The following is a 72089-nucleotide window of genomic DNA, read 5'->3' as shown; positions in this document are numbered from 1 at the left end:
AAGAATTGATATCTCAAAATATGACCCAAAGACACTTAGTTATTTTCCCATCTTCCATCTTTTGGATGTGGCCTTTTAAACTCTGAGCTCACAAGCAAGCCCCCCTGCAGCTTCAGGGGCTCCGTTAGTTGTTTCCATCTCTTCTTTACTGTAATCATTTCATATCACGCTGCTAATATTTCATTTTAAGAGCTGCTCATTCATCCTCCTAGAATCATGTCCCCTTTTGGAGTCTCTGACTGTGAGGAAACTCTCCCAAACATTTTGAAGTCAGTTTACATAAACAAAATTAAGCCCTGTATCATCTTCATTGACTATTTTGTGAGCTCTAAAATGGCTTTTTTCCCCAATGTTGGCTATTTCTATTTCTTCGTTGTTGACCAATTATTCCAGAGTGGTAGTTCTCATTTTATCTTCTTTATCCTGAAGGATGAATTGCCAGTAAACCATGTTGCTGTTTTTTCTTAAGTAGTAATTGTTTGCTTTAGGTGATTGGCAGTTCCCACAAAAATCAAATGGTGCTATTCTGTGCATAAGAATAAACAAATTTATTCTTGGTTCTGCAAAGATGTGATGCACAATAAACCGAGAAAGTACGCATTTTTTAAGTAGTTTGGAGCAGAGGAAAAGGTGACTACCACAACTAGCAGTACAGCTCTTAGACCTAGGCAAGATGGAAATCTGGAGCCTGTGCTTTAGAGGGAGAGCCTGAGTGGTTCAAATGGTTAACGCACTCAGCTGCTAACCAAAAGGTTGGAGGTTTGAGTCTAGTAGACACACCTAAGAAGAAAGGCCTGGTGATCTACTTCCAAAACATTAGCCATTGAAGATCTTCTGGAGCACAGCTCTACTCTGACACACGTGGGGTCACCACGAGTCAGAAACATCCTGGCGGCAACTGGTTTTTACTGGTGCTTTAGAGGGACCCATTCTGGTCTCCCTCCAGCCATACCCCTCACCACAGGACCCTTCTAGACAATGCCCAGTGTATTCAAGATCCTGTAATTTCCTGCCAAAGCAGTCCCAAGCCCACTTTTAGGCCTTCCTGGACCTCTTAGCTGGGCAGTTCTCCTGAGAGTGGACTGCTTGACTGTTGTACGTACCTAAGCAGAGGGTGGCCAAACAGTGGCTGTTTGCAGTGGCACCTAGGTGGAGCTTGGATGCGTGAGCTGGGGTGTGCAGTCCAAGTGTATTCATGCAAGGCATGAAGCCAGAAGGAGCAGAGAGTTGGAATAGAGGGTAGGACAGCCACAAGCCAGGGACTTGGAGGAACCTAACTATTCTTTTAACCTGTAGCACAAAGGTAAGGAGAGAAGTGGATGAAATAGAAGAGGAATGCAAGAAAGCTTCCAGGACACTGGCTATGTTCAATTTCTCTTAGTCACCTACAAAAGAGCTCTATAAAAATGTTTCGTGTAACTACAAAGAGTATATTATTAGAGACTTCCTTACTTGAGGCAGGAATAAAACTTGGCTTCTGGGCATAGTGTGGCCTGAATTTCTCCCCTCCGTTATTCATAAGTCTCTTTTTATGGTTTTTTTTTTTTGATTCATGCTATGAAAAGCCCTCCCACTCCTGAATGTAATAACTTGTTGTAAAAATTATATTTCTTGACTCATCAAGGTCTTATATGTAGTCTAACTATATCACGATTCATGTGGTTGCTCAAGTACATACACAGACATACACACACAAGCACACATGCAACTACTTTAAAGATTAAACCTTTGATTCCCTGGAATAGTGTTGTGAAATTTTAAATTCTACATACCAAACCATTAAGGATTATTATTTAAAACTTTTGATTGTGACTATTTAGAAATCCTTCCGGAAACTAATAAATTATATCACCCTTGCTTTATCCAAGGTCCAATCGGCAAACGCAGGAATAAAATATTCTGCACTTCATTAGTGGTACTTTTTGTCTTTTTCCTTCTCAATGATTAAAGTGTTTAGGTAAGAATTTTTAAATTGGATAACTTAAATCATAATGAACATTACATCCAAAGGAATACATGTTAATCAACTAAACAATTTTTTCCAATGTTCCCTGGAGATATCGAAGATAGTTAGCTTCTGCACCCTTCAGTCTGATCTTCTAGAGTAGCCCAGCCTGCACTTTGATTATTTTAAACTACATTGGTCTTCTTTAGGGCAATTTCTTGGACCTGAATACTGGCTAAGGAAAACAGGAAAATTCTCTACACCATTGTATCTGCTCTAGCAGGGAGTGCCGGTTGTCCAGAGCAAGACTAGGAACTTCACTGATGTTTATACAGTTGTGAACTTCTCTCTAGTTCTTTTTTTCTCTTACCAGTCCCCCTGCAAGTCAGTTATATACACTCAATCAAATATATAAATTCATACAAAAAATTGTATGAATTTATAAATTATTACAAAAAACACTTTCAACAACATGATCAATATCGACTCGCTATTTAAATGTAGAAACTCTGGTGCCCTAGTGGTAAAGCCGCTACGGCTGCTGACCAAAAGGTCAGCAGTTTGGATCCACTAGATGCTCCTTAGAAACTATGGGGCAGTTCTACTCTATCCTATAGGGTCGCTATGAGTCGGAATGGCTCAATGGCAATGGGTTTGATTTATTTAGATGTAGAAGACTAGAGTTCAGCTCCTTCTATATATGTTACCACAACAACCACTTAAACACTCCATGCCTCAGTTTCCTCATCTGTAAAGTGGGAACAATAATGTCTACCTCAGAGAGCTGCCATGAAGTAAACAGAGAAAGTACATGTGACATTTCATAAACTGAATAATACCACACAATTTTAAGTTATTATTATAATTTTAATTTTCAACTTCAAAATGGAAAAGACAGAGACCCAAAAAAAAAAAAATTTTTTTTCTTTAAAGACCCTCGTAGCACAGTGGTTAGGAGTTTGACTGCTTACCAAAAGGTCAGCTGTTTGAATCTACCAGCAGCTCCTTGGAAACCCTATGAGGCAGTTCTACTCTGTCCTGTAGGGTCACTTTGAGTCAGAATCGACTTGACAGCAATGGGTTTGGCTTTTTCTTTTTTCATAGAGACCAATGGAGCCTGGTTGCACAGTGGTTAAAGCCTAATCAGAAGGTCAGCGGTAAAACCCACCAGCCACTCCATGGAAGAAAGATGTGGCAGTCTGTTTCCCTAAAGATTTACAGCCTTGGAAACCCTGTGGGGGTAGTTCCACTCCGTCCTATAGGGTCACTATGAGTCGGAATCAACTCAATGGCAGTGAGTTTGGTGTTTTGGGTTTTATTGAGAGCAAGGGTAGAACCAAGAGTGCCCTAGATTCCCAAAATGTGGTATTCAGAACACTAGTTCCATGAGTTATTAATAGATATTGTTAAAAAAAAAAAAAAAAAGTAAGAGGACAAAAATTAGTTGGAAAAATGGTTCAGCAAAACTGAATCAGTTTCTTTATTCTCAGAATCTTTAATATGTTGATGGACACTGTGACTCTCTGAAGAGACAGACATCTGTAGTGTTGTCCCAAATTTTTGATCCCTGATCCATTTTCTTGTTGCACAGCACGACCTCTAGCAACTACAACTTTATCTTTTGCCTCCTCTCCTTTCCTTTCTATACTCATACCTCCTGTTGCCTAATCCTTACTCGCTCTAATTTTTGTTGTGTTGGGTTTGTGTTAACAAGCAGGGAATAATATAATTTCTAAAACAATATTTGATTGCAGCAAAAGCTACAGAGATAACCCCACCGTATATCATGTAGTATACAACTAAAAGAACCCAAGAGAACAAAATATTAAGAAGAACGCAAACAACAAAATCATGAGTTGTACCATAGCAATGCTTCCCCCTTCTTCACCTACAGAGCAGATTTTCATAAATGTAATTAATCAATCACTATAATTTATACCAATTATTCTTGCCTGTGAAATAATACTATTATATGAAGCCTTCTCTATAGATTTGTAAGAGTTAATGTCTCAGTTACATAATTTCAAGTTACGTAGTGTCTTTAGATGTTTGTACTTTGTATAAGATGGGGCTCAACAGTCATTGGCTGGCACAAAGTTTAAGAGCTTGGCTGCTAACCAAAAAAAGGTCGGCATGTCAAATCCATCAGCTGCTCATTGGAAACCCTATGGGGCAGTTCTACTGTGTCCTATAGGGTCGCTATGAGTTGGAACTGACTCAATGGCACATAACAACAACAACAACAGTATACAAACAGAGTCCCTGAGTGGTACAAACGGTTGACGATCAGGATTAACAAGCTCAACTGCTAACTGAAGGGTTGGCAGCTTGAGTCTACCCAGAGGCATCTCAGAAAATAGGCCTGGCAAGCTACTTCTAAAAAATCAGTCATTGAAAACCCTATGGAGCACAGTTCCACTCTGACAACATGGTGTCTCCATGTGTCGGAATCGACTCAAAAGCAATTGTTTTAGTATAAAAATAGAGCACTTAGTTTTTTCACTTAGCACGTTTTAGGCCTTAAAATAGCCTAAGTGACACTCACTTTCCTAGTTGGGGTATGAAAAATTTCCAACACACTCTTAAATTCATAAACTTTGTTTGTCCTATGTGTGTGCACTCATATTCGCCTAAAGCACACACCTTCCTCTCCTTCTCTCAAATGTTTTCATGTCTCTATGAGTCAGATCGTAAGTTCTTGGGCCAAACCCAACTTCCCTACCCCTCTTTTTTTTTTTCATTTTATATCATATTCAGTACTTATAATCCTTACAAACACTTAGAGGCCACCAAGGTATACGGCATCTCTGACTGGCAGTTGCTTTACTGAACATCACCGATGCCTCCCCCAGCATGACCCCCACACTCCCACAGACCTCCGTGGCTCATTCTCTCCACTCCAGCTTGAACAGCCAGGCACAAGCCACACCTAATTTATAAATGACTACATTCTGTAAAGGCCCATCTGGAGTCAGAAAACAACCTTGGGTTGATTTGAGTGTGAAAACCACTGTGTTCACTTGCTTTTCGAAGAGTTATAAAGATGTATTCATCATTTCAATTTCTGGACCCCTCAAAAAAGAATGAAGGAAAAAAAATACAGGTGGAAAGAAAACCTCATAGTATTACTTCATCCTTTTTGCTGCTGTGCCTTAATGCAGAAGTTCTTAGACTCCTAGAATCTCTGAATTAGAAGGGATATTAAGGTCAAGGTAGTTTAAGCACCTATCCCACGATTGAACTGACGTGTACTAATGAAAAGAGAGCAAGCTTTGAAGCCACACAAACTGGGTTGGTTTTGCCTCTTTATAGTCACATGGCCTTAGACAAGTCACTTAACCTCCCTGAGTTTCAATTCTGTTAACTGAAAAATGGAGAAAATAGCCACTGTGCAAGATTATTGTGAGGATATATTTAAGATGCTTAACATTGCGCCTAGCACCAAACAAACAGTAGCTATGGTTTTGTTTACTTATTTATTTAGTTCCTGCATACCTTGAAAAAATGATCATCCAGCTGTCTCAACTCCCCTTCAGCAATAAGGAACTCATTACTTCCCTAGTAATCCCATCTCTGGAAAACCCTCTGAGAATTAGAAAGTGTTTTCTTATTGTGGGGATTGCAGAGTAGGAAGACGGTTAGGTGGATGATAGCAAGGCCTATATTAAGGATTAACGGAGGAGGCTATGGATTCAGATAAATAGGAAGAAAAAAATTAAAATTAGGCTCAATCAAATCAACACGTGCTCATTAACTCTCATCCACTTGCACATCCTATTCTCAAGCCCCCTAGACTCATTCAAAGAAGTGAAAAGAATTTAGGCAGCTAGTTGCAAGCTGAAGTGTAAAGAGATTTGGGACGGTGAGCACTTGGGAACCTCCACTATCCAAACAATGTATATAAACATATAACCAATGAAAATTAAAGTAAACGTATAGTGTCTTAGCTAGAGTTTCTCAGAAAGCAGAGTGTGAAACAAAGACTTCTATAAGAATATTTTATTGGGGAGTAGGATCCAGGGAACAGGAGTAGTAGCTGGGTGACATGAAGCCAAGAAGAGGGAAAGAGCCAGTTCAAAGTTGAATTATTAAATTAGCCCACAACTGATGACTGGTTGCTCGATCCCACAAGACTATTTGAGAGTTTGTACGAAGTCTGGGAGGAGACAGGGGAAAGTATTTTATCATTGACTCCCAACTCCCATTGGTTAAAAGTTCATTCCACAGGGCAATGACACCCCCACACTGCCAGGTTGCCTGTGTAGGTGGCTGTCTTAGTCATCTAGTGCTGCTACAATACAAATACCACAAGTGGATGGCTTTAACAAAGAGAAGTTTATTTTCTCACAGTAAAGTTGACTAAAAGTCCAAATTCAGGGCATCAGTTCCAGGGGAAGACTTTCTCTCTCTGTTGGGTGTAGAGGAAGGTCTTTCTCATCAAACTTCCCCTAGACTAGGAGCTTCACTGTGCAGGAACCCCAGGTCTAAAGGACGAGCTCCATTCCTGGTGCTTCTTTCTTGGTGGTATGAGGTCCCCAACTCTCTGCTTGCTTCCCTTTCCTTATTACCTTTTGAGAGGTAAAAGGTGGTACAGGCCACGCCCCAGGGAAACTCCCTTTACATTGGATCAGGGATGTGACCTGGATAAGAGTGGTGTTACAATCCCACCCTAATCATTTTTAAGATAAAATTACAATCACAAAATCATGGACCAGCCAAATTAATACACACATTTTTAGGGGGACATAATTTAATCCATGACATTTGACCCTTTGGCCCCCCCAAAATCCCATCATTGTAACATGCAAAACATATTCATCGCATCATATCATATCAAAAGTCTTAAATCAACTCCAAGTCCAAAATCCAAACATTCTTCTTCCTCTGTGAAATCTAGAATACAAGTTATCTGCTTCTAAAGGTACAATGACAGAACAGGCACAAGCTAGATATTTTCATTACAAATAGTAGAAATTGGAGGGAAAGAAGGCATAACAGGCACCAAACAGAACATATTGTATTAGCCCTCAAAGCTTTGAAAATAATCCTCTGTTCTCTGAGAACGTTTACAGAATAGCCCTGTCCTCCAGACTCTAGGTATTGGCCACAGTCTCCAGATTCTGAGTGGAGGCCCCTCAGCCCTGGGCTTCAGCTCTGCCTTCCAGGCCCACTGGGACAGCAATTCTGCTTTCTTGACTTTAGTTGCACCATTTTTCTAGTCTATCTGAGTGGCAACTCTACCCTTGGAAACACCAGAGACCATGGCTGTACGCTTTGAGACCCCTGAGGTTATGGCCATACCTTTTGAGATGAGGCAGCTTGGCTTTTTTTGTTGTCTCTTCAGCTTCGGCTTCCTGGTTTCTTGGCCTCTCAGCTCCTCGGGCCTCAGGCCCGAATTTGCTCTGGAGGGGCAAGTGTTCCAAAGCTCTGTAGCTCCAAGGATAAGTGCCTGGAGGCACACCAGTCTGCCAGGAAGCCACCTGTGCACAAGCACTCATATCTCTCACTTCATGGGTCAGCTCCAGCGTTGTGTGGCATTGGTTTCCTGGTTCTGCTGCTGCTGGTTCTCTGTCACTGCTGCTTTTCTGCCACTGCAAGTTCTCTGCTGCTGTTGTTCCTCTATCCATTCACAGTTTCAAAACCACTTCCACGTTTTAGGTATCTGTTAGAGCAGCACCCCACTCTCGGCACCTAAATTCTGTCTTAGTCTTCTAGTGCTGCTATAACAGAAATATCACAGGTGGATGGCTTTAACAAAGAGAGGTTTATTTTCTCACAGTAAAGTTGACTAAAAGTCCAAATTCAGGGCATCAGTTCCAGGGGAAGGCTTTCTCTCTCTGTCGGCTCTGGAAGAAGGCCTTTCTCATCAATCTTCCCCTAGACTAGGAGTTTCTCTGTGCAGGAACCCAGGGTTTAAAGGACATGCTGTGCTCCCAGTGTTTTTATCTTTCTTGAGATGAAATATGATACAGGTTACACCCCAAGGAAACTGCCTTTACATTAGGTCAGAGATGTGACCTGGGTAAGTGTGGTGTTACAATCCTGCCCTAATCCTTTTTAACATAAAATTACAATCACAAAATGGAAGACAACCACACAATGCTGGAACTCATGGCCCAATCAAATTGATACACACATTTTTGGAGGGACATAATTCAGCCCACGACAGTTGCCCATGTATATTAGCCAACTATTGCTGCAACAATGCTGTGTAACAAACAACTTCAAAATCTCAATGGCTTACAAAAAGAAATATTAATTTTTCCCACTAATGGGTCTGTGGGTCAGATGGATATGCTTCACACTGTGGTTCGGTTGAGATCTGCACTATGTGTCTCTTCTTCTGAGATCAGAAACTTCCTGATACATACTTTTCTCATGTTGGATGGCAGAAGCACAAGAGAGCAAATCAAACCACACAAGCACATTTAAAGTCTCTCCCTCATCCCATGCACTCATATTCCATTGACCAAAGCAAGTCTCATGGCCAAACCCAAAGTCAATAGAGCAGGGATGAAATCTGACTAGTCTACTGAAAGACACTAAAAGGAAACTCACCTGAAAAGCTATACATATATCCATTACATTTGGAAGCAATCTAGAGGCAGTACAGGTTAGAGATGCCAAATGGCAATTGAATGGTGACCCAACAAACACTGACCTTAATATTGTCTTTTGATCTCTCCTCCTCAAGGCATAAATAAAACAATAACAATAATACATTTCATATGTAAAGTAATTTTTGGTCTTCAAGCACTTTGACATTTGGCTTCTCATTTTGATCCTCATATCATCTATATTTTGGGTTTTTTTTTATCATCTATATTACAGGGCTTATGTAAATATAGAGAGTGTTAAAGTGGTATTATATTACAAATTAGTCACCAAGTCAAGGAGAGAAACTAAATCTCCTGATTCCCATTCTCGTACACTTTCCATTTTGTCACGACTTATTTCATTGCATTCTCGACTTGTGATATGGATGTTTTAAAACATGGCCTCAGGTTCTTTGACACCCTTCCTCCCCCCCACCCCACCCCCACCCTTCTAGAGATAGAGTCTAATTCTCCTCCCCTTGAATTGGGCTGTGAGGTCCCTGGGTAGCATGAATGGTTTACACTCAACTACTACCCTAAAGATTGGTGCTCTGAACTTACCCTGTGGATCCATAAACAAAAGGCCTAGCAAACGGATCCTGTGAAGATAATAGCCAAGAAAACTCTATGGAGCAGTTCTACTGTGTAAGACATGGGGTCATCGTGAGTCAGAATCAACTCCATGGCAATTGGTTTGGTTTTATTTGGTTTTTGTTGTTGTTGTTGTTGAATTGGGCTGGTCTTAGTGACTCAGTTCTAAATTCCAAGACTAGTTTAGCAAAGCAATACAGCTTCTGCTGGTTCTGTCAAGAGATACTTGCCCTTGGAACCCAGCTGCCACATTATTAGTAAGTTCAGGCCATGTGGAGAGAGATCTTGTGTAAGCCAATAGCCTCCAGCCAACAGCCTCCCCTAAAATCTTAATGACAGCCAACATCAGCTGCCAGTCTGTATGAGGAAGCTTTCAAGACAACTCCAGAGAACCCAACTGAGGATTGCTTAGCTGAGCTCAGTCAACTCTCAAACTGTAAGAGATATTAATAAATTATTGTTGTTGTTTTATGCCACTAAATTTGGGACCCCCCACACATCTGTCAGTTTGTCGTACTGTGGGGGCTTGTGTGCTGCTGTGATGCTGGAAGCTATGCCACATGTATTCCAATATCAGCAGGGTCACCCATGACTGACAGGTTTCAGCTAAGCTTCCAGACTAAGATAGGCTAGAAAGAAGGGCATGGAGGTCTACTTCTGAAAAGAATTAGCCAGTGAAGACCTTACGAATAGCAGCAGAACATTGTCTGATATAGTGCTGGAAGATGAGCCCCTCAGGTTGAAAGACATTCAAAATACAACAGTGAAAGAGCTGCCTCCTCAAAGTAGAGGCGACCTTAATGATGTGGATGGAGTCAAGCTTTCAGGACCTTCATTTGCTCATGTGGCATGACTCATAATGAGAAGAAACAGCAGCAAACATCCATTAATAATTGGAAAGTGCAAATATACGAAGTTTGAATCTAGGAAAACAGGAAATCGTCAAAAAAGAGATGGAACACATAGACATAGATATCCTAGGCATTAGCGAGCTGAAATGGACTGGTATAGGCCATTTTGAATCAGACAATCATATGGTCTAATACGCCCGGAATGACAGCTTGAAGGGGAACGACATTGCACTCATCATCAAAAAGAACATTTCAAGATCTATCCTGAAGTACAACACTGTTAGTGATAGAATAATATTCATACGCCTACAAGGAAGACCAGTTAATACGACTATTATTCAAATTTATGTACCAACCACTAAGACCAAAAATGGAGAAACTGAAGATTTTTACCAACTTTTGCAGTCCGAAATTGATCAAACACGCAACCAGAATGCATTGATAATTGCAAAGCAAAAGTTGGAGACAAAGAAGGATTGGTAGTTGGAAACTATGGCCTTGGTAATAGAAAAGATGCCGGAGATGGGATGATAGAGTTTTGCAAGACCAACGACTTCTTCATTGCAGATACCTTTTTCCACAAACATAAACGGCGACTGCACACGAGGATCTCACCAGATGGAGTACACAGGAATCAAATCAACTATATCTGTGGAAAGACACAATGGAAAAGCTCAATATCTCTCAGTCAGAATAGGGCCAGGGGCCAAGTGTGGAACAAACCATCAATTGCTCATACGCAAGTTTAAGTTGAAGCTGAAGAAAATTAGAACAACTCCACAAGAGCCAAAGTACAACCTTGAGCACATCCCACCTGAATTTAGAGACCATCTCAAGAATAGATTTAACATGTTGAACTCTAATGACCAAAGACCAGAGGAGCTGTGGCATGACATCAAGAACATCATATATGACAAAAGCAAGAGGTCATTAAAAAGACAGGAAAGAAAGAAAAGACCAAAATGGATGTCAGAAGAGACTCTGAAATTTGCTCTTGTACATCAAGTAGCTAAATTGAAAGGAAGAAATGAAGTAAAAGAGCTGAATAGAAGATTTCAAAGGGTGACACAAGAATACAAAGTAAAGTATTATAATGACGTGTGCAAAGAGCCGGAGATGGAAAACCAAAAGGAAAGAACACTTTCAGCATTTCTCAAGCTGAAAGAACTGAAGAAAAAAATTCAAGTCTCTAGTTGCAATACTAAAGGATTCTAAGGGGAAAATATTAAATGACACAGGAAGCCTCAAAAAAAGATGGAAGGAATACACAGCCACTATACCAAAAAGAATTGGTTGAAGTTCAACCATTTCAGGAAGTAGCATATGATCAGGAACTGATGGTACTGAAGGAAGAAGTCCGAGCTACACTGAAGGCAGTGGCAAAAAACAAGGCTCCAGGAATTGATGGAATATCAATTGAGATGTTTCAACAAACAGATGCAGCACTGGAAGTGCTCACTTGTCTATGCCAAGAAATTTGGAAGACAGCTACCTGGCCAACCGACTGGAAGAAATCCATATTTATGCCTATTCCCAAGAAAGGTGGTCCCACCCACCAAATGCAGAAATTATCAAACAATGTCATTAATATCACACGCAAGCAAAATTTTGCTGAAGATCACTCAAAAGCAGCTGCAGCAGTAGTATATCAACAGGTAACTTCCAGAAATTGAAGCTGGATTCAGAGGAGGATGCAGAACCAAGGATGTCATTCCTGATTGTCAGATGGATCTTGGCTGAAAGCAGAGATTACCGGAAAGATGTTTCCCTGGTTTTATTGACTATACAAAGGTACTTGACTGTGTGGATCATAACAAATTATGGATAACATTGTGAAGAATGAGAATTCCAGAAGACATAATTGTGCTCATGAGGAACCTGTACATAGGTTAAGAGGCAGTCTTTCAAACAAAACAAGGGAATACTGCATAGTTTAAAGTCAGGAAAGGTGTGCATCAGGGTTGTATCCTTTCACCATACTTATTCAGTCTATATGCTGAACAAATAATCTGAGAAACTGGACTATATGAAGATGAATGGGGCATCAGGATTAGAGGGAAACTCATTAACAACCTGTGATATGCAGATGACACAATCTTGCTTGCTGTAAGTGAAGGGGACTTGAAGCACTTACTGAACATCAAAGACCACAGCCTTAGATATGGATTGTACCTCAACATAAAGAAAACAAAAATCCTCACAACTGGACCAATAAGCAACATAACAATAAACAGAGAAAAGATTGAAGTTGTCAAGGATTTCATTTTACTTGGATCCACAATCAACAGCCATGGAAGCAGCAGTCAAGAAATCAAACAACGCATTGCCTTGGGCAAATCTGCTGCAAATGACCTCTTTAAAGCGTTGAAAAGAAAATATCACCTTGAAGACTAAGGTGGGCCTGCCCTAATCTGTGATATTTTCAATCACTTCATAGGCATGCGAAAGCTGGATGGTGAATGAGGAAGATGGAAGAAGGGACGCCTTTGAATTGTGGTGTTCCACATATGGTCACTATGAGTCAGAACCGACTTGATGGCACCTAACAAAATTTATTCCACTGCTATTCATAAGGTTTTCACTGGCTCATTCTTTTCAGAAGTAGACTACCAACTCGATTGCACCTAACAACAACTGCAAAATTTGGTATGGTTTGTTAAATATCAGTAGATAATAGAATAAGGATGGAGTATAAAGGAAGGAGAGGATACTCACACCTTTGGGCATTATTTGTAGGCATAGGTAACAACCTCCACAGATTCTGTTGGTCTCTCTTTTGAGCCAAAGGACATGCAGGGAAAGGTCAATAGCTTTGTACACACTTGAATACAATACAAGCTCTGATGATTTGTTTTAGCACCTCTGATATAAAATCACCCTGTGCATTTTGCATCAAGGGAAGAATAGAACTGGCTTTATAGAAACAAATCCCTCAAAGTCTTTTATTTTCCATCCAGTGCACTCTGGAGCAAATGGGTTGTGAGTAGTTGGCCAAATGACCTTCCCCCAGTCTCTAAGAATAATGAGTGCTCTGTCTGCTTTGTCCACTCATGTATGTGTAAGAAGACCAGATTCCCTCTTTAGGCCAAGTTCTCTGCTCCACCCAACTTCAGGTCCCCCATCCCAACTCTCCAGGATCCAACATTTCCCACCTCTACTTCTTCACTTCCTTCCTCAAGGATCTTTCACCAGTCATTATTTTCTTTTGTTCCTTCGATTTCCATTTCTCCCTGTCTACTTGATCTCATATTTTCTAAACATATAAGCAGCTTAAATCTTTGCCTTCTGACTACGATCATAAAATTTCTCTTCACCTTATCTTTTTCCTCTTTTTCTACAATCAACAAACCTCTGAGTGCCTACCATACGAGTTACTATGCTGGACTGTGGCAATATCAAGATAAGTAAGATACGGAACTTACCCTCAAAAAGCAACCAGACCGATAGAGGAACTCAGGTGCCAAGAAGCTTTTCTTCACAAGGAAACTTCTTGCCATTAGTTCTACTTTCTTGGCATCCTATTCTTCATTGTCTGATCATGATTTTCTATGCTAGAGCCTTACTTCCAACCCCACCATCACCCTACAACTAATCTGGCCAAGGTCTTGAGTTGTTAAATCCAAAGAGCTAATTCATCCCTCATCTTACATGCCTGGTAGACACTGTTGACCACACCTTCAGACTTAAAATCTTCTTCTCTTTTAGAATAAATGTGACACTTTCTCTTCTTTACATAGAACTGCTTCCCTATCTCAGAGGGTGCCATAGCACCAGTCAGACTCCAGGGAGTTGATCCCCTTCTTTTCTTTAATGTCTAGTTAGCTACCAGTCCCCTCTTTCCACCCACTAAGTATACCTCCATTATCCCATCTTCTCTATCCCACATTCTTGCTTGACTTACTACAACAGCTGCCAAGCACCTTTCACATGCTACCAAATTCATCTTCCAAACATATAAATCTAATCAGGTTACTCTTCTGCTTAAAATCCTTCCAAAAATAATTGCGAGAGTGAGGTTAGTGGAAGTAAGCTAAGTTTACCTTTTGTAGTGGAAAGTCCATAAACACTGTTAAGTTTGATGAATTAAGAAATAAAATATAAACATATTATTTAGAGTTATGAAAGTAAATTGTTGTTATTAGGTGCCATCGAGTAGGTTCCGACTCATAGCGATCCTATGCATAACAGAACGAAACACTGCCAGGTCCTGCACCATCCTCGCAGTCATTGTCATGCTTGAGGCCATTGTTGCAGCCACAATGTCATTGTATCTTGTTGAGGGTCTTCCTCTTTTTCACTGGCCCTCTACTTTACCGAGCATGATGTCGTTCTCCAGGGACTGTTCCCTCCTGATAACATGTCCAAAGTATGTGACACGTAGCCTCACCATCCTTGCTTCTAAGGAGCATTCTGGCTGTATTCGTCCAAGACAGATCTGTTCATTCTTTTGGCACTCCATGGTGTATTCAATATTCTTTGCCAAACCATAATACAAAGTTTTCAGTTTTTCTTCAGTCTTCCTTATTCATTGTCCAGCTTTCACAAGCATATGAAGTGATTGAAAACACTCATGGCTTGGGTCAGGTGCACCTTAGTCTTCAAGGTGGTATCTTTGTTTTTTTAACATTTTTAATGGAGGTAAATAGAAACTGTAAAAAATGGTAACCTCTAAGGAATAGAACTGTCAGGGAGAGGACAAAGAAGAGGAAGGCTTTTAGGTTTCATTTTGAAGCTTTCTGTAACATACGGTTATTAATTATAAATAATTTGAAATGCAGATTTTAAAAATGCATGTTTTATTGGTTTTCCAGGACATGTGGGATAAAGTCCAAATTCCTTAGCATAAAGAGTTTGTCTTAGTAAGATGTCAACCTACAGTGGTAGTCTCATCTACACCCCACCAGTAAAAAACCAGTTGCCATCTAATTGATTATGACTCATGGAGACCCTATACATGTCAGAGTAGAACTGTGCTCCATAGGCTGATTTTTTGGAAGTAGGTTGCCAGGCCAGCCTTCCTATGTGCCTCTGGGTAGATTTGAACTTTCTACCTTATGGTTAGCAGCTAAGCGTGTTAACCATTTGTACTACCTACCCATGGACTCCACCTGCACGCCAATCAAAAAATCCAAACCCGTTGCTGTCCAGTCAATTCCGACTCATAGCAACCTTATAGGACAGAGTGGATGTGCCCTATAGGGTTTCTAAGGCTGTAAATCTTCACAGAAGCAGACTGCCACATCCTTTTCCAGTGGAGCAGCTGGTGGGCTCAAACCATCAATCTTTCAGTTAGCAGCCAAGCTCTTAGCCACTGCAACATCAGGGCTACTACCTGCACTTCAGCCAGCCTGATGTCACATACCGAACTCCTTGAAGGCATTATGCTTGTATTTTTGCACAAGTTGGTCTCTCTACCTGCAATGCCATCCCGCCCTTCATCATCTGGCTAATTTAAATTTCCTTTGCCCTTTAGGATTCAGCTAGTGTCATCTGTTCCATGAATAATTTTCTGAACCTATTCCATTCCTCCCATGGGTTAGGTAGTACACCACATTTAAGGTCCAGTAATGCCCTATGCATAACGTTATTAAAAATAAATAAAACTATGTGAAAAGTACTATGTGTCTCATTAACCTGGAAGCTCCCTGAAGACAAGGGCTACATCTAACTCCAGCGCCTAGTGCACCACCTGGCATGGAATGGGTACTTGATGTTGCTGAATGAACAATAAAACCATAAGCTTACATTTAACTCTTCTCTAAAATGAAGGAATTTCAAGCAAAGGGCTAGTTTCCCTAAGAGAATTTACATTGAAAAGCCAGAATTACAACTGAAAGTGGTCAAAGAATGTGAGTAGACAGTTCACAGAAAAATATGCATGGTTCTTAACTATATGAAAAGGTGACAAACCCAATTCATAAAAAATGAAATGCAAATTAACTCAATGATGAGATACTATTTTAAACTATCAGGTTGGCAATGCTCAAAAACGTTGATAACACTGTGTTAAGGAGGATAAATAGGTTAACAGGCTTATTTGTAAGTGACTGGTAGGAGTGTGTATTAGTATAATCTCTATGCAGAGAAATTTGGTAATACTTCTAAAAATGCAAGTCAACAAGAAAAAGACGAACAACCCAATTTAAAAATAGGCAAAGTGCTTGAATAGACATTTCTTCAAAGAAGATATGCAAATGGCCAGTAAGCACAAAAAGATGCTTAACATCATTAGCCGCTAGGTAAATGCAAATCAAAACCACTATGAGATACCACTTTACACCCACAAGGATGGCTATTATCAGAAAAATGGAAACTAGCAAGAGTTGTTGAGGATGTGAAGAAATTGGAACCCTTGTGCGTTGTTGGTGGGCATGAAAAATGGTTCAGCTGCTGTGGAAAACAGTTTGGCAATTCATCAACATGTTAAACATAGAATTACCATATGACCCAGCAATTCCATTCCTAGACATCTACACAAGAGACTTGATAGCAGGGAATCAAACTGTCCCCCAAAAAATGTGTGTATCAATTTGGTTGGGCCATGGTTTCCAGGGTTGTGTGGTTGTCCTCCATTTTGTGATTGTAATTTTATTTTTAAAAGGATAGGGTGGGATTGTAACACCACCCTAACTCAGGTCACCTCCCTGATCCAATGTAGGGGGAGTTTCCCTGGGATGTGGCCTGTACCACCTTTTGTCTCCAGGAGATAAAAGGAAAGGGAGGCAAGCAGAAAGTGGGGGCCTCATACCACAAAGAAAGCAGCACTGAGAGCCGAGTGCATCCTTTGGACCTGGGGTCCCTGTGCCTGCGAAGCTCCTGGGCAATGACCTTCCCCCAGAGCCGACAGAGAGAGAAAGCCTTCCCCGGGAGCTGACGCTTTGAATTTGGACTTTCAGCCTACTTTACTGTGAGGAAATAAATTTCTCTTTGTAAAGCCACCACTTGTGGTATTTCTGTAATAGCAGCACTAGATGACTGAGACAATGAATTACCATATGACCCAGCAATTTCATTCCTAGATATCTACCTAAGAGACTTGAAAGCAGGGAATCAAACAGATAATTGTGCATCAGTGTTCACAGCAGTGCTATTCACAATAGCCAAAAGGTGAAAGCAACCCAAGTGTCCATCAACAGAAATATGTATAAATAAGATGTGGTATATCCATGCAATGGAATATTATTCTACCATAAAATGAAATGAAGTTATAATAGATGAATGGATAAAGAAAATGTAGTACATACATGCAATGGAATACTACTCAGCCAGTAGAAGAAACAGTATTGAGACATGCTACAATATGGATGGAGCTTGAAGAAATTATGCTGAGTGAAATAAGTCACTCACAAAAAGACAAATATTGTATGACCTCACTTATATAAAAACACAAGAAAAGGCAAATTTATAGAGACTGAAATTTATTACTGGTTACCATGAGTAGAAGAGAGGGGAAAAAGGGGGTTAATAATGATGAAGAATCACACCGATTAAGGGTAGGTTTGCCCAGCTGATTACCATAATTGCTGTCAATAAGTTGTACACCTGTAAAAAGTTGAACTGGCAAAAGTTGCATGACAGACATATTTACAACAATTACAAAAAAAGAAATAAGAGTAGCTGCTGAGGCTGCTTATGTACTACCAAAAACTTTAGGATCTCTTTCCTTGGTTTGGAGGTTTAGGCTCATGGTCTCATGGGCCATCACAATTAATTGGCCTAATAACACATTTAGTACTTCTGCTCTACCTCCTAGTTGTTGCGCAGTTCCTGGAGTCTTAAAAGCTTGCAAGCAGTCATCAAAGATGTGAAAATTGATCTCTATTGGCCTGGAGCAAGAAAGGAAGAAAGAGAGTCAGGAATAGGAGGGTATGGAATGTGTGGCTAATTGCCTCCATGAACAACCCCCTCCTTTGCCATTAGATCAGAAGAACTGGATGGTGTCTGGCTACCATTGCTGAACATTTTGATCGAAGATTCTATAGAGGAATCTTGATCAAAAGTGGGAAAATGCAAAACAGAATTTGGAATTCTCATACAGCCTAGGCTTTCTGTAGCCATGGGAGCTGGAGGAACCCCTGAAACTATCGCCCTAAGATAATCTTCAAAACTTAAGCCAACCACATATCACAACCTCGCCCCTCACTTCTCCCTACCAGCACCGTGAGCTGAGCATCACACCCCCAAGCACCACGGGCATGTCCTACTGGAACCTGACCTGCGCTGACTCCCGGCCCACCCTGTGGGCCCCAGTACATGCCACAAACAACCCATCCCAGCACCCCCTTCAGTTGGACCTACTCTGCTGCACCATAGCTGAGTGATTCACCCTGCCTATTGGACAAGGAGGTGAAAAGTATCATGCCCACAGATGAACAAACCACAAAGAGTGCACAGCCCACCTGCTCAGACATAACTAAATAAAACAAAAAAAGCAGGATGAAACAAACAAACCTATAATCAATAAATGAAAAAAAAAAAAAAAAAACTACTGAATGTCCTGAAGACAGCAGACAATATCAAAAGATATTTTAAAAAATAGGATAGATGGTTCCAGTAGGCATCCAAAATAAAACACCAGATGGCTTTCCCGTAGAAGAAAAGGCACTGGAACTACCTGATAATGAGTCCAAATCTCTAATATTCAGAGCTATCCAAGAGTTGAAGCAAAAAGCAGACACAAATGGTCTGACTGAGACTAGAGGAATCCCGGCGGTCACAGTCCCCAAACCTTCTGTTGGCCCAGGACAGGAATCATTCCCGAAGACAACTCATCAGACATGGAAGGGACTGGACAATGGGTAGGAGAGAGAAGCTGATGAAGAGTGAGCTACTTGTACCAGGTGGACACTTGAGACTGTGCTGGCATCTCCTGTCTGGAGGGGAGATAGGAGGGTAGACAGGGTTAGAAACTGGCAAAATTGTCACGAAAGGAAAGACTGGAAGGGCTGACTCATTAGGGGGAGAGTAAGTGGGAGTATGGAGTGAGGTGTATATAAGCTTGTATGTGACAGACTGACTTGATTTGTAAACGTTCACTTAAAGCTCAATAAAAATTATTAATAAAAAGAAAGCAGACACAATGTGGAAAAAATAGACAAATTCATGGAAAATACAGACAAAAAAATGGAAGAATTCAGGAATATAATAAAGGAAAAAATGTCAAAATAAATTCACAACTAGAAATCATACAAAAACAACAATTAGAAACTCAAAAGATAAACAACAAGGTTTCAGAAATGGACAGTGTCATAGAAGGTCTGAGGAGTAGGTTAGAAACAATGGAAGACGGGATGAGCAAAATTGATGACTAGAAACACACTATCTACCCAAACTAACACAAAAAGATGTTGAAAATCTGAACAGACCCCTAACAAGAGATTGAAAAGATAATTTAAAAAAACTTTCAACAACAACAAAAAAAGCCCTGGCCCAGATGACTTCACTGGAGAATTCTACCAAATATCCAGAGAAGAGCTTACACCAGTACTACTCAGACTATTTCAGAACATAGAAAAGGAAGGGATGCTTCCGAATTCATTCTATGAAGCCAGCATAACCCTAATACCAAAACCAGGCAAAGACACCACAAAATAAGAAATTTACAGACCAATATCTCTCATAATATAGATGCAAAAATTCTCAACAAAATCCTAGCCAAAGAAAACTACAAAATATACTACTGCAAGAAACCAAAAGAGATCTACATAAATGGAAAAACATACCATGCTCATGAATAGATAGACTCGACATTGTGAAAATGAAATTTTACCCAAAGCAATTTACAAATACGGCGCAATCCCAATCCAAATACCCACAACATTCTTTAAAGAGTTGGAAAAACTAATCATTAACTTGTACTACCTGACCTCAGAACCTACTATACAGCTACGGTGGTCAAAACAGCCTAATGCTGGTACAATAACAGATATATTGACCAATGCAACAGAATTGAGAACCCATATGTAAATCCATCCACCTACAGTCACCTGATCTTCGACAAGGGCCCAGAGTCCACCAAATGGGGAAAAGACAGTCTTTTTAACAAATGGTTCTGGCAAAACTGGATGTTCATGTGCAAAAAAAATGAAACAGGATCCATACCTCACGCCACACACAAAAATTCATTCAAAATGGATCAAAGACCTAAACATAAAACCAAAAACTATAAAGATCATAGAAGAAAAAATAGCATCAATGCTAGGGGCCCTAATACATGGCATTAGCAGGATACAAACCATAACTAACAATAGAAACTCCAGAAGATATGCTAGATAACTGGGATCTTCTAAAAATTAAACACTTAAGCTCATCAAAAGACTTCACCAAAAGAGTAAAAAGAGAACATACAGACTGGGAAAAAATGTTTGGCTATTACAAATCTGACAAAGGTCTAACCTCTAAAATCTATAGGAAAATCAAACACCTCTACAACAAAAAGACAAATAATCCAATTTAAAATGGGCAAAGGAAATGAACAGACACTTCACCAAAGAAGACATTCAAGTGTCTAACAGACACATGAGGAAATCCTCGAGATCACTAGCCATTAGAGAAATGCAAATCAAAATCACAATGAGATGTCATCTCACCCTGGCATTACTGGCACTAATCAAAAGAACAGAAAATTACAAATGTTGGAGAGGCTGTGGGGAGACTGGAACTCTTATGCACTGCTGGTGGTAATGCAAAATGGTACAACCATTTTGGAAAACGATATGGCACTTCCTTATGAAGCTAGAAATAGAAATACTATATTACCCAGCATTCTCACTCCTAGGAATATATTCTAGGGAAATAACAGCCATCACACAAATAGACACATGAACACCCACATTCATTGCAGCATTGTTCACAGTAGCAAAAAGATGGAAACAACCTAGATGCCCATCAACAAATGAATGGATAAACAAACTATGGTATATGCACATATGCACACAATGGAGTACTACTCAGATATAAAGAACAATGATGAATCTGCAAAGCATCTCAAAACATGGAAGAATCTGGAGGGCATTATGCTGAGTGAAATAAGTCAATCACAAAAGGACAAATATTATATGAGACCACTACTATAAAAACTTGTGAAAAGGCTTACACACAAAAAGAAACAACCTTGATGGTTACGAAGAAAAGGAGAGGTAGGAATGGAAAAACACTAAATGGACAATTAGATAAGTGATAGCTTTGGTGAAGGGTAAGATAGCACACAATACTCTGAAAGCCAGCACGACTTGTACAAGGCAAGGTAACACAAGCTCCATAGACACATCCAAACTCCCTGAGGGACCAAATTACCTGGGCTGAGTAGTGTGGGGACCATGGCCTCGGGGAACATCTAGCTCAACTGGCTTAACATAGTTTATAAAGAAAATGTTCTATATCCTACTTTGGTGAGTAGCGTCTGGGGTCTTAAAAGCCTGTGAGCAGCCATCTAAGACATTCCACTGGCCTCACCCCATCTGGAGCAAGGAAGAGTGAAGAAAACTAAAGACACAAGGGAAAGATTAGTCCGAAGGACTAATGGACCACAACTACCATGGCCTCCGCCAGGCTGAGTCCAGCACAACTAGATGGTGCCAGCATACCGCCACTGACTGCTCTGACAGGGATCACAATAGAGGGTCCCAGACAGAGCTGCAGAAAAATGTAGAACAAAGTTCTAAATCACAAAAAAAGACCAGACTTACTAGTCTGACAGAGACTGAAGAAACCCCAAGAATATGGCCCCCAGACACCCTTTTAGCTCAGGAATGAAGTCACTCCTTCACCCAAAAATTAGACAGGCTGGGGTCTTAAATACTAGCAAGTGGCCACCTAAGATGCATTAATTAGTCTCAACCCACCTGGAGCAAAGGAGAATGAAGAACACCAAAGACACAAGGTAATTATAAGCCCAAGAGACAGAAAGGGCCACATAAATCAGAGACTACATCAGTCTGAGACCAGAAGAACTAGATGGTGCCCAGCTACAAGCTATGACTGCCCTGACAGAGAATCACTGATGGAGAAGGAAAGCAGTGGGCCAGACCTCAAATTCTCAGAAAAAGACCAGACTTAATGGTCTGACTGAGACTAGAAGGACCCTGGAGGTTATGGTTCCCAGACCTTCTGTTAGCCCAAAACTGGAGCCATTTCCAAAGCCAACACTTGGGATTCCACTGGACCATAACATAGAAAATGATACTGGTGGGGAGTGAGCTTCTTGGCTCAAGTAGACACATGAGACTATGTGGGCAGCTCCTGTCTGGAGGGGAGATGAGAAGGCATAGGAGGACAGAAGCTGGCTGAATGGGCACGGGAATACAGGGTGGAGAGAAGGAGTGTGCTGTCTCATTAGGGGGAGAGCAGCTGGGAGTATATAGCAAGGTGTATATAATTTTTGTATGAGAGACTGACTTGACTTGTAAACTTTCTCTTAAAGCACAATAAAAATAAAATTTTTTAAAACAAAAATTAGACATAAAACAAAACGAGACTAAAGGGGCACATTAGCCCAGGGGCAAAGACTAGAAGGCAGGAGGGGACAGGAAAGCTGGTAATAATTTGAAAAAAAAAAATTGTTAATTGTATTTTGTTTTAACTATTGTTCATTTTAGATAGTTTCTGCTTTGATAATTGGGATATAACTTGTTCTAGGAATATCAGTGACCCAGTGGCAGAAACACAAGCATTCTGGCAAGGCCAAAGTGTGGGGACCTTAGAGAAAGGCACTGTCTCCAGGTGGGCATAGCTTTGCAGGTGCATAACTGGGGCTGAGTGGATTTCAGCCCCATCTGCCCCCTTGGCCAAGACATACAATTCGTAACAATGCACAACTGTGCACAGCAGCCCGGCAGGCTGGAGAACAAAAATCCCAGACCCAGAATTTGATTACCATGTACAAAGTCAGAATAAATCCATTCTGCCCAAGCTTGCCCAAGCTTTTTTCATTACTCACATCCCAAAAAAAAAAAAAATTTTTTTTTTTTTTTTTAAGCTGTTGGCACAATAGTCTTAATTATCTGACGTTTTAGAGGCATTTTCTGATCTTGGCTTGGCTGACCAGGCTAAATGCTATATTTGATCCTATTTTTAAATTACCCAAATGGTGTGAATGGGTATGTGTCTTAGGGTGCCCCATATGCTGGGCTGCTTCCAGAGTCTTATTTGTACCTTGGCAGTAACCAGCAGTGATTAATGGGACCAGGGAATGACAGTAAGAGATGGTAAGGATCTGGTCAGTGCGGCTCTGATCTGAGTAAAATTTGGAAGTGGGGATCACTCTTGGTCACCCACGAAATGGCAGCCTAGTACAGACTGAAAGAATGGAATGAATCAAAAGTAGGAGGACAATTCTGAGACAGCTGCTTCTGATCTCTGCTCCACCCACCCCAAGTTGGATATTGGGAGTGCTATGTTTTTTTTTTTTTATGTTTAGAAGAATTAGCAAGGAAAGTAGTCCTGTTTATTACAAAGTACACAGGCCATTTTCTGGCCCCTGCTTACTGTGACTAGATGTTTACTTTGTTTCCTTGGAGATTACAAGGATTCGATGCCTTGAAAAGAAGAGGAAGGCCAAGAAGAGCTTGAGAAAAGAGTAACCACAATTTCCAAAGTTTTCCGGCATTGAACAATGCTATACCAGGAACTCTATGATCACAAAACAGCTTCTGATCTCTCTTTCTTATAACCTTCCATTTCTGCTACCTAAATGGCGTTCCCTCATATGAAGTTTCTTCTTTAATGATCCATGTCCTTCTTTCAAAACAGATACTTGACACCACTCCCAGGAAGCCTTTATACACATCCAAACTGATTCTTTAAAAAAAAAAAAAAAGATTTGGTTCTTTACAGCCCTAAAAATGTGCACTGTGGCTGGAAATCAAAGGAGCATTCCCTCCTAAAATTGTGGTTTAGGTCTAAGACAGTGGTCAGCAAACAGCTCACAGGCCAAATCCAGCCTCCATCGCCTGTTTTTGTACGGCACATGAGCTGAGAATAAGATTGCATGACTTGTGAAAACTATCTGAAATTCAAATTGTGAGTGTCTGCAAATGAAGTTTTATGGAAATGTAGACATGTTCATTTGTTGGCATATTGTCTATGGCTGCTTTCACACTACCATGGCAGAGCTGAGTAGCACAACAAAGACCACATGGCGAGCAAAGTCTAAAATATTTACTGTCTAGCCCTTTACAGGAGAAAACTTATTGAACCCTGGCCTACGACATTAAGAGTACCAGAGATGTTAAATAAGAACATCTCAAAAAAATAAATTCCAGGCAACCCAACAATTCAAAGGCTATCAAATTGCCATGTTAAAGTCTAAGTACCACAATCAAAACTAAGTGATCACTGTGAGGAGCAGGCTATGAGCAGGGAAAAAAAAAAAAAAAGTGAAAGGATGTACAAACATATACTCTCTGCACTTGGTAAGTATAGAGCTATCTGTGTTGCTCACTGCAGCATCCCCAGTACCTAGCCCACTTCCTAAAGCTGGGTATGTGCTCATTAAGTAGTCACTGAATGAGGAGGAAGAGAGGAGAAAGAAACACAAAACAAGTGAAGCAAGAGTTTTACAGGGTTGGGAGTGAAGAGGGGCCTGAACAACAAACTCAAGTCTGTCTACCCTTGGGTCATTGTCCCCAAAAGTTGGCAAAAATTTACACTTTGGAAGCTAATATATCCAAATGCTAAGCATGTGCCAAGGAGAATGAAGAAATGACTTAAATAACTATGGTAGATGCCACAGTACATTCAAACCCACCTTCTCCACCTCCTCTTTAGTCACCAGACGCTTACATATGCCAGAAACTAAATTGAGACTTGGGGATTATCAAGGCGAAGGAAATCGAATATAAAGCTAATGAAATAAACAGCACCACTTGTCATTGTTGATCTCTGATTAACTGGCTTTTCTTTCCGAAACAGGGCCTCTTTTTCTTTCTCTCTCTCTCTCTGTGTCTCTTTGCTGGCAGGTGACACCTACACATATCCTTCAGCCTTGGCAGAGATGCTCACTCAGATAAGAACTGGAGTTCATGCTGCACATTTTCATCTTTGTGTGTCATCATCACCGTGTAAAACCACAACTGTAGGAAAACAAAGCTGTTTGCTGCTCCTCTGTCTCAACTGACATTTCCACCCAGTTCTCACATTTTTTGCTTTGGAGCTAGAGAATTGTTTAAATCTGTCATTGAGACAGTTCTGCCCAATGAAGTAAGTCAAAGCCAATCCACCTCTACCCAGAGATAAATTCACCTTTCTACAACTTTTTGTCTTTCGAATTTCTGGCATCCCCAGCCATTTCATAGAGTTCAAACAGAAGGCAAGGATAGGGACATGGTCTTCAAAAGCATGTATCTTGCCCTTAGGGTTGCACCAAAAGTGAGGTCAACTTGGAAGAGCTGACTTATTCTTGGGTCACCCAAATTTCATCCCAGACTTTTTTCAAGTGTGGGCCTCAGTGTCAACATCCCAAAAAGAACAAATGGCCCACTGAGAGAGTGTGCCACATTTTGCTCTGGACAGAGGCCTGGGTTTCTAGGTGCTAGGAGCCTGTGAATCTTGGAAGGGAAAGCATACCTTTCTTCTGGGAAGCCAAATCAGAGAAAGTGGAGAGGTCCACCCACTCAGATGCTTTCTTAAATGACAAAACTACTCTGAGCCCCACTGTGGAAAAATCAAGATTTAGGCAGTGCCTCGGTTTAAGAGGCACAGGTAGACACTTGGAGAAGCTGTTTCCAAACAGGATTCCAATATAACTCCCAGACAGTCCTGCTGCTGCTTAGTGTAACAGTCCAGCCACCATTGTGGATCCAGAAGTTTCCCTGAGTTTTCTCACCTGCCCATTATCTCTGCTCCAAATGAGATGAGAGGGGGAGAAAGGGTACTGTTTAAAAATGAATCATAATGTATTTTACCAGACTGGAGAAAAGAAGTGAAGACACGGCTGGGGCAATCATGCTTTTTGTGCAGTGAGTTAGTTAGAACAAGGTTAGACTTCTGTCAGGTGAAGCCCTGAAGTTTGCGTTTTATTTCATACTGAATTTTAGTTTCATGGCACTAGAACCCTTTCACAGAACTAGGCTACGCTACTTTTATGAGCCCAGGTAAAGGAGTAGCTTATTGAGCCGATTCACTTAGCAACCAATTTTTACCAATCTTACCCTTTCCATTTGATTTGACTTGTCCTATTGAACCCATGAGTAACTAGCTGAGTTTAGTCTTTCTCGGAGAAGGACATATGTAAGGCCATATTTTTCAAGTTTTAGTTACCTTTGTTAAGTTTAAAGAACTCCTTTTCAGCAAAGACAAGAGTCTGTTTAGAGAGGAAGTCCTTGTACACCTATTTGATTTCAAGCCACCCTCGTGGTACAATCTGCAGCAAAGGAAACAGGAGGCTATGTGAATTACCGGGCCTGATCTTGGGTCTGTTGGTTAAGTGCCTTCTCCTACCTACAAAATGATAGTGGGTTTGTTGGTGTGTGTGTGCACACACACGCAATGGTTAATACAAGCCTGATTTCAATTTTCAAGTTGCTCCAAATGTCACAAGTTTCGTTAGTTTGTTCGTTGCTGTTGTTGTTATTATTTTTACAGTACTGCAAGCTATTAGAGGAGGAAATCCTGATGGTGTCGTAGTTAAGTGCTATGGCTGCTAATCAAAGGGTCAGCAGTTCGAATCCACCAGGCGCTCCTTGGAAACTCTATGGGGCAGTTCTACTTTGGCCTATAGGGGCGCCATGAGTTGAAATCAACTAAACGGCACTGGATTTGGTTTTGGTTTTTGAAGCTATTAGAGTCCTCAGTTATGATGTGAGCATGATACGTGAAGAAGCTGAAATTGTCTGTCTTCAGTATTGTCATCTTTGAGCTCTTTCTGAATCAGAGCCAAAGCATTGAGAGAATTCGTTGGGGTAAAATCACCCCATTAAAAAGAGTAGCAGTTCAGTAATAAGAAAGGACTACAACTACAAAAGCAACATTTTTCAGAAGCCTTAGGCTAAAGACATGTTTAAAATGTAGTCAATACTCCATTCAGAGGGAATTTGGGGTCTTTACGGGAAATCAACTGACTCCTGACTGTGGCTTATTTAGCGTGATTTTAAAGATATTCTTTCTAATAGTTTTGGTTTTCCTCATTGCACACAAATTTCTAAAATGTCAGTGAACATATATCCATCAAGTTTTCTTTCTCCGGGTTTGGCTGCATATATGTTTTACCTCGTTTTTCAAATAAAATTAATGTTTGAATTTATTAATACAAAAGCAAAAAACAAAACAGGCTTTCTTCTTCTCAGAGTCTGATTAGAACATTTAAACTGGCCATTCATTGATAAGGTCATGCGAAATTTATTCATTCAGTCAATAAATATCACTGGAGATACAGCAATAAACAAAACAAAGCCCCTTCCCTCACGGAGTTTACATTCCAGTTGGGGAGATAACCAATAAACAAACAAATAAGTAAAACATCTAGGTAACAGAAAGTGAAAATACTATGAAGAAAAGCAAGTAAAGAAAGCAGATAAGGGTATGGAATGGAAGGGGCTTTAAATAGAGTCAAAAAACAAAAGCAAAGCTGGTGCCATCAAGTCAATTCAGACTCATAGCAATCCTACAGGGCAGAGTAGAACTGCCCCATGGGGTTCTGAGGGAGTGGCTAGTGAATTCGAACTGCTGAAATTTTGGTTAGGAGCTTAGAACTTAACCACTGCACTCCTTAACTACAGTGCTCCTTAATTACAGTACAAGGCATCATTTGAGCAGGGACCAGAGGAGATGAGGAAGCAAGCCGTGCACATGCCTGGGGAGCACACCCAAGGCAGAAGAAATAGTACATGTAACGGACCTGAGGTGGGAACATGCCTGTGCTGTTTGAGCCGGAATATGGTAGAAAAGCAGCTATATACTTATGAGAGAGAGAGAAAGAGATCCTGAGCCTTGAATGTCCTTGCAAATGCCAAAGACTCATCCACCCCAATTCTTTAGAGCCCATGCCACTGTTTTTGGCCTGGGTTGGTAACAGATCTATAGCATTGATGACCCTAGTTCTAGGTTCATCATTGGGACCATCTCTAACCTCCAACGTCTAGTTGAATTTCACTCTCTGAGATAAGCCCTTGGCCTACCGTAGTTCCCATCCAGTAGTGCAAAAGGCTGGGATGAAGGTTCAGACATCCGCTTGCCCATCAACATCCCCATTCAAATAACCATGATCATTGGTGGCTCAGTTAGTTAACCCAAGGGGCTGATGGAGTCAAGGCTCAAGTTCGATCTCTCTCATAGAGTGTTCACATCACATAGAATGCATGGGTAAGTCCAGGCCAGCATCTCAGAGAGGTAAACCATTGGTCTGATGAGAAACTGTGACTGGAACCAAGCAAAAAATTGTCACCAGAAGTGTGCCTTGCTTGAAATGAAGCTAATATTTGAAAGTCTAGATTTTTTTAATCTGTGACTTCAACTCCAAAGTCTGTTTTTTCTAGACTTTGCAACATGTCTGAAAGACAACAAAGAGAAAAACCAATGAAGGCACTGATAAAACTAGAGGCAAGAGCATTCCCAATCCTACTAAAAACTGGAGAAAAGGATTTATGTTATACATCTTTTAAAGAGCAAGTTACTCCCAGAATCATTGCCAAAATAAAGCATACTTGCTCTGAAAAACAATATTAAGACACAAATTTTAAAACAGTTCAGTGGTAGTTCAGTAATTTTATCACTGAATACACAGAACATAATGTACACTTGATTTCTTTAAATTGACACATTCAGCCCCAAATATGTAAGCTCATAATAAAAATTTACAGGACTATCATTACCCTTAAGAGTCTTACCATAGTAGCAGAAAACAATATTGTTTTCCTCATAAGTACCGTATCTGAAACTATAAAGACATAACTCCAGCCACCATTTTTAAACCATTTCTTGGTTCATACTAACAGTGAAAACAGGCTTCCTTATATAATATTTCTACTTTGGCTCTGTACAGAGTGAGTAAGAAAAATCTCAAGTGTGATTCATCTTTAGTTAATCTCCGTTTCCAGTCATAAAATAAAAGCATTTATTATCAAAGATCAAATCTTTCCATTTTTGTTTTTTGCTACTGCCCTTCCTAAAATTCTCCAGCTCTGTCATTTTCAAACACAATTACATAACTTGGACTGAAGAATTCTGTGTCCCCAGAGGATGGCAATGTGATATGTGTGCCAGTGTAAATTCAACAGTCCTTCACCATCCAGGTATTGCTGAGTTTGACCTTTTATGAATTGATTAAGTTAATCAAATAGAGTACAATATTTTCTGTCTGCAGTCATAAGATTTTTACCCCTCCCCTTCTCCCCACATTAAAAAGAAAAATTAAAGAAGTTTCCTTCATATACATAAAAATGGGGGGAAATATGTTACATTTTATTACATGTTAAAATATCCCAAGAAACAGAAACAGAATATATTCTATAGCACCTCATCTCTGGGTAGATAGAGATAGTGGGTTTAAATTTGTGTTAATATTCCTTCTCTTCTTAGGTCATTGCCCACCTTTATGCGTAATTTATCTCTGTGGCAATAATGATAACAGCTAACATTATAATAGCCAGACATGGTGCTAAGTGCCAGGGACAAACAGAGAAAAGAAAGGCTTGAGCCATACCCTCATGGAGCTTATAGTATAGGAAGAGATATTTCTGGTAATTATCTAAATTCTGTAGCTGAAGAAACAGTCTTGAAGAGGCAGTGAACTGCTTGAGGCCGTTCAATTTTTATTAATAAAAGGCATACCAGGGACTTGAACAGGCTCTGCCTGCCTCTAAAACCCTAGGCTCTTCTAACATCTGAATAAATCAAAGCACTGAATAAATTGTGAAGGAAGTCGGAGAGCCCGTTCTTAAAGGTCCCCTGGCATGCTCCAGGTAACCCGAAACCAGAGGCAGAAAATTATCCATGGCCATTCCAGGACTAGGCCTTGGAGAGTCTCTTGAGAGCTTTGATGCTGTCCCATTAGAGGTGACACAAACCCAAAATACTTTTCCATATCAATGGACCTCCAGTGTAAGCAGGCAGCTGAGCCCACAGAGTTGTGAAGCTCTGAACCCTAAATTACGTAAAGTTCCTCTAGAGGTGTTTCTCACCAGAGAGAGCGCCTTCTGCCTGCTGCCAGCCACCCCCTTAGCACATGGCAAGAATCTTGTCATTTCCTTCCATTCTGCCTCCTTCAGAAGAGGCGGCTTGTGGCTCCTCCCCCATACGCTAATGAATGCTAATGTCCCTTTTTCACAGCATCGTCTCTGCCCCATGGATGCTTTTTCAGCATCCCACTTCAGATTTCCACTCAGACATTAAAGAGACCAACTGTTCAAACCTGAAAGAGATGGAAAACAAAACCATCTATAGGGTTTGGCTGAAAAGAGCTGCTAAACAAATAATCCTTTGTTTTATTCAAATAATTTTGACATAAAGTGATCTTATTTCCTGACACACACTCTTCCTTGGTGTAGAGGACTACTTTATTCTTTTTAAACAATATTGTGAATATTAAACAGAATTTCCATCACAGGGAGTGAAGAGAATATATCTGTTTGCCTAGATATGAGGGGATTTCATTGGTCAAAATGACTAAATGTGGTCAGAATTGATCACAGACAAAGTCTATGTCTTTCTAAACTAAAAGGAAAACAGCATTAAATAGGAACTAAGTGGCTCATTTCATGAGTGAGAGACCACGTTTTACTGGTTTAAAAACATCTTAAGTTTCACCATCTCCCTACCCTCCCCACTGTAGCCTACCCCCACCCTGCACTCTCATTTAACGAGCAGGGATGATTTTCTAGGAGTCCCTGGGTGGTACAAATGGCTAACAGGTTCACTTTGCTGCTAACTGAAAGGTTGGCAGTTCAAGTCCACCCAGAGGTACCTTGGAAGAAAGACCTGGTAAACTATGAAAAATCAACCATTGAAAACCTTATGAGGCATAGATCTACTCTGACACTCATGAGGTCGCCGTGAGTCAGGATTGACTCCACAGCAACTGGGAATGGAATGATTTTTTAACCTTTCTTCTCTAGGAAGTTTTTGGTCATCACACTTCACTTGATTGAGATGCGCAGGTGAGTGAGACTGGAACGGGGCTCCACCAGCAGCTTGGAAGCAGATTTCAAGGCAACAGAATCCACTCACTTGTTTTCTACCTTCTCATCAAGTCAATAAATACATACTAAGTATGAATTTAGATCATGGCACCGCAAGGTACCCGCCACAGCAATTTTCTTTAACTTCATTTCAGAGTATCAAAATCATCTTGATATTTAGTCTAGTCAGTCGCCCAAGAAAACTGGCATCGGTGACCTAACGGGGGCCCGAGGTAGCCGGCTGAAGACAGAGGCGGTTCTTTCCTATCCAGATCAGTGGTGTTGAACAGATGAAGAGGCAGCAGCCGGCTCACATCTGGATAGGTATCTGTGTCAGGAGCGGTAGGCTGCAAAGTCACGCGCAGGGGCATAAGGCTGGTAGTGTTTGCGGGTAGGTCCGGGCCTCCGAGGGGTCATGTTCATGTAGTCACTCTGAAGGATCCTGCTCCTCTTATTCTTCATCTGCCAAAAAGAGAAGTGTCAATGTGGAGGGGGTTGGGGACATAACAGAAGATGTACTAGGAGCTGTCCTAAGACAAACAAAATTATAATTAAAAGCCTACTTTGGGAGCAACTATTCAGAACATCAGCTATCAAATGAAACTGAACACTCATTTGTTGAGCACCTTGAACTTGGGTAATGACTAATCTAACTGAATTAATTTGGACTTTTCTAGATTGACTTTAAAATCTGAATCATGTTTCTCTCAATGCAGTCATTTGATCCAAATTCCAAAAATATATAAGCATTGCTGATATATCTAATTAACATATCCACTGTTTATACGTAAATGAACTTGAAGACCTTTCCTCCTTTGAATAGGCCAAGCATCCCCATTGCAATTTTCTTACATTAGTCATTTGCTTTGTTTTCCATAATTAATCAAAGAAGATCTTCAGCTCATCCAGAGACTGGAATAATCATAAATTCATAGCCATGGAGTCCAAATTAACCAGGATTTAGAGGTCTGCATAACTAGTTGTATTATTATTCCCTTATATGTATGTAGTTCCCTAAAGACAATACACCTATCCCTCACTTATTTACCGTCTCATTATCAGACATTTCACTTTTATGACAATAGTAAAAAATCTACTATCTGACTATTTTGTGCATTAACAACATACATCTGGCAGTAATGAACATGACACTAATGCTGGCTATTAAGGTGTGTGTCAACTGGCCAGGCCATGACTCTCAAGTGATTTGGCAGTTATGCAATGATGTAAATTGGCAGTTGTGTAATGATGTAGTCAGCCTCCATTTTGAGATCTGATGCAATTATCCTCCATTTTTGCATAATGTTGATTTTTCTCATAAGGACCTGGTCTTTGGAACCTAATGATGTCAGTAAGTGAGGGGTGGGTGTAGTGTCACCGATCCCTATTCTCAAGCTCAACTTCCTCAGCATGAATTTCTCCCAGGGGTGAGGGAAGTAGGGGAAATACTGGACATGGAGCAAGAATTAAACCCACCATGAGACTCAACATAGTTTTGACTGGGGGTTATAAGCATCCTTTCTGGACCAATGTGATGGTAAAATTTACACTTTTAGCAAAGAACACATAAAAATTCTAAAAATAGAAAGTCATCTTGATTTCTGGATTCAGAATTCTTTATTATGAAAAAAAAAAAGCCAATTTCCTGACACATAGGCATAGCACATAAAGATACGCTGTTACATGAGTGAATGAATACCTGAATGAGTAAATAAGTGAATGACTTCAATGCTGATCTTATTTCCATGCACTCCTACCTAAGCCTCTCATAACTTCTTTGTCAAAGGGCATGAGTAAGTATTAAAGAAGTGTTTGAAAAATGACGAACTTTATGCTACTAAACCCAACTGGCATGTTTACAGTCCTCATCTTTCTGAGCTCTGAGCAGAATTCTATACTGATTATGCTCTCCTTTTTGAAATACTCTTCCGCTTTGCCATGTGACATAGCACCATCCTGGTTTTCATCCTACCTCTCTGACCACTTCTTCTCTGACTGCTTTTGAACTCATCCTTCTCCAATTAGCTATTCAATGTTAGAGTTACTCATAGCTTGGTCCTCAGCCTTCTACTCTACTCACTCTAGACAACCTCGTCCACATTCACAGCTTTAATTACCATCCAGTATTTACTTGAATTTGTATCTCTGGACTAAACCTCAAAGGCACTTCAAAATGTCCAAGACTAAACTCAAGATCTTCCCCCCAAATCTGGCTCTCTTCCAGTGCTTCCTGTCTCAGTGAATAACACTACCATCCATACAGTTGCTCAAGCCAGAAACCTAAGCCTCATCCTTGGCACCTCCAACTCCTTTATCCTCTTTTACCAGATCCTGTTGATTTTACCTAAATGTCCCTGAAATCCACTTACCTCTCCCCATCTCTACTACAGCCATCATATTTCTAAACTACCATTATCTCTCCCTGGAGCTACTTCAGTAGCCTCTCAACTGGACACCTGCTTTTACTCTTGCCTCTTTTCACCATTTCTATGCTACAACCAGAAGGCTTTGGAGCTAGGCTTTGAGGAATGGTTAGGATTGCAATAGGCAGAAAAAGCAAAATGGGTGCTCTAACTGAAGGAGAGAGCATTAGCAAAGTTGGAGACAGAAAACGTCTAACTTGAGAAGACTTATTCAGAGAAGGAAATCGTAGCAGATAACCTCAATGGCCTCAATAAATTAGGAGTTGAGCCCAACTCTTAAGAATATAAGTGGTGTGGGATGGAGAGGGGCTTGAAAAGTGCAGAGAGGTTTAGAAAAAAAAATCAAGGGAAGAAGCACCAAGATACTAGAATTCTAAGGTGATCTGGTCTCTTGAATACCAAGGAAGGAGAAATATTATTCATATTGCTATTACTGCTATTAAGTTCAAGTAACTAGCAGCACCATTATTATAGGAATAATATTAGCTCTAAACTAATCTGTATTTTTTAAGTCATTCAAAAGCATTTATTTTCTTATTAGTAATAATTTACTCTAGTTACATCGAAGACATTGGTGGCAATAAGGATGACATGACAAAATGATCGCTTTGAGGAGATTAATATGGCAGATATGTACAAGAGATACTGAAGGGAAGAGAGACAAAAGGTGGGGAAAAATGGGTCTACAACAGTGATTCTCAGCCATGGATGATTTTGTGCCTATCCCCCTCCCCCAAGAGGACATATGACAATGTTTGAAGACATTTTTGGTTGTCATACCTGGGAGGGATGTTACTGGTATCTAGTGGATAGAGGCCAGGAATGTTGCTGGACATCCTAAAATGTATGGGACAGCCTCCCAAAACAAAGAATTATCCGGCCCAAAATATCAACAGTGCCAAGACTGAGAAATCCTGGTCTATGGAGACCAATCATGAAAAAACTGAATGAAAAGGAAGAAATGTATACAAAATATATTACCAAATTTGAATTAATATTGTTGGGCTGCTTGACTCCTCTTTCTTATTCAATTCTAATACCCAAAAATGACTGATGATTTGTGCCTGAGTAACTGGAAGGATGGTGTTTCATCCACAGACATAAGGCAAGACAGTAGGAGAAATAGAATTGAAAGACAAGATGATAAATACAGCTTTGGTCATTTGAGATTTGAAATGGTGGATGGGTTATCTACCTGGAACTAAGACGAGAGGATAGCATTGAACACATAATTAAGAGATTTATTTATATAGAGGTAGTCATGGAAACCAAGTGGCAAGTAAAGTTGTTCTTCAAATACCTCGGTTCTACATTCTTTCTCTTAGAGCAGGGCAGGGATGATGGCAAGGAAATATCCGGCCCCTAAAATTTTTTTTTAATAGTGTATGCAAGGATGCTTATGAGTAAGTACTCCAACCTGAGGACCCCCCTTGCCAGGCTCCGAAGGGATAGCCTTTGCCTACAGACACACACACACACAAAAAAAACTATAACTGGTAAAGAGGTTCCAATAATGAACATGAGGTTTTTCACTTAGCACCAAGAGATTATGGAAGATCTGCTGAACTCAGCCCGCTTGCTGTTATCAGATGATGAATTCACTCGTTATCGCCATAACCCTAAACACAGACAGTGGGATGGCTATGACACATACATGGCTGGGAACCGAAACCACAGTGCGCATGTGCATCTAAAAGCATCTAGCATATGCATATATGTGTGCAGAGAGTACTCGTCTCATGTGTTGGTGTGACTAGGTCGTCTATTCACCCCTTCGTAAGTCAATGTTGGCTACAGATGTATGGTTTAAGGGCCACTCCCCCTTTCCCGCCCCATTCCAGCTGGTACCCACTTGTACCATGGGGACAACAGCAGGACACAGGGCACACACGAAGAAATTCACTTAAAGACACAGTCTACTGGATTTAAAGGCAGATACTACCAGGAAGACATTATTCACACTCCCCAAATTGTGATCTACAGTGGGGAAGACCTTGTTTTTTAAAAATCACCTTTAGAATAGGAAAGAGAATAGGTTTTCCAGCTCAGCTGATGATCAGAACATTGAGTGAGAGTAGCAGGTGCTGGTCTATGGCAGTCTGGCAGAGGGTTGCTCTTTATTTACTCAAATGTCAGCAGCAGGTCAAGGACTGAGATAGAATCTGCAGCTGCTTCCAGAAGCCTACTCAGCCTAGAGCTACCTACAACACACATGACAAGCCCTCAGGGAGTTCCAGAAAACAGCATATTACACCAAGGCACCCTGCAGACCTGCCAAAAATAGGATACCAAAAAATACCCAGGCAAAAGTACTCAGAGTTTATCTAGGGATTCCTAATGGCATGGCTGCCTAACTCAGCAAGGAAAGCAGAAGCCTGTGGTAAAAAGGCTGTGTTATTCTAGGAAATATAGATATGTTTTGATTTCACACTCTTTTAGTCAGAGAGTACAAAGACTTAGACTTGAAATGCAAATAAAGGGTAGCTCTTATTGAGTAGCCTAATAGACTACAAGAGGCCACAGATGACAAGACATGCCAGGTACTGGGACCTCCCAATTCATGGGAAAATGGGGGGTTTTCTCAAGACGGAGCAAGATGAACCTCACTAGGAATTAGCAGTGCTGCAAAAAAAAAAAAAAAAAAAAAACCCATGTTGTCCAATTCTTCTCATGTCTACAGTATTTCCTAGTTGAAAGTGTACTGTCTAAACTCACTGAAAGTGAAAAACTGCATTCATTCCTTTGGGTGATTCAAGTCATTTAGCAAATTTGTGCCTCTTTAGTAACTGATATTCTAATATATATTTACAACAATTTTTAAATGATCAAGAGCACCTTTCTGGCCACTGAAACTTAAAGCAGTTCGCAAAACTACTTCCTGTGAAGCTAGTAAATCACTTTGATCTAGGTCAGCAGAATTTCCTGGGAGGGTATCCACTGCACCTGGTCTTTAAGTTAGAAAGTCAAGATTCCTAACAAGATCGTTGAAAAGCCATATAGCAGGCCTAAAAGCCAATGGCCGGTGATTAGGAAACATCAAGAACTAAGAATTCTGAATTCTCAAATCATTGACAAACACCACAGAGGGTCAAAGCTGGCAGGTACCTTGAATGAAGAACCAAGATCCAGAAAGATGAATGGACTCAACTAACATGAGAAGCAGAGCTTAAGTGACATTTTACTATACCAAAGTCCCCATCGGAGCTGGACAACTTGCAGATGGTGAGCCAGGCAAATTCCCAAGATGATATCTATTATAAAGAATTTCTTCTATCCTGCAGAAGGTATAGATTAGGCAACAGGCAGCCTGACAAATGTCCATCTACTCCTAGAGTTTTCTGAACTGGGAGGAGCATGTGGGGAAAAACTGAGAGGAAAACTTTGGCAATAGATTAAGCAGTTAAAAAGGTTCCAAGGCTGGATGATAGAAGAGCATGATTGTGAATTCAGGGCTGCTCCTCCTATAGTAGATAGGATGGCTTCACACGGCATGGCTTCCAGAAATCATTGACCCATATATGTTGCTGTTAGGTGCCGTTGAGTCGGCTCTGACTCACGGCAGCCTTATGTATAACAGAGCAAAACATTCCCCAGTCCTGTGCCATCTTCATGATCTTTGGTATTTTGAGTCCTTAGTTTGGCCTCTATGAGAATCATTAAATTCATCAATTCAGGAGGCACTCATTAAGTACTAAATGTACTTAATACTAGATGGATGGAGACTATGAACAGAAACAGACCTTTATTCTTGAGGAGCATACAATCTAGTCGAAAAAACGATTCATACATACATCTAACTTCTAGAAAAAGAAAATTCTAGAATAAATAGAAGCAAAGTATGAGGTGTTCTGTACCACAATGTGTACATAAGAACAGGAAGTTTCTGAGTAAGAGAGTGATTCTTGCTAAGGAGGCCCTTTAACAATAGATGTCAATTGAGATTGTGCAAACCTAGCCCAAAAATTCGACATTGAGAAAGGTGAAGAAAAATACAGCAAGTTTAAGGCATGAGCATTTGAAAAAGTTGTAAACTCCAATTTGGTGGTAAGAGCTCAGAAAAGTCCAACTACCACAATAGTTTCATAATGACAGCACCCTACTTGGCCTCACACAATCCAACTGCTTCAGAGAAGAAAAAAATATGACTCAGATAAACAGACCTAGTTTTTTTGGCAGATCTGAATTTCAGCTGCCAAATTTCTCATGATTTTGGACCCTAAAGTTGTTCATTGACTTCAGTTGCTTAGATTCCCAAATTGCCTAGATTTATATGCAGATAGATAGATAGATGATAGATAGATGATAGATAGATGATAGATAGATGATAGATGATAGATAGATAGATAGATAGATAGATAGATAGATAGATAGATAGATAGATAGATAGATAGATAGATAGATAGATAGATAGATAGATAGATAGATAGATAGATAGATAGATAGATAGATAGATAGATAGATAGATAGATAGATAGATAGATAGATAGATAGATAGATGGATGGATGTAGATATAGATACTGTATTAAATGTTATATAGACAAATGGGGAAAAGAAAGGTAACTGTCCCTCATTCCTGTCACCCTAAATTGCCCATATAACTTCTTACCCTGCCCGGCACTAATCAGAGCCTTTTAAAAAATAGACCTCACATCAGATTTTTATTTCAAATAAAGAGGCTAAAGAGAGAAACTATTCAAACCTTGTCAGGAAAAAGGAAATAATAATATTCACCTCTAAACAGAAATTAAATCACGTAGGAAAAATTCTGAAATATATTCAGATTGTGTGTATTAGAAAAGTTACATAAAAGTAGTGCTGCTTCTCTTACCCAGCAAATACAAAGGGCCACTGTTATTACCAAGCTATAGAAAGCCAGGACTCCATTAACCACCACCAGTGCCCAGAATGGCTTAGAAGACTCAGTAGACGGGGGAGCTGGACAAATATGTTTCTCTGAAAAATAGAATAGAGTGGGTTAAATGATATGGGAATGGCACTTGAGTACATTTTCCTTCTTCTGAACATCATAGAAGAATGTGAGAGAAATAAAAATATGCAAAATACCACTGGCTTAGAGTATGCAGACTTCCTTTTTCGTGATTCACCTGACTTTGCTAAATCCACTGTGTGATTTAAAATTGTGACTTCCAATAAGCCTTAACCCAAGCCCTCTGTCAGAAGCCAGTTTATCAAGACCCTAAGCTATTTATATCCAAGTTGTACCCTTGGCATAAGTTAAAGGAGATATATGCTTTCAGGCCTTAAGAAACCCATCAGCCTAATATGGCAATCAGAACACTGAACTGGTAATCAGAAGCTAAAGTTCTAGTTACAACTCTGCCTGATAGAACATAAAATCATGGAGAAGTCACTTTATGTCTTTAGGTATCAGAAATGTGGTGATTGGGCCTATAAAGTTCTACTTAAGAGTCACAGAAGATTAGAACTAGGAAGAACACCAAAAATCCTCCAGTCCAAGAATTTCCAATCCTAGCTTTACATTAGGATTACCTGAGGCAGTTTGAAAACACACCAGTGCCCAAGGTTCAGATTAATTACATCAGAATCTCTGGGGATAGAGCCTAGGCTTTGGCATTTTTAAAAAACATTCCTTGTTTGTTTTTTTGTTTGTTAGTTTGTTTGTTTGTTTGTTTTGACAAGAAACATCAGTTTTATTTCAAGCTTGTTACATGGGCAGAGGTCTCTGGGCAAGCTAAATCAAAGAATTCTCTCTGGGAGAAATTGTTATAGAAAAAGGAAGAAGAGGACGCAAAGGAGGAAGAAGGAAGAGCAGTTAAAGGAAAGAAGACAGGAAGAAGAGGAAAAATGTAAACGTAAAGAACAAGAGGAATAAATAGATCTGGTGGAAGATTGTCAAGCTCCAGGCTATCTGCCAGCTAGGCAGGTGGGTAACCAACTTTCCAGAAGAGGTCTTCATCCATCCTAGTAAAACCTATCATGCATGTTATTAGCGATGCTAATTATTTCCCAGAAGAGGTTGGGTTTGGGGTGTGACTCAATGTAAAGGCTGTGCAATGAAGACACCTTGACTCTTCTATTTAAAAAAATCAACAACCTCCCCCAACACTCCCTATGTCTCTTCCCAGCTTTATTTTTCTGTTTATTTATAATTATGAGACACACTATATAGTGTCTTATTTACTATATTTATTGTCTGAGTGTTTCCACTGAAATATAAGCTCCACAAGGACAGAGATTGTTGTCTCTTTTGTTTACTGTTGAATTTCCAGGGCCTGGAACAGGGCCTCGTCTAAATGAATGAATAAATTTCCCAAACTAATAATGTCTGACATATACAGCATTCTTGAGTGAGCGGTTCTTTAGGGGAAATGAAGCAAAGTGGCTGAGTGCAGAGGAGATAGGACACTGTTTTCGAGTGATGAGATGGTGAACTAATAATTCCAAGAATTCATCAGGCACAGATTTTCGAGTGAGAGGTGACAATGGAACTTGAGCCCCTGGTAAGCCTCAGGGGGACCATTCTGACCTTTCTCCATAGCTTGAGTAGTTTGTTTTTTTTTTTCAATTACATCTTTGTGTGTGTGTGGGTGTGTGTGTGTGTGTGTGTATGCGCGTGTGTGCACGCTTTAGGTGAAGGTTTGCGGAACAAATTAGTTTCTTATTAAACAATTAATACACATATTGTTTTGTGACATCGGTTGCCAACCCCAAGACATGACAACACCCTCACCTTCTTGACCCATAACTTGATTTTTAATATTGCAAATTATTAAAGGATCTTTGGTGTCCTCTCTGGTTCTAATATTTTATGATTCTTGAATAGAACTCTATAATCTAAAATTAATTCAATTTTCAAAGTATTTATTACCAGGATATGGTAGGACAAAAAGTCTGTGAACTTGATTTGGATCCTCCACATGCAAAAAAATGGGCCCAAATTAATAATCTAAATTAAGTATATTCTGAAAATATTAGTTTCATATTTAACCTCCATTTTAAGAAACTATGTAAATGATACGCTAAAGTAGAAGACAGGCAATACTTTATACTAATGTAGTATACCATTCGTATAGAAAAAAATGTTTCACTCTTAGCTTCCATAGTCTGCATGATTTTTTTTTTAACCTTGGGCTTGATCCAACTATAATATTCTACCAGGATATTATATAACAAACCAAACCCATTGCCGTTGAGTCGATTCCAAATCATAGCAACCCTATAGGACAAGGTAGAACTGCTCCATAGGGTTTCCAAGGAGCACCTGGTGGATTCGAACTGCCGACCTTTTTGGTTAGCAGCCTTAGCTCTTAATCACCATGCTACCAGGGTTTCCCCAGGATATTACAGGTATTAAAAATCTGAATGGAACTCAGCAAGCAAAATATTCACACATTAATTGCCTATATTTTGCCAGAACACAGAACTTATTCTGCCATATTAAGTTAATGGTGCCTTCCTTAATAAATAAGTAAATAAAAATAGTACCCTATTCTTCATCAGAAATGCTCTGTTCTGACATAGAAGAAAGAATATTTATTGGAATTATACCAGTATTAAGAAATACAAAACTGAACATATACCTTATTTAGCATTCTACAGAAAGAAAAAGCTGTAGTATATGCAAGAAATATACAAAAAAGCTACTTGACCTCTCTCAATTTTGTTTGCTCTTAGCAATAAACTATTTTTTTTAGTTTGGAAGCCTAACGATTTTTCTTCCCAACATTTAGAAAGAGTACAATTGCAACATAAACCCAGTAAATTTATTTCCACTAATTCCAGAATACTACTTAATAATACTGAGTTTTAGGCAATGAAGATGTTGGGTCCTTGAAGATCACAGAGTTGGTTAATGGCAAATTTTATGTCCCCTAGTTAGTCCAGCATCCTTTGGACTAATTTTGGAAAATGGGTGGCAGAGGTGGGGGGCATTTTTGCAGAGAAAGACCATGGAACACAAAAAGACTAAAAGCCCAAGTCTATGAATTAACTGAGACTACAACCCATTCTTCCTGAGTTCTGATACATTAAATCCAACTTCTTCTTGTATCTGAGCCTCGGGTTTACATTAAATTTACCTAAAGTAATTTGGCCTTTGTCCTTGGTTCCTTGAAATGTCTGGAGTAATTGAGGTGCCTTTCTTAATTTATGGGTCTCCAGACCACACCTGACAGTTCATGCTAATGGGATAATTCAGGTGGGGCCTGGCCAGTCCAGAAAGACCACCTTGTGATAGCAGCTGACCTCAGGAGAGGTAGACTAATTCAATCAATCATACCTACGTAATGGGGCCCCAATAAATGCTCTGGATAGAGAAACCTCAGGAGCTTCCTGGTTGGCAAAACACCTTGATGCAGGTGGAAGGGTAGTACGTCACTTTTTGAGACAGGGAACCTCCACAGTGGGAGCCCTCCCACACCTCACCCATACATCTCTTCATGTATATCCTTTTTCCTATAATAAAACTATAATCATAAGTGCTTTTGTGAGTTCTGACTCATTCTATTAAATTATCAAACCCAAGGAAGTAGTGAGAATCAGCAGGTGAGAAATGAGAGGGCCCTGGAGACCCCCAAGCTTATGGCTGGCAACCTCAAGGGGTAGGGTAGGGGGAAACCCCTCAATTTGTAGTCAGCAGATCTTAAGTCAGGCGAGCCCTGGGGACTCCCAAATTTGTGGATGGTGTCTGAAGTCTTGGGCGGACCTGGCAGTCTGGAGGACTGTGACCTTGAATGTCTGAGGTCTGCCCCAGCTCTGGGTGCTTCAGGTCATAGGAAGAAGTGCTGCACGGGCAGCTGGTGTCAAAGCAGAAGTGGAATAGACTTGATAACACATTGATTTCGATTGGTCAGCATTTCTGGTGTCAGAGAAATGAAAAGTGGGATTTGTTTGATTCCTTACACTGAGCTTACATTTTAAAGGAAGAGCTTAACATTTCTCCGCCATGATCCACTCGATGGAGAATACTCCCATGAGTGATCTGTTATTTATTATTATTTATTATTAGACATTATTTAACTTTATTAATATCACATCACTTAGGGCATATTTAATCTCTCCACTGACCATGACCTAGTTTTCAAGACTGCAGTTGAAAACCGTTGCTTTAGGGTGGGACATAGTTAGAGTTGCATATTACCTTTCACATGGATAATGGTTCCATTGTTCTTCTCATTGTGTATGTAAGGAGGCGGATACATGACCTCGATTTTGCAGAAGTAAATGTCCGTTTGGTTAACGTACAAATTCCAGAGGTAGAATGTCACTGTTTCATTGCCCAGTTTCCCATCACAGTTGAATCCCGTATTTGAGTGAAACTGAAGCTGATGGGAGTAATTCCCATTCACAACACAGACTTCCACGTCACTATCCACTCCCTTATAAAGGGCAGCTTGGAATTCCTTGGAGAAGAGGTTGTTAGTATACTCGCAGCTAAGGTTTACCGCATTGTTGTACGCCACGAGCATCGGCGCCTGCTTCACAAAAATCTTGTTTTCTGGAGGAAAAAAATCATTTGTTTAGAACAAAGGTATAAGAATGATTTTTTTTTTTCCGAAGTCAAGATGTATTCATTAACAAAACAAACAGGGCCTTTCTCTTAGCAGAAGAAGATGCAGGAGCTCTTCGGGAAATAATTATACCTAGAGTTTAAAGGAGCCCTGGTGGTATAGGGGTTAAGAGTTCGGCTACTTACCAAAAGGTAGGCAGTTCAAATCCACCAACTGCTCCTTGGAAACCCTATGGGGCAGTTCTACTCTGGCCTACAGGGCTGTATGAGTCAGAACCGACTTGATGGCACGCCCATCAGCAGCAGAGTTTAAAAGTTGGCATCCTGATGTTATTTTTTCCTCCTTGGAATGAAACAATGGATCATGTTTTCACCTGGAAGGGAGAATGTGCCCTTCTGTTGGCATTGAGCACCACAGCTATGCACCCCGAATTTTTGAATCTGTATTGAGACTCCCAGGATGTTAATCGTGCATTGGGCTGATGTACTGCTTGAGTGGTACACTTGGAAATGGCTTTTAACGCCTGACACAGCTGTACAAATATTTCTGTTTTTAAGTTGTAGTACAGGCTTTTGTGAAGGAATTGAAATGTTTTGAAACATTTTGACTCTTTTTATTGGCCATTCCAAGAGTAGGATATAGCGGGAAAAAAAAAAAAAAAAAAAAAAACCCAAAGGGTTTGCTTTAATTTATCTGCAAATAGCCTCCACAAGAAATTCACGTTTTTGTCCCCTTAAATCACAGAAGATGGAAAAGGTCCACAAGAGCTATCTCTATGATCCAGCTTTGACTTCTGTGTTATCCCCATAAAAGAGCAAAGAACCTCAAGACCTTCTACTTCAATTTCTTCACTTTAAAGGCAAAGAACCTGAATCTAGATTATAAAATCCATGAAGAAAAAGAATATGTCTATCTCTTTTACTCCTGTGTCCCATTGCCTGGCATAGAACAATCTATTCAAACGTGTTTGTGTGTTTGTTTGTTTAATGACTGTACGAGACCTGGAGATATTAGATGCTTTGTCTAAAGTCACTGAACAAATGGTAGACAAAACTAGGACTAAAATTCAAGTCAGCTAGAAGCACGAATTTCAATACAAAAAATTTTTTGCTATTGTTTTGAGGTATGCTAATAATTATCTACTTAACATTTTAAAAGAAAAAAAAAGGGAATTTGAAGCAACACCCTACACACCTACACTGAAAAGCCGATGAAATGAGACTTAAATGAAGTTTATAATTTAACTAGAATTTGAATTCAAGAACTCAGGAGTTTTGTTTTTGCTTTGGGAAGGAAGGAGCTTCATATGACTAAGTTACTAACAGCTTTTCATCTCCTACGTAGTTCTCAATGCTGGCTGCACGCCAGGAATTTTTTTTAAATACCTGTACCCGTGTCCAAGTACTGCTCCCATAAAGTCTCATTTAATTAGTCTAGGCTGAGGGTCATTATTTGTTTGGGTTTCTGGTTTGTTTTCTTCTTTTTTTTAATAGGAACTATATCGAGATATAATTCACACACCATAAAGTTCACTCTTTTAAAGTATACAATTCAATAGATCTTAGTATATTCAGAGAGCTGTACATCAATCACCACTATATAATTTCAGAACATTTTCATCATCCCAAAAAGAAACCCCATGCCCATTAGCAGTCACTCCCTGTTCTTCCTTCCCTCTAATCCATGGCAATTACTAATTTACTTTCTGTGTCTACGGATTTGTCTCTTCTGGGAGCTTTATATAAATGGAATCCTACAATATGTGGTCTTTTGTGTCTGGCTTCTCTCACTTAGCATAGGTTTTCAAGGCTCATCCATGTTGTAACGTGTATCAGAACTTCATCACTTTTTACAGCCAAGTAATATTTCACTGTATGAATATACCACATTTTGTTTTTCCATTCATCAATTGTTTCTATTTTTGCTGTTATAAACATTGGTGCTATGAATATTCCCGTACAAATCTCTGTGTAAACATCTGTTTTCAATCATCTTGGATATAGACCTTGGAGTAGAATTGCTGATTCATGTGAGAATTCTATATTTAACTTCTGAGGAACTCTAAAACTGTTTTTCAAAGCAGCTGCATCATTTTACATTCCCACTAGCAAGGTATGAGGGTTCCAGCTTCTCCACATCCTTGACAACATTTGTTATTGCCCATCTTTTTTTTTACTACAGCCACCCTAGTGGGTAGGAAGTGGTTGCAGTGACTAAGAGCTATGGCTGCTAACCAAAAGGTCGGCAGTTCAAATCCACCAGAGGCTCCTTGGAAACCCTATGTTCCACCTATAAGACAGTTCCACCCTGTCTTATAGGGTTGCTGTGAATCGGAATTCACTCAGTAGCAATGGGTTATGGTTTTTGTTTATTTGTTTGCTTAAGGACTAATGATATTGAGCATCTTTTCGTGTGTTTATTAGTCATTGGTATGTCCTTTTTAGAGAAACGTCTATCCAGATTATTTGCCTATTTTTGGATTGGGTTATTTGTCTTTTTATTGCTGACTTGTAAGAGTTATTTACATATTTTGGATGCAAATTCCTTATCAGATACATAATTTGCAAACATGCTCTCCTATTCTGTGGCTTATCGTGGGTATTGTCTTAAAAGTTCTCTCAGTTGATTCTAACAGTCAGTTAGGACTGAAAACCACTATGGCTTAACAAAAGGAACTGCTTGGTGACGCAGTGATTAACTACCAGCTGTTAGCTGAAAGGCCAGTAGTTCAAATCTATCAGCAGTTCTGCAGAAGGAAGGCCTGGCGATCTGCTCCCATAGACATTATAGCCTAGGAAACCCTATGGTGCAGTTCTACTCTGTCGTATGGGGCCACTATGAGTCAGATTTGACTCAGCAGCACCTAACAACAACAACATGCCTTAACAAATGTCTCAGCCTTTGGCATATTATAATCACCTTAGGAACTTTAAAAACTCTTGCTTTTCCAGGAAGTACCCCAGGCCAACTAAATCAGAACCTCTGGGTGTGTGATCTAGGCAGCAGCATTTTTACATTGTTGTTGTTTTTAGGTGCCGTAGAGTCGGTTCTGACTCGTAGCAACCCTATGCACAACAGAACGAAACACTGCCCGGTCCTGCGCCATCCTTAACAATTGTTGTTATGCTTGAGCTCATTGTTGCACCCACTGTGTCAATCCACCTCGTTGAGGGTCTTCCTCTTTTCCTCTGACCCTGCACTCTGCCAAGCATGATGTCCTTCTCCAGGGACTGATCCCTCCTGCAAACATGTCCAAAGTATGTAAGACGCAGTCTTGCCATCCTTGCCTCTAAAGAGCGTTCTGGCAGCACTTCTTCCAAGACAGATTTGTTCGTTCTTTTGGCAGTCCATGGTATATTCAATATTCTTCGCCAACACCACAATTCAAAGGCATCAACTCTTCTTCGGTCTTCCTTATTCACTGTCCAGCTTTCACGTGCATATGATGCGATTGAAAATACCATGGCTTGGGTCAGGCGCACCTTAGTCTTCAGGGTGACATCTTTGCTCTTCAACACTTTGAAGAGGTCCTTTGCAGCAGATTTGCCCAATGCAATGCGTCTTTTGATTTCTTGACTGCTGCTTCCATGGCTGTTGATTGTGGATCCAAGTAAAATGAAATCCTTGACAACTTCATATTTTTATATTAGGTGACTCTAATTTGCAGCCAAGCTTGAGAACCAGTGGCCTGACAGATGAAACCTCACTTATCCTGAAATCCACAGGTCTTCACAGGCTTGTCCAACATCATTTTCTCAAACCAATACTCTCCGAGTTAGCCAGGCCATTTAAGTCAAGATCCCAGGACCACAGTGAGCATTCCTATCTCCAAAGTATACTTTGTGCACTTAACTCCATGGCATAGGATGCCTGTGTCTCCCTTCTCTGATCTCAAGACAATTACTTTCTGCATCACTCATTTGCCATTCGATCAGGTTCTGTCTTTTGAACACTTCTTGTTTCATAAGATTCAATTTGTTTAGCTTTTGATTTGTGAGTATTTCTTCTAGGCACCCAGTTTCCATGTATCTTGAGAGCAAGGACTATATTATGCTTCTTTGTATAATACTGTGCAAGTAATAGAAGCTCAGTAAATAATTGATGGGTAAAAGATGGTAATCTGCCTATACTATTCTTCTCAGCAGCTAGGTCTGACTACAATCTCTTTAAGTCCTTGTTCAAAATCTGTATCTTAAAAACAACTTTAGCTTCATTTCTTATTCATTCAACAAACATTCCCCAAGAGCACTGAAAAGTAAACATGTGAAGAAGCAAAATGTTCAACCTTCCTTGATATGAAAACCAACTTGGTTTTGTTTTTGTTTTCTTAGAAAGAGTCATTGGGAGTATTCTAATAGGTAGGGCAACCAATCCCAATAAGAAATGGCAGCATTTCACCTCCTTTTCAGAGACTGCTGGTAAAGACATCATATTTCTGCTTACTGAGCCCTCCAGGCACTGTGTTTCTGTTCCGGGATTTGGATTCCGCTTCAGTGGGCATTCAAATTCTTCCTGACCTGCTTTGGAGGGCTGATATAAGAAAAAAAGTAAGAGTGGGACTTCTTTGTGGGGATAAAATGGAGACTGTGGGCGTTAAAACTAAGTGAGGCTGGAGAAAAACTTGGGGAGTCTAACTCAGTATGTGACAGCTTCCCAAGATGGCACATAGGAAAGAAAAATCGATTTCCCAAAGATGAGCAGGGCTTAGTTCCTGCCTTCAGGTGGCTCACAGTCTGGTGAGGAGAAAAGATACATAAACTGACAGCTACTTAAAAAAGAGTAGCACAGTGGGGGAAACAGAGAAGGACTTCTGGAGGAGGTGACTCCTGGCCTGAGTCCTGAAGGATTATGCAGCCTTTGATTTGACTAAATTTTACTGAGTAGAAGTTAGCCAGGCTAATATGTCTCCACGTTGGGGATTGGGGTGAGGTGGGAGTGTGTTTATGTATGGAGTGTATGTGTATAGGGGTGAAGTAGCAACTGTGAGAATACAAGGACAGAAAGAAGCAGTGGGGATAAGGAGATGAGAAACAGTATGGCAGGTGTAGAAAATTATGGCTACCTCAATTTTGCTGGACCATGTGTTGTGATAGACAAAACTGGCCAAGCAGGCAAGATTCACGTATTAGGGAGCTTGGGTTCTCTCCTGCAGGTGACAGGTACCTACTGAAGGATTTTAAGCAGAAAAGTGACATGTACAAGTTTTAATTTTATGTAGACCATTTTAGCAAAAATGTGGAGGATAAATGAGAAGGGTACAAGAGTGAAAACACGGAAACCAATTAGGATAGAATTGTAGTAGTCTAGGCAAGGGGTGGTAAGGGCCGGAATGATGATTAGAAAGAAATGGATAAACTCAAGAAATATTTACAGGCTAAACCTGGCAAAACTCAGCATTGGCTTACTTGTGGTGAGTGGATGAGGAGGAGCAAAAATGACTGTTTTTAGTCCAGTAAGCGACCAGTAAGCAACACTGTTTTCATTATGCCTACAACTCTTCTTCATTCATTATGTTACCGTAATAGATAGCTCAGAAACTGAAGTGAAGTTTGGACATCTGGGGTATGAAAGAGACCTTCTTCCAGCCTGAAGGATCACTGCAAAGAACATGCAAGTTACCTCAAAGGTTACTGAATGCCCATCTGACTACCTGGAGTTTATTCCAGTGTTTGCTGTTTTCCAGAAGGGAGAAGCAGTCGTCTTTCTCTCCTGAGACTATTTTTCCTGCATAAGTGAGCTAACTGGAAGATAGAGTTTCCTTCTGTTCTATCATGGAGCCTCCAAAATTCAGACCTTAGCATTGTTGAGATTGATCAGCTTTCTCTTGAGCCCATTCTACCTCAGCACTACAAATTGAGAAACTTCTTAAGGAGGAACAATTCAAGATCCCAGTATCTAGACTGGCTGTTCCATATTTAATATTCTCTTGGCTGATGGCATATCCAGTGATAGATCAAGAGAAGGAAAAAGAATGTTTTTTTTTTGTTTTGTTTTGTTTGTTTTTGTTTTTTGCTAGGATTTTGTTGGGAAAGAGCTTGAAACTATTGTTTACATGACATTTTACAAAAAGACAACGTCCAAATTATCTGTCAATGCTTACTTTCTTCCCTCTTCCATGTCAACACAGATAATTTAATAATTAGCTGGCCTTTAAACATAGGTATTGTGCTAGGAGCAGTTTGCTAATATGCGCAACTCTGTGGCTAACAGCCTCCTACTTTAGGGTCCAAGCTGAGCTCAGGGTTGGCTGATAAAAACCTCTTGTGTTTCAACAGTTATATCTTAGCACCTGGTCCATCCTTGGTTCATGTCAATCACTCAGAGGAGCCCTAGTGGGAAATCTCTCATAAGACCTCACAATCATAATCACAGGACCTCTGAATCCACATTGGCTTTGGATAGCCACAAAATGAAGGAAATCCACTTTTGGTGGTAGAAAAAGATAACCAGTTGCTCCATGTGATACTGAGTATACCTGACCATCATGACTTCCAGTAGACACAATATTTCTAATTCTCTCATTTTTTTCTTAAAATGGAGCATTATGAAAATACACAATTCCGGTGGCGCAAAAGGTCAGCAGTTTGAATCCACCAACTGCTCCTTGGGAACCATATGGGGCAGTTCTACCCCATCCTATAGGGTCTCTATGAGTCTGAATCGACTAGATGGCAACGGGTAAATACCTTGCTAAGGAATCCTGGTGGAGCACTAGGTAACCACTATGGCTGCTAACCAAAAGGTTGGCAGTTTGAATCCACCAGCCGCTCCTTGGAAACCCTGTGGGGCAGCTCTACTCTGTCCTATAGGGTCCCTATGAGTCAGAATCAACTTGACAGCAATCGGTTTGTGAAATAATAACATGCATAAATCAAAGCAGCAGATAACCAGAACATCAAATGGTATTTGGCTTTGATATGCACTTTGGTTCTCTGAGTTTCTGGGAATTCACAGTACTTTAAATAACTTAAGGCCATATTGTAGACTAGACTCGAAAGAAACTACAAAAATATTTAGACTCCCATACTAACTTCTATTTCATTCCTTCTTGCTTTCTAGTTCATACTAGGGGTAGAAAGCATCTTTCTCAGGCTAATTTGACCTTAGCCACCCTACACTTTTTCCTCTCCTCCCTCCTTTTGCGAGTGGTTAGGCCAGGTCTACCTAGGTCAAATCTATTAGGTTAAAAGAGAAACACTGTCAGCCCATAGATTGCATTTGCCTGTCAACCTATAGACTGTATTTGCCTGCAGTATCAAAGGAAGGAGCCTTGATGGCATGGTGGTAAAGAGCTCAGCTGTAAACCAAAATGTCGGCTGTTTGACTCCACCAGCCCTTTCTTGGAAACCCTATGGGGCAGTTCTACTCTGTCCTATAGGGTTGTTATGAGTCAGAATCAACTCTATGGCAATGGGTTTGGTTTGGATAGTATCAAAAGATTGACTAGACTGACATTTCTCTAACTGAATTGATGAGTTGTTTTGATGATGAATTTAGTGCTTTGCTTTTCAAAGCCTTTCCTAGCAGCTAAACCAGCTAAAGGTGTGGAGACAGGAAGCAGTAACCTCAAACCTCTTTCCTTCACAACTCCTGCTCAACAACAGGCAACATGAAGAGTAAGATTGGAGGCGAGAAGGTACTTATCTACTGCTTATGAGTGAGACAATGAGAGCTACCAGATCTCCCACAGATAATCTGTGAATCTTGTGATACAGTTGACTTCTGGAAAATTAAAAGTTGCTTGTGCTTCCACGAGAATAAGAGGGGACAAAAGTTTGGCTACAAAAAAAAAATCTTTCCCTCCTCCCTTATTGTAAATGGTTCAATTGCTATGTTTAGTAGCAAAGCCAGCCATCTGCAGAGGTGGAGTGGATAACCATCTCGAAGGTGTAGCTTCAAGCATGCTTGGATTTCCCAAGAAGATAAAGCCTAAACTGCAATGTGGGAAACACACTGACTAGAGTTAGTAACTATGGCCTACATTCGTAAGACTACCAAATGCTTTCTCCATATCAACCTATGAAGTCAATCGGCAGGACAGTCATTTTCATTTTCATTTTACAGATGAGAAAACTGAGGTCAAGTGACTTGCCAAAGGCTACAGGGCAAGTAAGTGACCCTTGGGACTTGAACTCATGCCTCATGACTTCTAATATATTGTTCTTTTCCCTATGCCAGTTTGCATCAAAATTTCAATACAATTTCAGTGATTGATTCTAAACCCTCTCAAAGTTGGACTTGATAGAGAGAATGGCACTGGGTGTCTGAAATAAGAGTTAGGAGGAGTAAGATACCATTGAATACGGGAGTAATGGAGTAGGAAGAGGAGTGGACTAAGAAATTTTTCACTTCTTCCACCATTTTACTAGAGCACCATCCTGCAAAAATTGCTCAGATAAAAGGAAACTTGGAGATGATTTAAGCCAATCCTTCCTTTTATAGAAGAGGCAACTGAAAACAAAAGAAGTAATAACTTTTTAGATAAGATTACACCAATAGTAGAAGAGCTAAAATAGACTTTTATCTATTTGTGTAGCCTATCAATAATCCTTTAAATCATGAATAAACAGAAGAACAATTTTGTTCATTCAGCAAGATTGGATTGATTTCACTGTCATATTTAGAAAAGGTGTTTCCAAACATTTCTGCATCTACTACTACACAGAAACAAAACATTTTGTTTACATTTTCAGATCTTGCCAGACCTGGACCCTAGATAAGATCTATAGTCAATATGGTCACATGAAGGGACTTTTAGAAACTATTTCAGATCTACAAACTATTATTATACCATTGCAGCTCTTCAATTTCAACTTGCCCATGTGTTTAATAAGAGGGTGGACATTAGTCAACACATAAAAACCACTTTCCAGCCTAAGCCTCACTGGGTAATTTCTTCACTTCAGAATCTTTTTGAAATACATTTGTTTGTCATTTTAAAATTGATGATATATACCATCTTTCCTTTTCTATATTCTAACAGTATGGAGAAAAGAAATCACAAGAAGAGATTGGTAACTAGAGAGTGGAATAAGAAGCACTCAGGACTGAAGCACACACAGAGGAGTTAAGCATGCACTTTTACTCAGCAATGTGATTTTCCTTCAGAACTTCTTAAGAACTTTACTGGAGTCCATCCGTGCACAACATAGTCAGAGTTCCTTTGGCAGTTTAAAATCAGGTTGTAAGATTGTCATCATGCTGTTTCCTTTTTTTAAATTCTGACTGAACAGAATTTAATGTTCTTAGGCAGGAACCAAAGAAAATGAAAGCTTTCTATTTTCAACTTCTTGCCCTGTGATGTTTGTGAACTTATTGTGAAGGCGATGCTAGTTTCCCTGGCACAAAAGAATACCTCCCTCCTGACCACAGAGCTGGTTAAGTTACCGTAACTTTCCTCTGAGTACATTTCCTGTTTGGGTCCAGGATACCCTTCACCATGTGGCCATGTGACTGCTTGCTCCTTTTCAGGCTCTGTAAGGGGCGGACTGCCCCATAAGCCAATCCAGTATCTGCTCAGGAACCTGTGAGGCAAACTGTGCTTTCCGAGAGGAAAGGGGGATTCAACAGCCTGTGACTATGGTAACTCGAGCTGGTGGCTTAGCCTCATACAGATGTGAGAAAGAGGAGTACAAACGTTTACCAGGCTACAGCATCTTTTGCCCATCCCCTCTGAGCTACTAGGAATAAAGACAAAACTGTGAATAACCTATCACACTTTAAAAGGCCACAGGCTATCTAAAATTTCTCTTAAAATGAAAAAAATAACTGAATTACACTTTCCAAATAACTTTGTGGACATATTATCTACTTTTCTCCTGACTGCCCATCTTGAAACTTTCCTCATTTTCACAAGGAATAGAGATTTAAGAAAAGTCTCTCGGAAAAAAAAGAGTACCTTTGAATAAGCATGATATACACACACATACATTGTCTCATTCAGGGTCCCAAAAGAGCACAGATGGCACACTCAAAATTGGACAATAGGAGGAGGGTTTGTTTACAAAAGGACCGTTGTCAAAGTCGTGACAGTAGCAGAACCACAAGGGGTAGTGCTAGAACCTGTGGCTAGCAGCAGTGGAATCATTACCACCCTAGATCTAAAAAGCTGAAGGGGGGATAGAAAGTACTGGAACGGACAGAAAAGAGAGGTGTGTAGAGGAGGCCCTCATGACAGAAGCAATGACTTCTGTCGAGGGACACAGACAAGCCAAGCAATCAGCCCTGTCCAAGATTGTAAATGTCACAGCTATTGGTTATATCAAGCACATTAACTCTTATCAATATAAAGTACAATTTTTAAACATCTAAAGAGACCTTGGAGCCCTGATGGCATAGTGGTTAAGAGCTCAGCTGCTGTTATGGATTGAATTGTGTCCCTAAAAAATATGTCAACCTGCTTAGGCCATGATTCCCAGTATTATGTGGTTGCCCTCCGTTTTGTGATTGATGTACTTTTCCTATGTGTTGTAAATCCTAATCTCTGCCTGTGGCTAATGAGGCAAGATTAGATTATGTTAAAGAGGATTAGGGTAGGATGTAACACCCTTGCTCAGATCACATCCCTGATCCAATGTAAAGAAAGGGAGTTTCCCTGGGGTGTGGCCTGCATCACCTTTTATCTTACAAGAGATAAAAGCAAAGCGAACAGAGAGTGAGGGACCTCACACCACCAAGAAAGCAGCACCGAGAGCAGAGTGTGTCCTTTGGACCCAGAGTTCCTGCACGGAGAAGCTCCTAGACCAGGGCAGATTGATGACAAGGACCTTTCTCCAGAGCCAACAGAGAGAGAAAGCCTTCCCCTGGAGCTGGTACCCTAAATTCAGACTTCTAGCCTCCTAGACTGTGACAGAAGAAATTTCTTTTTGTTAAAGCCAACCACTTGTGATATTTCTGTAATAGCAGCACTAGATGACTAAGACAGCTGCTAACCAAAAGGTCAGCAGTTCAAATCCACCAGCTGCTCCTTGGAAGCCCTATGGGGCAGTTCTACTCTGTCCATAAGGTCACTATGAGTTGCAACGGACTCGATGGCACTTAACAACAACAACAACAAAGAGACCTTGGAGTCCCTGGATGGTGCAAAGGGTTAACACACTCAGCTACTAACCGAAATGTTGGAAGTCCAAGTATACCCAGAGGCACTTCAGGAGAAAGAACTGGTGATCTACTTCCAAAAAATAAACCACTGAAAGAATGAAGAACACCAAAGACACAAGATAATTATGAGCCTAAGAGACAGAGAGGACCACATAAACCAGAGACTACATCAGCCTGAGACCAGAAGAACTAGACAGTGCCCAGCCACAACCAATGACTGCCCTGACAAGGAACACAACAGAGAACCCCCAAGGGAGCAGGATAGCAGTGGGATGCAGACTTCAAATTCTCATAAAAAGACCAGATTTAATGGTCAGACTGGGACTAGAAGGACCCCAGAGGCCGTGGTCCCCAGACCTTCTGTTAGCCCAAGACAGGAACCATCCCCAAAGCCAACTCTTCAGGCAAGGATTGAACTGGAGTATGGGATGGAAAATGATACTGGTGAAGAACGAGCTTCTTGGATCAAGTAGACACAAGAGACTACTTTGGCATCTCCTGTCTGGAGGGGAGATGAGACGGCGGGGGGGCCAGAAACTGCCTGAATGGACACAAGGAGAGAGAGTGGAGGGAAGGACTGTGCAGTCTCATTAGGGGGAGAGCAATTAGGAGCGTATAGGGTCGCTATGGAGTCGTAATCGACTCGACGGCACTGAGTTTTGAGTTTAGAGCAAGGTGTATGTAAATTTTATATGGGGGACTGACCTGATTTGTAAACCTTCACTTAAAGCACAAAAAAAATTAATTTAAAAAATAATAATAATAGACCACTGGAAGCCCTGTGGAACACAGTTGTACCCTGACACACATGGGGTAGCTGTGAGTCAGAGTCAACTCAACAGCAACTGACATTGGTAAAACGAATTTACTTCAACACAAGCAAATGATACAGGTAACGATAGAAATAGAAGACTGGTTCAGACATTTACTGAACAACTTGTCACCCTGGTCTAGTTTAGGCTCTGCCTGTAGCTCTGATCTGTGTTCCTGTGCATGCAGACACTGGAGTGTCGAGGATGCTTGTCCTTGTCGTTTTAAAAGATTATTGTGCTACATGCAGCTGTCAGAAAGCAACTCAGAGGTCAAATAGTTCTGTAGCAAAAAGTCCCATCTGAGCACTTAGACCTAAGGCATTAATTCTTAAAAGAGAAAAATTATCAAAAAGATCTATAAATAGTTTCTGAAAAGAGATTTTGATATGTCAGAGAATTGTTCTTTGGTATTCTGACTTCTGCCACAACAACCCAGTCACTCATTCAGCAAATAAAAATTAGGATCTAATGTAGTAGGTTCTTTGGGAGACGGGGAGACATAAAAGACGCAGCCTTCTTAGGCTAAACCCTAAGGCAGGTACACAATTAGCCATGTACACTACCTGAGCTCTATTGAAGTTCATCAGAATTCACATGAAGAGGAGTTGTTTCCAAGTGGGCTGGTTCTGAGGCTTTTCTGCAGACTGGCCTTTAGCTGGGCCATAAAGTCTGGAGTAAAATTGACAGGCTAAACCAAAAAATTAAACCAGTTGCCATCAACTCATGGCAGCCACATGTGCGCAGAGTAGAACCGCTCCATAGGGTTTTCAAAGCTGTGACCTTTCAGAAGCAGCTCACCAGACCTTTCTTCTGATGTGCCTCTGGGTGGGTCTGAACTGCCAGCCCTTCGGTTAGTAGTCAAGCACTTAACCATTTGCACCACCCAGGGACTCTGTTAGACAGGCTAGGATGAAAGAAATGTCCTCAGTGTAAGGGCAGATGTGAGAAGGCACAAGATTTATGGGGGACCAGCAGCACATTCCATTTATGTAAGGTAGAAGTAGGAGAAGATGGCTGATACCAATCATGGAGGGTCTTTAACGCCAAGGGGGAAAAAAAACATTGCCATCAAGTAAATTCCAACTCAGAGCAACCCTACAGGACAGAATAGAACTGCCTCATACGGGTTCCAAGGAGCAGCTGGTGGATTCGAACTGCTGACCTTTTGGTTAGCAACTGTACCCTTAACCACTGGTGCCACAAGGGCTCCAAGAAAAGTTGCATGGATTTTACTAGGAAGACAGCAGAAAACATCTTAGTTGAGAATTGTGTGGTAAGTGGTATTTCCGGAAGATGCAGTGTGATTGACTTGCAGCAAGGGTAGAGCTGAGACAGACCAATCAGAAGGGTGCTTCAATAGTATCATTGTGAGTTCATACGCCTGAGCTGTGGAGGTGGCAGCTGGGATGAAAATGATGGACAAGATCTTGGTGCTTGTTGTGCAGAACTGGTGAAACAGGAACTGAAACTGACACTAAGTTCATGGACTGGGCGAGAGAGAAAGTAGAGGCATTGTTGACAAAATTAGGCAAAAATAAAGCGGGAATTCACTTGAGGAAAAGCAGTTGAGTTCAATTTTAGATACATTGTGTTTGAGAGGCAGGGAAGGTGTCCTGGAGGAAAGATCCAGAAGAGTTAGAAATGGGAGCCTGGAACTCGAGGAAGCTAGTCGGGGACTGAGATACGTACATTGGGAAGCCATCCCCACTAGGGTGACAAACAAAAATAAAACTGCTAAAACCACTGCCTACACTACAAGCCATTCTTACAACTCAGAGACACTGACCAGCAGTGCAGGGTGTGAGAATTCGAGGACTGAAATTTCCTAAACAGAAAACAATCTAAACTTGGGTACAATGTGACCCAACCCCTTCAAAGATCTGAAATTTTCCTCACATCGCCAAAATGCTGGAAGGTCAGTCTAAAAGGACAATGTGGCAGAGCACGTTAACTTATAGGAAAGTGGTAGCCATACCAAAAGCCACAAAACCTCTCTCAAAAATCAAATTCTAATACCCTAAAAGTCTGCCTAGAGACCAAATAATAGGTCACCAGGGTTTTGTAGCTTTCCACATAAATATTATGATCGTAATTCTGTTAGTAGATCAAAAGAAATCTACAGGTATCAAGACCAAAACCAAACCAAACCCAGTGCCGCTGAGTAGAGTAGAACTGCCCCATAGAGTTTCCAAGGAGTGCCTGGCGGATTCAAACTGCCGACCCTTTGGTTAGCAGCCGTAGCCCTTAACCACTACACAACCAGGGTTTCCCAGGGGCCTTCTATATTAATATACTATTTTCAACACATATATTTTAATCTAGTAACCCAGTACAAGAGCCATATTTTCTTCTTGAGCCACCCTCATTCTGAGCCCAGAATTAAAGTAACTCTGCAAAGAAGACCGTAGTACATTTTTTCTGTCTGCTCCATTCTCTCTAAATCTTACACTTTTGAAGAGTCTGCTCAGGGCCGCCTTGGCATATACAGAATCTGCTAGGTAAGTGTCATGAGCAGTCTGGAAGTTTGGAAACAATTACTGTGTTGGAACTTAACATTATATAGGAAGACAGGAGACAGCAAAGGAAATTTCGCCCTAAATTCCGGAAGTCATTTCTAAGCACACCATCATCTAAACCTATCGCTGCCGAGTTCATTCCAACTCATATCAACACTACAGGACAGAGTAGAACTGCCTCACAGGGTTTCCAAGGAGCAGCAGGTGGATTCAAACTGCCAACCTTTTGGTTAGCAACTGTAGCTCTTAGCCACTATGCCACCAGAGCTCCACTATCATCTACAATCGTGGCAAATGCTGCAATCCTTGCAAGAGACTTCAGAGATGGCTATGTTTGCAGTTCTTTGTGTTTTCTCCATTAGATCCTAAAAGCATCCAAAAAGAGATGGAGCAGTCGAATTGCCTTACTAGAGCTGATAAAAGATGGGGGGGCGGGGGGAAGGAGTCTTCCACTTTAGAAGTAGTTTTAAGCCAGAAATGGACCAGAGATGTTTTCTAGTACAATCTGCTCATATAACAGGTGAGAAAACTGAGGCCTAGAAAAGTTATGCCACCATGTGACAGGTTAAAACTCCTAATCACATCCCCCTGGCTTTAGCTTTTGAGTTTCAAAAAAGAGAGGGCAAAAGAATAGCAGATGTGGCCTCCCCAAAGCCAAGGTCAAGAAGCCACATCCTTGTTCTGAAAAACAAAAGAAAGATCCTGAGATTAATGTCCCTGACTAGAAACTGGAGCCCAGCCCATAATGCTAGGCAGGGGTGGTCTGAAACTTTTGACCCTGTTGTCTCAGCTATGAACTGAGGCCAAGCCCAGACATACTGTATATTTTAAAGAACCAAGAAAGAATTTTAAGTGTGCTTGGGTTATGCCTTCAAAGTCAAGATATGTATTATACCTTTGCCCTTGTTGATACAGATTTAGCACTATGACGTGTCCTAAGAGAATTAAATATATACATATTTTAAAAAATAGTTTTTAACCTTAGACTTACCAGCATGGAATCACTAGTCTACCCTAACTTTTTCCTAAAGTATCTCTCCCCCTATAAATCTCTTCTTTTCCTCCCCATTTTTCTTAGAGATTGGTCCTCCTCTCTCAGACACTCCCATCTCCTGTGCTGCAAATTTCCCTCCCCATCTCCTAGAGAAACCTGGCCCCATGCTCTTTTCTTCCTGCCTCATTCTTTTCCCTTCTTTCCTAATTGCCCTCTGTCCTTTCCACCCCTGCAACATCTCTCTCTCTCACTCTCTCTCTCATACATACACACATGCACACCTGCACAGCACCTTTATTCTTTGGCTCCTTCCACATGTCAAATGTTATTAAGTTATTCAGTTTGCAAACATTTTTTACATACCTACTATGTACAAAATACAATGGCAGACGTTTGGGCTATAAGATCCTAGTTGTCTTCAGTTTATCTATCAATTTTCTCTCCATCCATGGGCAGGCATTTCTGCCTGCAATTAGTCTTTCTCCACTTTTTCTTAACTTTTCTTTCTCAAAAATTCCTGCTGACATTTTTTTTTTTTGACAAATCCAGCAGCCTTCCCAGCTAGCCTTTGTTCACCTCTTCCTCCCTTTTACATTTAATGCTATTGACCACTGTCTCTTTGAAACTCTTTCCTCCCTTAACTTTAGCAGCACTCCATTAGCCTCATTCCCTTCTTACTCTCCGTCTCCTTTGCTAGCTCATCATCCTCTTCAGCTGACCCCTAACCAAAGGTAATTTCCAGACTCAGTTCAACTCTCTACTTTTCTGCAGTTATACCCTCTCCTTTCCAGTAGCCATCCATTCTCAGGACTTCAGCTTCTTTCCAAAGATGAGAATTCCTAAATATTTTCTCCTCACCCAGTGCTCATATCTGCAGCTGTGGCTGTGTACTGGACAATTTTCTGACATCTCAAGCCATCACGTCAAACCCAATGTGTCTAAAACCAAACTCAGTTGTACAATAAACCTCCAACAACATCTTGATTTCACATGGTGATACCACTGTTCTGTTAAACCCAAAACCCTGGAATCATTCTTGATTCCTCCCTCTCTCTCATCCTCACCCCAAACTAGGCATTAAACCAAACCTGAACCTACTGCTGCCTAGTCGATTTCAACTCACACTAACCCTACAGGACAGAGTAGAACTACCCTATAGCATTTCCAAGGAACTCCTGGTAGATCCGAACTGCCGACCTTTTGGTTAGCAGCGGAGCTCTTAACCACTGCACCACCAGGGCTCCCAACTAGCTATGAAGTCCTGGCATTTCTACTTTCAATACATATGTCATAATAATCACTTTATTTCTGTTCCCACCCTTGTCACCCAAATTCTAGTCTACTACAATTCCTGGTGAAGCGGCAGGGTATTTTTTATAACTTGGTCTCCTTGCCATCAGTCTCCATCCATATCTTCTAGACCACCCTGCTCGTTGCTTTCAAAACTTTTGAGTTGCTTCACAATGCCTTGAAAGTAAACTTTGGTCTTCTGGTATCAATTATTCAAGCCTTTCTTTAACCTAGCTCTACCCTACTTCTCCAGCCCTCTACACATTCAAACTGACCATATTCCTGTTCCAAGAACATGTCACAGTATTTTTTTTGTTGTTGTTTAATTTATTTGTGTTGCTTTTCCTTCCTGAGGAAACATAACATTGGTAAGAACATGAACCCTGGAGCAAGACTATCCGGATTTACACACTTACTAGCTCTGTGACCATGGACAAGTTGCTCTGCTTGTTCTGTGCCTCAATTTCATCATCTGCATGATAGTGAATAATCAGAGTACCTACTTTGCAGGATTTGGGAGAAGATTCAATGATTTTAAAGGGGAAAATCAGATAGAATAGTGCCAGGCATGTTATAAGTGTTAGCTAGCAACTATTATTATCAGCATCCATTCAAATCTTATCTACCTTTAAAGTCTAGCTCAATTCCTAGCTTGCCATAAAGACTTACCATCCTACATTAATCTTCCTAGAGGATTTTATGCTTCCGCATTTTGGCTCCAATTCATTTATTCCTCCTTCAACAAATGTTTACTGAGCACCTACAATGTTTCTTGCACTACGTGTGGTACTGAGGATGGATAAATATGAATACGACATGATCCTGTCCTCAAGGAGCTCAAGGTCTAGTGGAAAAAAAAAAAAAAAAGCATGTCAACACACAATGACAATACAGTTATAGTAAGAGCTAAAACAGAAAAAAGGCACAGGGTTCTCTGGGAACCCTCAGGAGAGATTACTTCATTTTACCATTTAGAGTCTCCGAGAAGGCATCTTCGAGTTGGAGGTACAGGGGACATTCCAGGTTATAAGAATTAGATACCCAAAGTCATTAAGGCATCAAATAGCATGGTGAGGTAGAAGACTACCAAGGTTATCAATTATGTGTTTCTAGATGTTATCTCCTGTTATACTTAGGCTTCTCAACTAGACTGTAGAGTCTACGAAGGCTGAGAGAACTCGATTAATTATACAAGTGGCTCTTGTGTGCTAATTAAGTCTTTATATTTCTTTTCCTCTTTTTATATTCCCCCAGACCCTAATAGGAATTGAAATATAACAGAGGTCTAATAAACATTTGGTAGATTCAGTTTCACTCCCATTGGAATTCCTCTTACAAGCCCATAATAAAGGCTGTAGTATCTACGGAAAGCTCAAGGAAGTAGATCTTGCACTAAGATATCAAATGAAAGACAAATAGGACCTGAATGGGCAAAGGAGTGGACAGAGAATTCCAAGAGGGAAACAGCATGAGTAAGATCATAAAGGCAGAGTACAGGTGTGTGGGGCAATGAAGAAACCTGTAAAATTGTGGTTGAAAAACTTATATTAGGGTATGAAAGAAGATACTTTGCATAAAGAAGTGTCCAACTAAAGGGCAAAGTGAAATGTCAGGAAACATTGTAGAATCATCTTTCTATTAACGTCTTCGAGGAACCACCAAAACTTCCTTTTCTATAAATTTAGAGATGTGTAAGTTCCCTCCTATCTCTGAATGTCTGTGGTTGAATTCAACAAGCCTGTGGATGTTTCTGCTTATAATTGTTTTCAGTAAGTGACACAGGTAGGAATGGAGTATCATTTACCATGGGCCTAAATTAAAAGAAAGAAAATTCTAGGAAGGCTTCACAATTCTCATTTTTACTTTTTTGACACCTAAAGTGAGATTTTGTATCTATTATAGCACATAGGATAATCTTGCACATAGAAGGGATTCGATAAAAACCTGTCGAATTGAACACGAATGAGGACCCAAGCATAAGAAGAAGCAGGCATTTTAAAGACAGGACTTAAGAGAACAGGAACCTATTAATGCCCTGTTTTATCCACCCAGAGTCTCCTGGCAGAAAGAAGCATTTTCCTCATATACTTCCATTCTCACCTAGCACCCCCTATAGGATAGAGAATCTGTGGACCAGAAATAGAAAGCCCCTGGACTCAATATTCCTCAAGTTAGTTTTAAATTATGTGCCCTTATTATAAATACTGCCCAATTTTAAAGGAAGTCATCTGGTCACGTGGGAGCTGCAAATACAGCCACAACGCTGTTCTGATGCTATATCATATGTCATGTATCCCAAAGCAATGGAAATCATGGCTTTCTACCTTCTCAGCAAGGGAAAAAAAAAAAAAAAAATCATATATCTACCTGAGTTTTCAATAAGGGAGTCCACGCCATGAGTAAAATGTGAGGCATGTCAACAATTCAGATCCCTATGTGAATCAGTGAGTGAGGAATAGGAATTACTTCTATAATCAGCACATTACATGGTAGATTATGAGACAAAGTGATTCAGATGCCACAGAAAACGGTCACAATTAGATCAGAGGCCAAAGTGAACTGTGAGTAGGTGATTCTTGATGACATCATCAGCCTGGTTACCACGTCAGCTAGAGTCCCCAAGATAATGAAGCTGATGGCAAAGATAAAAAAGATGACGACAGTGGTGATGCAGAGATGAAGGAGCAGCTCAAAGTTAAGTAAGAAATTCTCCACTACCTTGCAGATTCTCTTCAGCAATGAAAACATAAATGCACACGTAACCTGCATGATGACACAGAGATGCCTAAGAAATTAGCATTGCAATACTAAGGCAAAGGTTTAAACTCTTTTTTCAGACCCTCTATCAAGTGATTAGGTAGCTCTTGGTCCCATCCAGTTCACCTCTTTTCTGGTTTTTAGAGTCATCAGAATGAGAGTAACAAGCAAGAAGTTAGACTCGACTTCCCAACCACTTCTCAGTGGGGCCTAGATTACCATCCCTCTAGCTTTAGGTACAGATTTATACAAGGATCTCAGACTGAAAGTTTGGGGTGCATTGTTTTTCATGCCAACCCCATGTCATTGGCCAAAAAGAGTCAAAGAAATCACTGGAAAAGAGACACAGATGCCTTAACACAGCTTAGAAAACCAGAGACCCCTTCAGTTGGTCAGAAATTTACTCTAGATGCCTTTTTCCTGATGTTCAGCTAAACTATCTCTACTGAGAAGAGGAGTTCTAGCTTCTACAAAGTTCCATAAATAATAAATTTCTTTAAGGAAAAGGCAAAGAATTTAACAGAAATGAAAAGGAGAAAAGAAAGGTTTTTCCTTCAGTGACCTGTACTGTGAAATAATTGTGCTTTGAAAAAGTGTCTGCCCTCTGATTTTTAGACAAGAAAGTCTGAAATGAATTGTGTCTCCTTATCAATGCCTCTACTAGTTAATAAATAGCTATTGTTTCAGAGATGATAAACCACAAACGGAATTTTCCTCTGGGATGTTGGTGGCATAAAAATTTTCATTTTGTAAATGTCACACTGCATGCAGGAAATAACTTGGAGGAAGATAGCCACATATGATAAAAGTAGAATGGCAATCATATGGCATTTCTCCACCCATGAAACTAAAGCAAAGACATTAAAAATGAGGAGGGTCTATGTCTTAAGAATGGGAGGCAGATGAGATCTCCTCCCCACCTAGTAAAGGCTTGAATGAAAGAGCTTCAAAGTTCAGATCAAAAATTCATTTCTATTTCTAATCTATCTGTGGAAATGACTCCCTCTGTGTCCTGGTATTGCTATGTTGATATTAATTTATTAATTTTATAGCCCTTGCTGTAAAAGTCCTTACTGGAGGATTGCCTTTAAAAGAAAAAAAAAAATGTGTATTACCTGAGAAAATGGTAACTTGTTGCCGTTGAGTTGGTTCCAACTCATAGCAACCCTGTTAAGACAGAGCAGAACTGCCCCGCAGGATTTCTCAGAAGTGGCTGGTGGATTCGAGCTGCTAACCTTTTAGTTGGCAACCCAACACTTAATCACTGTGCCACCAGGGCTCCCAAGGGAATGGTAGTGGGGTAAATAAATTCTTAAGCAATATCTATACTGTTGAAATAGCTATCAGATTCACTTAAAGTGGCAAATTTTTTAACAGTCAGAAAACCTGGCTACGTTGTACTGGATGTCATATAAATACAGCCATCTGTTGAGTACATTACATTTTTCACTGTTCATCTTCTTCACTTACTTTCCCAAGTCCAGACTCACAGCAACACTTTCCTCTGTGTACAACTACCTCTAAGCGGTCCTTTGCTGAAGGCTGAATTAAAAATGAAGTTTTTCATTACCTTGCTTTGCTGATGACTTTTTATTAAATACCAATCATTTTCCTGCCTTTTGTGCCTCTCTCAGAAAAAGCAGTGCTGAGGGGAACGCAGTATTGTTGGGAAAATCAATCACGCCCAAGTGGGCCATTTGACAGCTTATTTGCTAAGGTTTAAAGATAAATGAAAAGAAATGCCCCTGCTAGAAAAATAAGTAATGTTGTTCTGATTTTGTCTTTATACTGGACAATTAGCTTGCTGAAAAATGACCAGTATTGGCTAAAACACATGTGGACTATGCCATGTATTTTGTACTCACTCCTTGTATTGCCAATCACTAATTGTTTCCCTTTTGAGGGTCTGCTATCCCAAGTTGGATTCATGTTTCAAAGTCCAACAAAATCCTCTCTTGTGGCTCTCAATTGCACAATTATGCAAGTCTGATAGAAAACATGTAACTCTACTCATTGGATTTTCTAAATGAAATTTTCCTCACTTTTCCTAAATCATACTTCTTTAATTAGCCATAAAGATCTTTCTAGGGCATCATCAAAATCACGAAGAATCAGGTTAAACTTAACCTTCAGAGGATAAGTATTTTAAACTCTGTTGTGAATCACTGAGTTGGAATTACTAAATTAAAGGGATAATAATTGTGTATATGTTTTTTTTTTATATGTGTATATATATATATTTTATATATGTGTATATATATATATGCAGATATATATGTATCAACACATTAGTTTTTTTACAATCCTGGGGAGGACAATTACACTTTGACCAGAGAGTTTCCTTATCCATAATCTCTTCATAGAGGGTGACTACCAAAAAAGAGAGACAAAAAGCACATGGAAGGTTTTGTACCATTTGCTTAGAATGGTTCATACATTTTTGTAAGTTATAATTATTTTCCTTCTCATCAGTTTTCTCACTGGAGGAGGCATTTCAGAAGTACCCCTGTCAATTCTCTCCCATTCCCTACTTCATTAGATGGCCACTTTGCATCAAATTGTAAAATTTATTACAGGGATGAATTGACATTTGAAAATCAGAAGTATCACAAAGTAGAAAACAAAGGCTCTGCATGCGTGAACTCGCCAACTGCTTTTTTAGCTATTTCCCTTTTAATAAATGTCCTAAAGAAAAAAATAAACCTTTGAGTTTTACCAAAAAAAAAAAAAGAAAGAAAATCTTCAAAAGAGAGTAAGTGAAACATGTCCAAAAAAGTAATCCGTGCACAATTACCAATTTTAAACAGTTTTCGGTCAGGCTGGGAATTCCCTTTCCTTTCTGACCATCTTTTACCGTTTAAATAAATTAAGAAATTTTAAACACTCTTTAAAAATAAATGTTAAACATCCCTTTAAAATAAAGCTTAAAGAGTATTTTAAAAGAAATTTTGAAGACTCTTTTAAAACGTGTTTTGTAGCTCTAAGCGCGTGGTACCAGACAAAAAAAATACCAGGGCCGTAATTTATCTCATCACTAGCTCATGTCTTACACTATATGAATACCTTTTAGTAAGTACACACAATTTGTACATGTACTTACTCACTGGCACATCAGATGAAATAAATAGGTATACAAGTAACTATTTTGTCTTGGAAGAAGTACAACCAGAATGCTCCTTAGAAGCAAGGATGGGGAGACTACGTTTCACATACTTTGGACGTGTTATCAGGAGGGATCGGTACCTGGGGAAGGACATTGTGCTTGGTAAAGCAGAGAGTCAGAGTAAAAGAGGAAGACCCTCAATGAGATGGATTGACACAGTGGCTGCAACAACGGGCTCAAGCATAGCAACAATTTCAAATATGGCGCAGGACTGGGCAGTGTTTCGTCCTGTTGTGCATAGGGTCTCTATGAGTCGGAATTGACTCAATGGCAATGGGTTTAGTTTTCTGGTTTTTAGTTGATGCCTATCAGTCCAATTTTTGAGCCAAGTGGCATCCTTTTCTAGTAACAATTTGAACAGAAGATTTAATCTTGGATTTATCTGCGTTTATGAAATCACAAACCACATCATGTTAGGTGGGTTAGCACAATGGCCAAGAACAAGGCTCTGGATTCAGGTTAATGTGATGTGAACCCTGCTTCTGACACCTAGTACTTGCATATCCTTGGGCAAATTATTTAATGTCCCTACCCCTCAGCCTTCTCATCTGAAATGGGGTTAATTATAATACCTACCTTGTAGTTGTAAGAATTGAATGCTACACAAAGTAAGTGCTCTATAAGTGTTAGATATATCATCATCATCACTGGGCACTTAGAGAAATTTCATCTAAGAAAACAGATTTCTGCCAGTTGTAAAAGAACATGAATTAATTGCATTTGTATTGCACCAGCTTCCGTAGTGACTCCAAAATTCATTTTCACATTCATTCAATTCAGAAAGACATAGCAATTACATGCATCTTGCTAAATTGGACACTGACTGAGCTAAGTAAGCGTGGATTATTGCATTCGATCCTCACAATGACGGTAAATGGGGTTTACTATCATTCCCATTCTATAGATAAGGAAACCAAGCCTTAGAAAATTTAAATTCTAGCCTAAGTTCTGCTGGTAAGAAATGAATCTGTGATAAGAACCCAGGCAGTCTAAACTCAGAGCTTTTACAACCAACCTGCTTGTAGCCATTTTCTTAAATTAAAAAAAAAAGAAGAAGAAAACTATAAGTTAAAAATTCCTGAGACGCTATCAACTAAGAGCTAAATAAATCTTCTTTAATTCCAAAGGACATGTGTTGAAGTCCATACTGCAGCCTGAAAATCTGTGATTTTCTGTATAATGGGCTGCCATGTTAGAGCAAAACTACACTTCAAATGTCCAAATTGCACAGACTGTTTGACATTTAAAATAAACCATGCAGGATGGCAAGACCTCGAAAAGGAAAATTTAGAGGAGGAAAGAAATCAAACTCGTTTACCTGCCGTTGCTTGAATGGAAGGGAAGAGGTGGAGAGCCAAGAACAGCCTGAGGAGCATTGTCCTAACTGTGGGCCAAGCTCCAGCCCCTCCTCCCTACGGAGCCCGGAGAGCAAGGGGAGCTGAAGATGCTGCTGGTGAAGCCTGAGAGGCTCAGTCATTCACGGCCAACTTAACCTCTCTTGAGGCACATGATCAAGGCACTCAAACCACAGACACCGTGACTGCAACATTTCACACAGGATATTACATTATTTTGATGACTTTAGACTTTTACTCTTCTTTTAAAGGCAAGCCTTTTCTTATCATTGAAAAAGAGTGTTGGCCACTGTATGATGGGCTAGTGAGAATTAGTCTCTGTTGATGGGTATTAGAGTCCTGGAAAAACAGTGCTTGAAATTCAGCAGGGTAGACAAAGGTGTCTGAGAAGAGGGATAACACCTCTTGTGAGGAAAAGTCTTTCATAGGATGGGGATAGACTGTGACAAAAGGACAATGATAAGAATCATATTGAGGAGTTGGGAAACACTTATATCAGAGATTAAAGGAATTATAAACATCAGGAATTTAGCTTTTGTGTTGGGTGCAAGGTAGCCCTATAGAATGTTTAGCACACACTGCTTAGTTTAGGTCAAGCCCTCCTCAACTCAATTCTGGGAACTTTGCCAAATACACGCACTCCACTTGCAAGCACCCAGCCAGCTGAGTATCTAGGGACAGTTCCCTTTGGAAAGAGAAAGACAAAAAACACCGTATGTTCTTAGGGAGGCAATAAGGTAACCAAAAGCCGCTTGGTATCTTATGCTCTGTGTGTCCTACAAGAAATTATCAAAGGTTAAGAAGTCCCTGGGTGGCACAAACAGTTAAGTGCTCAACTACTAGCTGAAAGGTTGGTGATTCAAACGCTCCTGGGGTGCCTTGGAAGATAGGTCTATTGATCTGCTTCTGAAAGATTACGGACTTGAAAACTCTATGGAGCAGTTCTACTCTGCACACATGGGGTCTACATGAGTCAGAATTGACTCAACTGCAACTAACAACAACAAAAAGGAGTAGGCCATGGGAGAAGGATCCATAGCAGGAGCCCCCGCAAGGCCTATAACCATGCTCTGCACCCCTCTCCCCTAGGCCATGCCTTCTGTAGTTAGGGGCATTCCACTGGCATGGCAGACTTCAGACCCCACTGTCACCTTCTGGCTCCTGGGTCAGTGTCTTTCTCAAAATTTTCCCAACAGTTTTTTCTTCTATAAGCTAAGCTGTATATGATTAGTGTAGTTTTGATAAGCTAAGCTCTACATGATTTGTGTAGTTTTGGGTTCTGTGGGTGTGTGGGTGTGTATGTGTGTGTGTGTTTTAAGATAATTTGTATTGCATTTAATTTTGACTATACAAGTGAGACATTCCATATAGAAAATTTAGAAAAAAATAAATATCAATATTAAAACAAAATTCCTCCATAATCTTACCACCCTGACATAAACACTGTTCATATCCTGGTCCATTGCCATCTGTTTGTCTATTAAATTTCTTAATAGATATGTACACATAATATTTACACATTTAATTTTTTTATTATAGATTTGAAGAGATACTATTATTGATTATATCTTGAACATTCTCCTATAGCATTTAAGAATTCTTTATAAACATCACTTGTAATTGATGAATAATATACAACTTATAGTTATATCTTAAATTGTTTAACAATCTTCTAGTTGCTATAAGTTGGAATCAGCTCAACAGTGTACAACAAGTATCGTACCAATTTTTTGCTATTTAAAAATTTTACCGTGAACATCTTTGATCACCAAACCATACTTGGAAGGAGCTTCATGTCCTTCCCTCCTGATCTAATCAATGTCAGATCAAAAATATGATGAAAGCCCTAAAGGACCAAGCACTTTATTCTCGATCTTATTTATTGCTCACACAACCTGTGAGGAAGATGTCATTATCTCTATTTTACAGATGGGAAAACTGACCCTGAGAGAGTGTTAAGTCTCAAGAAGTGCTGGAGCCAGGATTAGAACCCAGATCTATCTGACTTGAAACGCTAGGCACCTACTCATACTGCCTCTCTAGGGTCAGCTCTCTCCAGCACTAGGAATTTCTTCAGTACAAAAGGAGAAGGAATTATCTTTCTGTTGCAAGGCTTCTAACACAGTGTCTTATTAGAGCCTGTGTGGCTAGAGTGTTGGGAGTAAAAGGGGGAGTGGCCCAAGGTGTAATTAAACTGTGTTTCATAAAAATGCACCTGTATTTTTCTGGAGAAATTAAAGGTTCCTTAAATCGACACATGCTCTTGAAATTCAAGGACATATGAAACAAGCTGAAACAAGTAACCTCAATCAATCAACAAGCACACCGAGTCTCAACTATGTGACTTATTAGAGAAAAATAAAATGCAGGTGTGCAAATCATATAGGCTGTTTGAAACTTAATATAAACTAACCCTCTTGAGAAGACCCCGAAAAAGGGGGAAAAAAAAAAAAGGGTCTGCAGAGCCTTCACCCTTTATTGTTGTCTCTGGCTAGGATGTTTCTCTCCAACACTTCTGACTAAATCCCACTCAATCTTTCAGATTCAGAGTAAATATAACCTCAGAGATGCTTTCTCCAGCCACCATCACCCACACACATGCACTCCCTACCTCCAACCCATCAAAACTAGGTGTCTCTGCTATAACCTCTGTCTTAGTCATCTAGTGCTGCTGTAACAGAAATACCATAAGTGGATCGCTTTAACAAAGAGAAGCTTATTCTTTCACAGTCCAGTAGGCTAGAAGTTCGAATTCAGGGCGCCGACTCCATGGGAAGACTTTCTCTCTCTGTCTGCTCTGAAGGAAGCGCCTTATGAAGCATCAGTCTTCCCTTGGGCTGGAAGCGTCTCAGGGCAGGAACCTCAGGTCCAAAGGACACTCTCTACCCCCGGCACTGCTTTCTTGGTGGTATGAGGTCCCCGGCCTTTCTGCTCAAGTCTCTCTTTTATATCTCAAAAGAGATTGTCTCAAGACACTATCTAATCTTGTAGATCTCATCAATATAACTGCCACTAATCCATCTTATTACATCGTAGTGATAAAATTTACAACACATAGGGAAATCACATCAGATGATCAAATGGTAGACGATCATACAAGAGAATCATGACTTAGCCAAGATGACAGATATTTTGGAGGGGGACATAATTCAGTCCATGACAACCTCCAACCCACTCTTTATACAGTGTGGTGAAATGCCATGAAGGAAACGTTACTACATATTTATTTGGGCTCTTGTTTTATTAATGTATGTGCACCAGTTAGATTATAAACATTATGAGGGTGGAGTCCATGTCTGTCATTCACAGCTGTACACCTTGTGTCTAGCACACAGTGAGTGCACAATAAGATATTTACTGAGTGAATGAATCACCCCACCACCCCTCTCCTGACCCCCAATCAATAGGGCTCCAGTCGTGGATTCCTCTCTCCAGTACCCTGGGTCCCTCATGCCTGGTTCTCTTACAATATGACACTAGGAATACTCCAGATCAACACACATCTTATCACTAGAAAGAACTTCAGCACTGTATCCCTGTCTGCTCACTTGCCCTGAGCTGAGTTGGAAAATGTAGGAAATGCAAAGACCTACTTCCTTTACAACTCAATTCTCTTATAGCCAATGCCTAAACACTCACCACATCCCTTCTCTTTCCTCAAGGCTTCCCGTGGATCCTTCATGGCCACTGGGAGATGATGCTGCTTCCTACACAGAATGAAACTCATACCAGCCTCAGCTTATCACTCTGAATGCAGAAGAGGAAAGAGAACTGACTCGGGAATTATGGTGACTAAAAGCACAGGCTTTAATTTTTTTTAACTTTTTTTATTGAGGTGAAATTCACATAATGTAAAATTAACCATTATAAAGTACACAATCCATGGCATCTAGTACATTCACAATGTTGAAAAGCATAGGCTTCAAAGTCCCACATGCTTAAGGGTCAATTCCCATTTGGGCCATTATGTAGCTATATGGTGGTAAAAAAAAAAAAAATTTAAAGGATGCCCTTTATCATCACTCTTATTCAACATTATGCTAGCAGTCCTAGCCAGAGCAATGAGGCTAGATAAAGAAATAAAAGGCATCCAGATTGGTAACGAAGAAGTAAAAGTATCTCTATTTGCAGATGACATGATCTTATACATAGAAATCCCTAAAGAATCTTCAAGAAAACTAGTGAAACTAATAGAAGAGTTCAGCAGAGAATCAGGATAAACGTTTAAAAATTAGTCGGATTCCTCTACACCAACAAAAAGAATGTCAAAGAGGAAATCACCAAATCAATACCATTTACACTAGCCCCAAGAAGGTAAAATACCTAGGAATAAATCTTACCAGTGATGTAAAAGACCTATACAAAGAAAAGTACAAGATGCTACTGCAAGAAACCAAAGGAGGCCTACATAAGTGGAAAAACATACCTTGCTCATGGATAGGAAGATTTAACATTGTAAAAATGTCTATTCCACCAAAAGCCATCTATAGATACAATGCAGTTCTGATCCAAATAGCAATTACATTTTTTTTAATGAGATGGAAAAACAAATCACCAACTTCGTATGGAAGGGAAAGAGGCCCCAGATAAGTAAAGCATTACTGAAAAAAGAAGAACAAAGTGGGAGGCCTCACGCTGCCTGATTTTAGAGCCTATTACACTGCCACAGTAGTCAAAACAGTCCGGTACTGGTACTACAACAGATACATAGACCAATGGAACAGAACTGAGAATCCAGACATAAATCTAACTGCATACGAGCAGCTGATATTTGACAAAGGCCCAAAGTCCGTCATTGGGGAAAAGGCAGTCTTTTTAACAAATGGTGCTGGCATAACTGGATATCCATCTACAAAAAAATGAAACAAGACCCATGCTTCACACCATGCACAAAAACTACTCAAAATGGATCAAAGACCTAAACATAAAATCAAAAACAATAAACTTCATGGAAGAAAAAATAGGGACAATGCTAGAAGCCCTAATATGTGGCATAAACACAATACAAAACATTACTAACAATACACAAATACCAGAAGAGAAACTAGACAACTGGAAGCTCCTAAAAATTAAACACTTACACTCATCAAAAGA

The 72089-nt window shown here is 40.1% G+C and overlaps 1 protein-coding gene across 3 annotated transcripts; it reads right to left on the bottom strand.

Moving 5' to 3' along the window:
• Nucleotides 1–27310: 27310 nt before the first annotated feature.
• On the bottom strand, nucleotides 27311–67131 carry CD28 (CD28 molecule). 3 transcript variants are annotated; one of them, XM_049887932.1, is made up of 5 exons: nucleotides 47407–47749; nucleotides 43194–43381; nucleotides 42639–42995; nucleotides 38346–38470; nucleotides 27311–31555 (listed from the first exon to the last, which is right to left on the bottom strand). In XM_049887932.1, the coding sequence occupies exons 3-5, from the start codon at nucleotides 42964–42966 to the stop codon at nucleotides 31427–31429; spliced, it is 582 nt and encodes a 193-aa protein (XP_049743889.1). In that variant the 5' UTR covers nucleotides 42967–42995; nucleotides 43194–43381; nucleotides 47407–47749; the 3' UTR covers nucleotides 27311–31426. The 3 variants fall into 3 exon arrangements, with proteins under 3 accessions (XP_049743889.1, XP_049743887.1, XP_049743888.1); XM_049887930.1 differs by lacking the exons at nucleotides 43194–43381; nucleotides 47407–47749 and adding an exon at nucleotides 66959–67131; XM_049887931.1 differs by lacking the exon at nucleotides 47407–47749 and having other exon boundaries at nucleotides 43194–44075.
• Nucleotides 67132–72089: the final 4958 nt, after the last annotated feature.

This window comes from Elephas maximus, chromosome 6 (genome assembly GCF_024166365.1).
Source record: "Elephas maximus indicus isolate mEleMax1 chromosome 6, mEleMax1 primary haplotype, whole genome shotgun sequence".
NCBI classification, from domain to species: domain Eukaryota; kingdom Metazoa; phylum Chordata; class Mammalia; order Proboscidea; family Elephantidae; genus Elephas; species Elephas maximus.
The sequence above is the reverse complement of the archived record's forward strand: the minus strand, read 5'-3'. Positions and strand labels throughout refer to the sequence as shown.

What these genes read in the sequence shown, in the direction of transcription:
- CD28 (XM_049887930.1), bottom strand. Translation starts at nt 67,016, where the DNA reads ATGCTCCTCAGGCTGTTCTTGGCTCTCCACCTCTTCCCTTCCATTCAA. An exon ending in TTCCATTCAAGCAACGGCAG is followed by an intron (nt 42,996 to 66,958) that starts GTAAACGAGTTT and finishes TTTTTCCTCCAG; the next exon opens with AAAACAAGATTTTTGTGAAG. An exon ending in TGGCCCTTTGTATTTGCTGG is followed by an intron (nt 31,556 to 38,345) that starts GTAAGAGAAGCA and finishes TCTTTTTGGCAG; the next exon opens with ATGAAGAATAAGAGGAGCAG.